Here is a 72,089-nt window from a genome sequence, read left to right on the forward strand (position 1 = left end):
GTGAAAGTAAATAGCAATTGTTTCTATTTTGGCTTGAAAATCTTCCCCTCAGATTAATTTTTCTTTGCTTCTGCCTCATTTTTTACCTAGTCTTAATCAAACACAAAATTTAGGCTAAAAGTCAAGACTTCTGATTCCAAATATTGTTATTTTTCCACTGTTATACTTTTGAAGATTTCACTTACTCTGCAGTGATTAAAACATTATTTCATAGTAATTAGTTTTGTTGTTGGTTTCAGTTGTCCATCAGGTTTGACTCTTGCGATCCCATAGATAGATCATAAGGTTCAAACTCTTTGGTGAGTTATCTGGGTGTCTACTCCAAGCATGTGATGATTTCCCCCTGAGGAATGGGCAGAAGAGAACCATTTTGTTCCAATGGCCATAAAAGCAGACACTGAAGATGCTAAAATCAATTCCTGCCTTCCCAACCTTGGCCATTGCCTGCATCCTGACTTTTGTTGTTCCAATAGACTTCAATGAGTCTGGAAAAGAAAGTGAAGTTGACCCTTTTGTGTAACTTTACCTCACAGGTTCCAATCAAGACATCACCCCATGATGTCCTTGGCCGCTTCAAAAACAAAGATGGAACAGAGAGAAGAGAGATTACTGTTATTCTTCTGTCATGCCCATGACTCCATGATCCCTTTGGGGTTTTTTGTCAAAGACACTAGAGTAGTTTGCCATTTCCTTCTCCAGCTCTATTTACAAATGAGGAACCTGAGGCAAACAGGGTTAAGTGATTTGCCCAAGGTTACACAGTTAGTACATATCTGAGGCCATATTTGAACTCACAAGATGACTTTCTGACCCCAAGCCCAACACTCTTACCACTACACCACCATCCTTCAGGACAGCAAACAGGAAAGCTTTAAAATCTCCTCAGAATCTCTCATTTAACTAACAAAGCCCCAGAATCCAGAGAGATTAAGTGATTTGTCTAGGATCAGAAAAGAATAATCTTGAAATCTTGCAGTAGTATACCAGCCCAGAGAGTTTCCAATTTCAAGAACTCACCTCTCAAAGAGCTTCAGTTTTTTCACATGCAAATACCAAGGTTGAAGGAGATGACCTCTAAGGTCTCTTCCAGCTCTAGTCTAGTATCTGATGATTCAGAATGGAGATTTTCAGTCAATTCTGAGTGAGATTAAAGTGAGATGGATAAATTAGGGATTAGTGACAACGGTATCACTTTTTACTTGATTTTGTTTCTTGTTTAAATGTTCTTGATTTATCATGTTTAAAAATTACTGTTTATGGTGATGCAGTGGGTAAAGCACCGACCCTGGAGTCAGGAGTACCTTGGGTTCAAATCCGGTTTCAGACACTTAATAATTACCTAGCTGTGTGGCCTTGGGCAAGCCACTTAACCCCATTTGCCTTGCAAAAACCTAAAAAAAATTACTGTTTTTAAAAGTTTGGTGGAGTTTGTCTTTTTTTTTTTAAAGAAAGAGTTTATTTATTTTGAATTTTACAATTTTCCCCCTAATCTTGCTCCCCCACCCCCCACAGAAAGCATTGTTAGCGTTTACATTGTTTCCATGGTATACATTGACTTCAGTTGAATGTGATAAGAGAGAAATCATAACCTTAAGGAAAAAACATAAAGAATAAGACATAGCGAAATTACACAATAAAGTAATGGTTTTTTAAAATTAAAGGTAATAGACAGTCTTTGGTCTTTGTTCAAACTCCACAACTCTCTCTGGATACAGGTGGTATTTTGCATCGCAGAGACCCCAAAGTTGTGCCTGATTGTTGCACTGATGGAATGAGAAAGTCCATTCCGGTTGACCATCGCCCCCAGTCTTTAAGTTTTTTAAGTGTCGGAACCAAAAGGACCAAAGGAGGAAAGGAGGGGGAAAGGCAATCCTGTGCATCCAAGATCCCCAGCGCGGACTTTGTTCGAAAAGACCTGAAGAGAAGTCGCCGGTCCCGCGGCAGCCCTTGCTCTGACTCAGCTTTTTGGTCTCCCCCGCTTTCCGGGCACCGGCCGGCTCAGCATCCTCGGGGGCTTCCGCCCATCCCCCGGAGCCTGGATGCGCGCTCCCCGCATCCCTCCGGCTTCTCGGCGGGCGGAGCCGGGCGCCATCCGGCGGGCCCAAGCTTTCCCCGGTCCCTCTCCGCATCTCCTTCGTGCTGGATGCAGCGGTTGCTGGGCCGTGGGGCCCTGCCCCGTTTTCCAGGCCGGGCCGCTCCTCCTCGGGACCCGGGATCCGCGTGCAGTCGCCCTCCCCACGGCCAGGGGGCGCTGCGCCCGCTCCCGGACGGGGCCGCCCCGCCCGCCGCCTCGGGCCCTCGCCACATCCTCCGCCCTCCGACCCAGAAGTCGCGTCACAGCCGGCCCGGACCAATCAGCGCCTTCCATGTATCGGCAGAGGCGGGGCGGCAGGCGGGAGGCGGCGGCGGGGAAGATGGCGGCGGGGGCGAGGTGAGGTGTTGGCAGCAGCGAGGGGCTCGGGCCAGGGGGGGAGGGGGGACGTCCGGAGATGGCCGGCGGCGGCGGCCGGCGGGGATAAGCGGCGCTCGCGGCGGCGGCGGCGGCGGCGGCGGCGGGCCGCGGGCTGGGCCGGCATGACCGGGCTGTACGAGCTGGTGTGGCGCGTGCTGCACGCGCTGCTCTGCCTCCACCGCACGCTCGCGTCCTGGCTCCGCGTCCGCTTCGGCACCTGGAACTGGATCTGGCGGCGGTGGCGCCGCGCCGCCTCCTCCGCGGTCCTAGCGCCGCTCGGCTTCACGCTCCGCAAGCCCCCGGCGGCGGCCCGGAACCACCACCACCACCACCACGGCGGCGCCGCCGCCCACCCCCGGCTCCGCTGGCGCGCGGACGGCCGGGCGCTGGACAAGCTGCCGCTGCACATGGGCCTGGTGGTCACGGAGGAGGACGAGCCCAGCTTCTCGGACATCGCCAGCCTGGTGGTGTGGTGCATGGCCGTGGGCATCTCGTACATCAGCGTCTACGACCACCAAGGTGAGGCCGGGCCCGGGGGGCGGTGGGAGAGCGCGCGCGACGCCCAGGTACTGTTCTGGAAGCCCAGACCCCAGCCCTGTCCTGGGGACTGACGGGGCCCGGGCCCGGGCTGTGAGGTGAGCCGGCCCGGCCAAGTGGCCGCAGCCCCGTTTGGGAGGGACCTTCTGAACGAGGTGGACTTGGAAGCCCCCGGTTCCAGTGTGGAGTCAGGAGGCCTTGGGCAAGCCTTGCAAAAACTAAAAATACACAAACAAAACGTGGCTAGCTGTGAGCCGCTTAACTTCTAAATGGAGGCAATAATAGCACCCCTATCCCAGAGTGATTTTTTTAGGATACAACGAGGTAGTATTTTGCAAACCTTAGAGCAAACTATAGACTCTAGCTTACCGTTACTTTTATTTCATATAAGGAATAATGACGTAGTTGATGAATTTGAAATCTAATTTTTAATAAGTTGAGAACATGGTAATAGTAGAGAGCTTTTTTGAGGGGGGGGTCAAGAAGAGTGACAGTGAAAGGCAACTATTTAGAAAGATTAAACCAGCGCTAGTGACTGACTTCTAGATTCACTGTGGGATCCTTGGAATAGAGACTAGACTTTTCGATAAAGAAAACAGATAAGGATACTTCTCTCTGCCGGCTATGTTTATACTTCCTAGAAAATTTAGAGGTTACTCTGAGTCATAAGATCATTATGTTATCAGATAAAGGAGTAGGACCCAGAGCTTCCTTTCTCTGAGGCCATTGCTTTTCCCACCGTGCTGTGCTTCCCGAAGTGAATATGTGTTATGCTGGCTTTAGTAATTTTGGGTATTCAGGGTAAAAGATTGATTTGATGTAAAGTTAAACAAGAAAGGAAAAGACCATGACAGTAATAACTGATAGAGGAGAGGAACAAAGCAGTTCCTGCATTGTTGAATAGTAGCTGAGTGTCTTTAGATGACTGTCAGAGCATTAGGGAAAGGATCTTGAAGGAGGTGTCGAGGAAGGGAACAGTTTCATTATGTATATTGAAAAGTCCATACTGAACATAGTACAGTAGGATAATGTCAAATTGGAGGGTCTTGAATACCATTCTGATTTTATTGGGAAGCTGACTATGAGTAAAATGGAAAATGAATTGGAGAAGGGATAGTTAATAAGCCAGTTATAAACCAATTAAAAAATTTCTCATTCATATGAATGAGAAATGACTATATTAACTAGCATTCAGTAATGTGAATGGAACAGAATAACTAGTAAACCAGAAGTAAGATTCAGTTCAGTGAACATTTATTAGACAGGTACATAAAGAGCTGTGGGCTAGCCACTGGGGGAGATAGAAATACTAGACTGGAATTCTTGACATACTTCACAATCTATCAGGGAGTATAAATACAGATACAAATAATTACAGTATAAAAGGATACACACCAGGTATCCTGAGAACTCTGGCCCACCCCTTTGTGAAGAAGAGGGTCTGCCATTTTTTGTCACTAGCACCACTGTGGTCAGCCAGCTGCCACTTCACTTACCTGATGATGAAAGACAAGACCTGGGTTTGGGAGCCCTTGGAACAGCCTCTGCTGCCTCTTTTGCCACTTCCCTGTGGAGGAAAGAATGCTCCATTCCTGACTTCCTTCCAACTAACGAGTCACCAGTAGTGACTATAGAACTACAGAGCCTTGGCAACACCTTCTTTCCTCCCAGTCTCCTCCCCTTCCCCTTTCTTTCCAGCCTGATCCTGAAACCATTGTTCAGAAAAACAGCCCTTGTGATGATACATCCTTGAAGTAAGACAGTCATACACATGGGTATAAGTCCCATCCCTGATTCTCCTACCACCTGTATGACCTTGGGCAAGGACCTCTGAGCCTTGTTTCCTTATCTGTAAAGTGAGCCGGCAGCTATTTCTTTCAGCTCTACCTTTATAATCCTGTGAACAGCCTCAAGGTGAATTCTTACAATCTCCTCCCTTCTTAGCAGCCATAGCTACTAAAAACCTGGGGTGGAGGGGAATTCTCACTACCAAAGAAGTCCTTGACAATATTAAATGGTTCAAAAATCAGAAATATATATTGTTTTATTAATAATCTATGAAATTTATTGTCAGTAGTCAGTAAACATTTTATCCAACACTTGCCCTGTGTACTAATTGACAAGGAGACCAAAAAAAAAAAACATAGTTCCTGCCTTCAAGCTCTAATGGGGGAAGATGGAACACAAGTTGAAAAAGGGAGGAGGAGAAGGTATCCAGTGCAGGAGTGGGATGGAGAATTTGATCAGTGAAGCTCCCAAGTAGTGCAGCCAGGTGAGATGAGATGACTTAGCTGAGCTCTCTCCTACTGGGAGGGTTGGAATTCATGACCTCCCTCAGATGAGGCCAGTGATGAGGTAGAACACCGAGGCTGATGAAATCTTACTGGATGATGAGGTATATCATTATGAACTTCCTGGGTCATGATGGAGACAATCCAAAGTAGTGAGCCCAATGAGAAATGAGGAATTTAGTGGAAATGACAATAAAGAAACTGTGATGCTGCTTGAGACCACTGACTCTTATCTTCTGCTTTGTCTCCCTCTTTGGACCTCTTTGAACACAACTTTTGTTTCTTTAAATGCTATAGATTTGTCATGTGATAATACATTTATTATGTAATGGATACTGTTCTATAAAATTCAGTGGGGGTTTTTGTTTTTTGAAAATGTGCTGGATTTGGAGTGAGAAGGATCACAGAATCACAGGTAGGAAAGAATCTCAGACTCCATCTGGTTTCCTACCCGAAACATTATTATAAGCTATCAAAAGGGCACTTGAGTTGTTTGTTCTTCATTCCTGAAGAAGACCTTGACATCAGGAAAGTGATGCCATAAATTGCAAGTGAATTGGATTTAAGTGAGGGAGGGCTGTGCAAAGTCACCAGCCTCACTTTCTTCTCTGGAGCCGTCTGGGCCCAGTGGCAAAATATAGATTAGGAGACTGGAGATGGCCCTGGATTAATTGGGAGACCTTGACCTTTTTAAGTAGAGGTCTTTTCCAGGACTCAGTTTGACTGAGGCAATGCCATTTCAGTGATTTAAGACTGGGTGAGAAATGAGTCAAAGAATGGCCTCTTTTACCTAGCAAAAAAAAAGTTAATAAAAAAATCAATTTGAAGAGGAAGATCATCAGAGTTTCTGACCAAAAATAGAAAACAATTGCTATTTTTATTCTAAGCTATATACATATTCATATATGCATATACATATTCATATATATGTGTGTGTGTGTGTATACACACACACACACACACACACACACACACACACACACATATATACATGCACTCTGAGCCATTTGGGCTCAAACAATGACCAAGTGAAGCTTGGGCCAATCTAGATGAGCCTGAGTTATTTGGGGTTTAAAGAATGGTCCTTAAGAAGAAATCTAGCATGTAAGCCCACGATATCTTGCTAGGTTTTAGCAATCAAATTTTACATTCTTTTGGGCAGAACACCTGTGGTGTCCCTTAGCGCACTGAGGGAGAGGGGAAAGGGAGATGGGGGGGGAAAGGAAGGACTGCAAGAAAGGAGGGAGAGAGCTGTGCTGCCCAACTGAAAACTGGGTCAGTGGGGTCTCCAGAGGGGTACATGGGGACAGGTTGTTGTTGGTCCTTCATCCTCAAAGAGAGCTATGACCTAGGAAGGTGATGCCATGACTTTCTGGTGCATTGAATTTAAGAGAAGGAGGGCTGTGCAAAGTCATCAGCTTCACTATCTCCTATGGTGTCCAGGGGCCTGATATAGATAGGACAACTGGAAATGAACTTCTGATGGGGGTGTGGGGGTGGGGACTCATGTAGCTTCACTGTGAGGACCTACAGAGAACTCAGTGGTTCCCACAGCAGCCCATTCTGCTATTGTACAGCTTTCCCCAGAGATGAGTATTATGCCTTTAATAAAGTAAGTACTTAATAAATCTTTCATTCATTCATATTGGAGTTGCTAACCAAGTATTGTGTGAAATTTGAGGGGTTAAGAACTATTACTAACTGCAGGGATCAAGGAAGGCTTCATGTGGTACTGTAGATAAGCGTGTGGAATGAGTTCAAATTAAGACCTCAGACATTTACTAGCTTTGTGGTCCTGGGTTCTCTCTCTCAGCCTTAGTTCCTTATTGTAAATGGGGAATAATAATAACTTTACAGGGTTGTTGTAAAGTATAAATGTATAAAGTATTTTCTAAATCTTAAAGTGACATAAGATGATGATGATGAATATGAAGATGATGGTGTTGATGTTAACAGGGCATACACAGTAGCAGATAGAGAACTGGACCTGTAATCAGAAGACTAAATAGTTCATAGTTCAAATTTGGTTTCAGATTCATACTTAATAGCTGTTTGACTCAGGGTAAAACCCTCTGCCTCAGATTTTTCAGGTCTAAAATGGGCATTATAATAATAATCTTCCTCCCTGGGCTGTGAGGAACAAAACAGATAAAGATTGTGGAGTGCCTAGCAGAGTATTTGGCAATACAGTAAGTGTTACAAGAATGTTAGCTATTGTTGTGGAGTGGGAGAGAGTCCAAAGACAAAATTGGTGGGCAGAAGAACGAGAGTCTGAGGGCAGGAAGAAGGATACTAGGATTGGAGTTCCGGGTTGGGGTGGGGAGAATGTGACCTTCTGGACTACAGTTCACAAGCACTTGGTTTTGGAGCTCTCCTGTGGTATTCTGGTCTCTTGTTTAGTTGCTCTTTGCAGGCTGGAACTTTGTCATGTCTAAGCCTTCTGTCTTTCCCCTAGGACTAGCACAGTACTTTAGACATAGTAGTTGCTTTGTTGAATGAAGGGGGGATGAAAACATAAAAGAGTGTCCACCTGGTCTGAGGAGTTTGAACTTTATTACTAGGGAACAGGGAACTATGGAAAGATTTTTAGAGAGATGTGACACAAATGTGTGTGGAGATTACCTTGGTAAAGTGTAAGAAAGTGGGAAAGGGAGACTGGTTAAATTATTACAATCATTTTGGTCAGTGGCAGTGATAGATTAATAGAGAGGACAAGTAACAAGGACAGTTGATTGGATTCAGGAAATGAAGAAGTGGGGGGAATAGTCAAAAGAGTTCTAAACATGGGAATAAATGGTTGGTACTTCTGGAAGCTCTGGTTCAGTGGATGGAATTTGGAGTGAGGAAGACCCATGTTCAAATATGATCTCATACATTTACCCTGGACAAGTCATTAACCTGTTTGCCTCAGTTTTCTCAACTGTAAAATGATGGTAGTGATAATAGCACCTGCTTCTCAGGGCTGTTGTGAAGATCAAAAGAGATAACTGTATAGTGTTTAAGGGGGTTGATGCCAGTCACAGTAGGCATTCTCAAAGTGCTTATTTTATTCCCCTTTTTCTTTGGTAACAATAGGAAGTTGGAAAAAGGAAGCAGGTTGCCTGGAAAAGTTTGGTCTTGAATATATATAGTCTGAGATGCCAATGGGACTTCTATGTAGAGAAGCTATTATCTATTATTGATTCTACCTTTGACCCAATTGGGCTGCCAGATTAACAGGTATAGTTGGTGTTTGGGTTTTCAGAGTGGTATTCTATTGATGATTTGTTTTCCTTATCTACTGTATTATAGTTATATCATAACCATACATTTTATGGTGTATTAGAGTAATTCCTTTTCTTTACACAAACGACAACAGCAAGCAGGATGAAGTTTCTTGGTGATTGACTATTTTATGGAAATAATTGAATGAACCCAAGGTAGTAAAGACTGCATGATTCTTGGGGAAAGAGAAATTAAAAAAAAAAAACCTTCTTGGAAGAATATTGCGTAAAGCAGAAGTGGAAATTAGGTAAGTGCTTTAAGCCCCCCCCCCCTTTTAAAGTAACTGGGATCACATATGTCCAGTTAACGTTCCCTTAAAAAAGTATCTTCTCAAGGAGAATAGTTGAAATCCATAGTTGTATACTTGATTTCCTATTTGGCACACATTTAGATGCAGACAATTGACTGATAAGCTTCCCCTTGTTATTGAATCGTTCATGTAATCCTAAAGTATCCTGTCATTTCTGCTTTACTTTAGAAAAGCTGGGAAAGAAGAGCATGGAACAAGTGAGATCATTGATAAAGAAAAGGAGATTTTTAAGAAACATTTTCAAACAATAGAATTAGAATAATTTTGAAATAAAATCTGGCCTTTAATTACAAAATGAAATTTTGTAACTATTCTTCTAAGAAATAGAATATTTCATTGCAAGTTTTGATCATTAGTAGATTTTGGAATGAAAGCCTGAGTAAATCAAGAACTTTGCTCAAGTAACTTGTGCAAATTCATTTTATTTAGTAGTCTATATCTATCCTTATATTGATAACTTAAAATTTTAAAAATGAGAGCACTCATTATCTTAAGTTTTTTTTTTTTCTGGACACTAATCAAGTAAGCATTTATTAAGCACCAGGTTCTGGGAGAGGGGGAGGGGATGGGTAACAGCGAATAATTGAAATATTCCCTACCCTTAAGAAGTTTGAGAGAGACAATATACATAAATATATGAAAAATAAATGCAAGGCAAATTTATGTTATAGGGACAGTGCTAGCATCTGGTAGAGGATCAGCAAAGGCTTTGTAGACAGTGGCGCTTGAACATGATATTAGAAGGAAAAAGAATTTTGTGAGGTAGAGGTGAAGTTATAATCCTTTACCAAGATTTGGAAAAAGATGAGTGGTGTCTGAGAAATAGCAAGGAGGTCAGTGGTGTCAGAAGTCAGTCAGTGAGGAGGGGAATGGAAGTGTAGGTTGAGGCCAGGCTAGTATAGAATAGCTTGTACTAGATTCTAGAAGCTTTAGGGAACATTGGAAATGGAGGATAGTGACATTAGTTCAACCTTAGTCGGATATTGGTCATCCCTTAAGAAAAATCTTTTTGGCCAATGGATATATTGGAGCAGAGAGAGGAAGACCAGTTTACAGACCAACTCAGGAGGTGAAGATCTGAAATAGAGCAGTGGCCAGATGAATAGAGTAGAGATTACATGTTGTGATGATGTGGAGGTAGAACACCAAGATTTGGCTGCTGGAAGAATAGTGGTGCCCCTTAAAGGAGCAGAGTTGGGAAAGGAATGAGTTTCAGGGGAAAGATAATTACTTCAGTTTAGAATACTTAACTGTACTAAATTTGAAGTGTCTATAGGATATCCATTTTGAAATATCCAGTAGATAGCTGGAAATATAGAACTGCAGCTTAGAGGAGACTAGATTTGAGAGTCATTTGCTTAGAGATAATAATTAAATGCCTAGGAAGAGAACTTAGGAGGTCACCAAAAGAGAAGAAAATTTAGAGGATAGATTTGATATAGTAATATATCTAAATAAGGTTTTTGCCCTTCAGGAATAGGTGGGAGACAATACAGGTCTTATTAAAAGATAACTACCTTTTGAATTGTATAGATATTAACTGAAGTAGTTTAGAAGACAGCCCTTTGGACTGGGGGAGTCAAGAATTAACTTTCCCTGGGGGCAGTGTGGGGGGGGAAAGACCTGAGTTATGCCTTGAAGGATCAATAGGATGTGCTTAAACAAGGTGAAAAGAGAGGTATAGAGAGAATGTTTAGGTAGAACAGTGGGCTTGAGCCAAGGACATGTAGACAGAATAGAACATGACATGTTCAAGGGACAGCAGATAGACACTTGTTTGACAAGAATAGCAGATTTGACCTAAAAAAAAAAGAATAGCCGATTTGTTTAGTAGAGTAGCAGGAGTTAAAAGTTCAGAGGATATTAGAAGTTGACTAGCTAGATTGTGGATATAATAGGAAGGACCAGGGATACAAATTTAAATTCAAAATCCCTGTTTCAAGGAACTTGCAATATACATATACATACATACATACATACATACATACACACAAAATACAAGATAAAATTACAGTAGGAGGAATTGGAGGGGAATCTAAGTGAAGCAACTGGGAAAGGGTCAGGAAAAGCTTTATATGATGGTTTATCCCCATTCTTTCTGTAAGGAATTAATAGTTTGATTTACTTTGTATCTCTCCTGTCATTGTATTAAAACATCTATTTACTTGAGTTTAATATAGCCATAAGATACTGCTATTTTGCTTTTATTCATATATAATGCTTCTGTTATGTATGTAGGTATGTAGGTAAATTTTCACTTCTGCAGAAATTTGACTATTTTTTTTTTAATTTATAAGAATCACCAGAATGTTGATAGATCCTGAAGTCCTAAGAAGTGGACAACGTTCCCTGAACATTTGTGATTCCAGATTCATGAATAAATAGCAGGGACCTTTTAGAAACTGCCTGGGTTAGATGACTTTTTAAAAAAATTTTTTTAGTTTTTTGCAAGGCAATTGGGGTTAAATAGCTTGCTGAAGGCCACACAGCTAGGTAATTATTATTGAGTATCTGAGGCCAGATTTGAACTTAGGTACTCCTGACTCCAGAGCTGGTGTTCTATCCACTGGGCCACCTAGCTGCCCCTAGATGACTTTTTGATGTTAAAAACCTTCGTAAAGCCATACTTGTTGTTGTGTCACTTCAGGTCAAGTCGGCTCTAAAAGTCTTGAGAATGGTACTCATTTTAGAACCTAGTCATCCCTACTCAGCTGCCATGATAGTTGAGCTTTTTGGGTGCTATAAAGGGGATGGAAGTGAATCTTGTTCATTTAGATTAGATTATTCATAAAAAGTATCCATCCTTTCTAAGGCTCTTTTTTTCTTTATTGAGTGTACTCATGATTTAGTTGTACAATGAAAAGAAAAAGCAAAAATCACTTTAATATTGCAATTTCCAGTACTGCCAGATAAAATTATTAGGTTAAGATATATTGTGGTAAGAAGAACTATTGAATTTAAAATGAGGAAAACAAGATTTGAACCAAGGCTTTGACAACAGTTCTGTATCTTTGGATAAATCATTTAACCTCTCTGAACTTTAGTTTCTTTTCTAAATTGAAATAATGCTATCTACTCTGCCCATTTCCCAAGGTTTCTGTGAAAACCAAATGAGATGACTGGGATGCCTCTGAAACCATTTTTTTAATTTGATAATTTAATTTAATTATTTTTCAATTTAATAATTTAATTTATTTAATAAGTTTAATAATTTAATTTAATAATTAACCATCAAAATTTTAGTTGACATATAACACATTTATGAAAATTATGTAAACATAATTTAGAAGCACACATATATAGGAATTTTTATTTTTAGCTTGCAGTTTTATGTTGTTTACTTCCCAGGCAGTTTTCATGGTCTTGTCTTGCTAACTGAATTGAGTTCAAATTCAGCTTCACCTTGAAATACAATTCAGAAGTTACTTAGTTGGTAAACTTGTACCATAATAATATATCACCCATGACCAAATTATGTAGTCTGCTTTAATTCTATTGGTTCAGGATACTCACTCTACTGTTAATCTTTTGGTGCCTGTTATATACTTAATGATCTTAGAACATGCTCCCTTGGAGCACAGAGCAATTAATTGACTTGTCCAAGGTTGCAAATAATAATTACTGCTAACATTATAGCACTATAACATATGTACACACATATACATATACATATATATACATATATATATATATATATATATATATATATATATATATATATAAATGTCATTAGATCAAGTAAATATTTATTGAGGAGGGTTTTAAACTCTGGTTTTTCTTCCTGTCTCTGAGGTCAAATTTTTCCTCCACTACTTAATACTTAAGTATTACTGAAATACAGGATCTTCATAAACACCTTGTACAGCTGAATTTATGTGATAGGGCAGAAAAAATTTAAAAGTTCCTAAAAGTAAAGTGACTATTCTTTTCAAGTTGATAGAGAATTTAACTCTATTTGCGCTCTCGCTCGCTCTCTCTCTCTCTCTCTCTCTCTCTATATATATATATATATATAAATATATATATATCACTTTGGTAGCTATTTTTTTAATTCTTAGGATTGAAATCATGGCATGGTGGAAAAAGCACTCAATTTTTAAATCAGATTTGATTTTGCCAGTTCTTTAGAAGATGTTTGAATTTGAGCAAAGTACTTCTGTTCTATGATTGTATTTCCTGGTCTGCAAAATAACAGCTTCAGAGTTGAGCCAAGGATAAAATGAGAGAATATATGTGAAAGATACTGTAAACCTTAAAATATTATTTGTCAATATTATTAATTTATTATATTCAGATCTGAATTTTCCTAAATATTAATAAATTTGCTTTAAAATTCCACATGCAAATTGTTTTTATTTCTTATTACTTATATGTTCTTATATTCAGCTTTTTAAATTTTAAGTCAAGGGGTTTTATGGGATTTCTGTAATATTTTCTCCAGACAGTGAGGGATATGATGATTTCCATATAGAGAAGTTTGCAAAAATTACAGAGAAAGAACTTTCAAAGGACATGTATACAAAATACAATATTGGAACTTAGTTTTGGAATGCTTCTCTGAAGCACAGATTTTGACATGGCATGGATCTGTCTTTTATCTTCTAGTTTTCTTTGCCATTTTGAGTCTCAGTGGTCCAGAGGAGCTGAGTCAGATTGATCAGATAAGATTTGTAGATGGAAGCAAGAAATGTACCAGAGGTAGAATCAAAAAGACTTGACAGTTGTTTAGATATGGAATATGAGAAAATTTTTTCACTGGTTAAGAGGTAAAGAATTCATGAAATTGGGAAGTTGGAAGGGTCCCTTCAAAAGAAATGGACATGTTTAGAAGCAGGTTTTAGGGCAAAAGATGTTAAGTTTTAAAACTATTCAGGAGGCCCACTGATGGTATGGAATGGAGTTTTGAGATATTAGGGTTGGATTTGTAGGTTTGGGAATTATCTGCAAAAAAGATGATTCTTGAAGGTATAGGAGTGTATCCAGAGGCAGGAAGAGGGATCTAGGACTTCAACGGGATTGGAAGTAGTGATCTTATAAAGAAAAAGTCTCAATGAGGTGTTGAAAACCCTCAGGTTAAAAATCTATATTTTGTCTTATGACTTGTCTCTAGAATATCATGCTTCCTCTATCCAAACCCATTCCTATATTCTCTTCTTCAACAATCTAATTCCCCACAGCCTGGGGCTCCCTGAAGCATGTGTCCCCATAAAACTATTTATTGGCATATAAAATTTGTTTTGTTGTAGATTTTTTTAATTATGTGTAATTTTAGTAGTGGCTTAATTGACTATAATCTTGGTAAGTTATTATTATCAAAGGAGACTGTTCTTTTTCCTTCCCCGAATGTTTTTCTAAGTAGAATTTTAGAACAGATAAAATGATGATGCTGAATCACTGGGAAATTTTGTCAAATGTTTTAAAAAAGTGTGTATATATATATATATACATATATATATATATTTAGAAGCATACTTTGAAGAGTATTTTTATTGATGAGGTGATTAATATTAATGTACAATATTAAGGGAGTCTTATTCTTTGTGATTTTTAATTAACTTGTATATAATGGTGACCACAAAGGCTAATTCAGTTCTTACTCAGTTATTTACTTTTTATAGTGATGATCTGCTTGCTTAGAGAGACTGATCTCTTGTAATACATTGTAGGTGAGGGAGTTGGAGAGGAAACACATAATTTTTTCATTAGTTTGGTTTAGGTTTCAGTCCTATCTTTACCACTTATAACTGTGGGACTTTGGGTAAACCTCTCTGAACTTTTTTTCCAAATCTGTAAAAAATGAAGCAAATACATGTCAGTCTCACAGAGTGTTTGTAAGGATCAAAGAGTCTATTAATAACACAGGGTAATATTTAAACAGTCCTTTCTTAATATCCCCAAAATATGATTTTTTTCTTTAATTATCCTTCACTGATTAGAAATAGGTTCTGAAATACTATTTTGAATTTTGACCTGATTATAAAAATGAAAGATTTAGTCATTTTCTTTCTATTTTTTGACTGATGAATTCATTTTTGTCCATTGTTCTCACTTTTTCCAGTTAGTCCTCTTCCTTTCCCTTTCCATTCATCATACCTGCAAACTGGTATTAGGTGCTTGAGATATTTTTGTGAAGAGAACACAATGAAATGTATAATTATATATTTTAAGAGAAACTTAATGTGTACTTAGCCTAATTATGTAAACTTAACACTTGATTACATTTTAAAAGCAATGTTACAGAATACTGATCAGATTTGAGATTTACTCTCTGAATTTTTTTGTTAGCAGAGTCAGTCAATAAGTATTTATTAAACACCTATTATGTGCCAGACACTATGCCAAGGCTAAGGATACAAAGAAAGGCTCAAGAAACCCCTGCCCTCAAGTAGTCATTGATCTCAGGGGGAAAGCTACATAGTGAAAGAAGCTGAAAAGTGAAAAGTGAAGGGAGAGAATCTGAAGAGGCATGAGTTTATAAAGTTTATTTCTTTTTATAGATTGATGAATTTCTTGGAGATAAGGAAGGCCAGAGAAACAGCCTACCAGAATTTCCAGAGGCTACCTTATATGGTGGAGAATCAGTACAAGCACTTAAATTCCTTGTTTCTTGTTACCTTTTTTTATTGGCAAATGGCCATCTTAGTTCTCAGTCTTCTGTGTAAAAGGATCACAAGGAAAGAATGAATACTGAAATTGCATATAATTTCCTAAATCTCATTTTACCCATGATATTAAGCAACAACCTTTTTTTTAAAAGTCTTTGCCTTTTTAAAAGTCATGCCTCATTGTGTATGATGGCAAGCAATGTTAGAAAAACAGCTCTGGTAGGCACAGTGATGAAAGCTTGTCTGTTGTTCCAGGACTAGCCTATCTGTTTGGCCACAGAGTGATTATAATTATTTTTATAGCTATAATAGTTTTTCATGACTGTTTAAAATGATTGATTGCAATATATATTGGTGGAGCAAGTTACCCTTGCTTAGTGGAATGATGGCTCTTGAGAATAGTAAAGTATTAAACACTGAAGATTTAAAAAATGTATAAAAGACCAAATAAACTTACCAGTAAAACATATAAGAATAGTTGTAGAAGAATATATAAATACATATTGATACAGGGAAAACTAAGTAGTCAATGGTTATTTACAATGGAATAATGATTGTAATATACAGTTACAGTAATAATTGTAATAGGAGGTAGCTATACTTGTTTAGCAACTTTTTTTAGGGTTTTTTTTTTTTTGCAAGGCAATAGGGTTAAGTGGCTTGCCCAAGGCCACACAGCTAGGTAATTATTAAGTGTCTGAGACTGGATTTGAACCCAGGTACTCCTGACTCCAGGGCCGATGCTCTATCCACTGCGCCACCTGGCTGCCTCTGTTTAGCAACTTTAAGCAGTGAATCAAACAAGCAAAAATTCGGTGTGGATACCAGCAGTACTTGTCTTAAATACACATAATCAGGGCTGAAATATCAGAATGCCTGCTCTTTTTTATGTTCTTTTTTACAGTATTATAGTAGAAAGCACTAAACTCAAAATCAGTTTCTTGATATGTTCTAGCTCCTGCCACTTAACCTGCAGATACTTTGGACAGGTCATTTCTCTTTCTCAACCTCAGTTTCTTCCTTTATAAAATAATTTAATACTTACAAACATTAACTTCACACTGTTGTAAATTTAGATTTGTAAATCACAAATTTAACATTACTTTAATGAATGGAATTTAGTGAATATGATCTCATTTATTCTTCCTTTAATTTGGCCAGAATTTATTTAGTTGATTGTTTACATAGAAAAATAATTAATTTGTGGAAAAAATTAGACTAAATTTCATATGTTATATCATTAATATAATCATTTTGGAATAATAGGAACAAAGCACTGACATTTACCAAACTTCGTTAAGAGAAGCCATTCAAAAACAAGTCATTCTACCACAGTGATCATGTCCTTCCTATTGGTTGTGATATTGACTCATAGTGTAAGGGCAGCTAGGTGGTCCTCCTGAAATCAGGACAGTGTTCAGATTTGGCCTCAAAGGGGCCGCTAGGTGGCGCAGTGGATAGAGCACCGGCCCTGGAGTCCGGACTTCCTGAGTTCAAATCCAGTCTCAGACACTTAATTACCTAGCTGTGTGGCCTTGGGCAAGCCACTTAACCCTATTTGCCTTGCAAAATCCTAAAAAACAAACAAACCAACAAATTTGGCCTCAAGACACTTACTAGTGTGACCCTGGGCAAGTCACATAACCCTGAATGCCTTGCATCCAGGGCCATCTATAGTCCTGATTCATATCTGGCCATTGGACCCAGATGGCTCTGGAGGAAAAGTGAGGCTGGTGACGGTGCACAGTGCCCCCCTCACTGAAATCCAATTCATGTGCTTGTCATGGCATCACTTGCAGTCCTGGTCTTCAATGATGAAGGACAAACATTTTCTTCCTAGTATTATCCTTTCTGTTAACCTTTCCCTTCCCCTTGTTTCCCTGTCAAGTGTAAAGTTTTTTACATTCTATGAGTATATCTACCATTTTTTGCTTATGAGTATTTCTAATCTACCATTGTTTCAGATGAATGATACATACGTCATGCTCATTTCCACCCTTTCTTTCCATTTTTGTATACTCTTCTTAGGCGTCCTAATCTTTAAAAATAGCAAATTCCACCCCCTTATTCTTTCTACACTGGTATATTTTTCCTCATTTTTCTTTCAAACCTTCAGAATAGAAACATACCATCTCCAGAATATCTGTTTTTTGTATTTAACTCTCTATCCTTTGTCCATGTTAAGATTCTGAAGAGGCATTTCTTACTTCTCTCGCTGTTGGAGTGCTAGCAGTACACATAGGTCAAATACATTACCTTTCTAAACTTCTCTAGACTCTTCTTTTGACTTTCAAAGTTTCCTTTTCCATGAAAGGTTCATTTTTTTTCTCCTATGGGATTATATTCACCTTTGCAAGTTAAATGACTATTTTTGGTTGTAAGATTATCTCTTTTGCCCTTTGGAATAATGTCTTCTAAGATCTCTGTAGCAAAAACTGCCAAGTCTTTTGTTATTTTGACTGGAGTTCCTTGGGTCTTCTTTCTGAATGCTTGCATTATTTTTTTCTTTGATGTGGGAGCTCTAAATTTTGTCTATGATTTTCATGGGGCTTTAGATTTCCTTTTAACGGATGATTGGTGGATTTTCTTTCTTTTTCTCTTTTGCTCTCTGGTTCTAATAGATTTAGGTAGTTTTCATGTATGAATTATTGAAAAAGAAATTGAAAAAAATAATTGCTAACATTTATATAGCACACAATTTGTACCAGACATTGCTAAGCGCTTTACTACAATTATTATTCCATTTGATCCTCACAGCAACCCTGGGAGGTAGGTGCTATTATGATTCCCATTTTACAGTAGGGGAAACTGAGGCAAATAGGTTTAATGACTTGCTCAGAGACAAAAAAGCTAGTATCTGAGGCCAGATTTGAAATCAGGTCTTCCTGACTCCAGGTCCGTCCTGAGCTCCATATTCTGCATCACCTAACTGACCATATTAGTTTTTTAGGGAATCTAATGATTCACTTACCTCTTCTTGACCTATTTTGTAGATTACTTATTTATTTATGTCGAATATCTTCTTTTTTTTGATTGTCTAACATTCTTGCTTACTTATGGAGTCACTGATTTCTCTTAGATTTATTCAAGTTTTCATATAATCTGTTGAGTAAAGTTTACCACTTTCTCTTTGAAGTCATTCTTTTTTTTCTTTGGAGTTTTTTCTCTCTTCCTTCATCTAGGTATTTATGTATTCCTTGTTTAAAAAAAATTGTTTTTTTCTTTCAGTTTCTGGAGTGATAAATGGAGTTACTTTTTTTTTGAGGATTTCTAGATTTGCAATAATTCTTTGATACTGATCATTGCCTAGTTTTAAGTGTATAACACTTTAGTCTTGACCTGGAACTGTGCCACTTTCATGTTATGTTGACTTTTCTTGGTATTGCCTTGGATTCCCTAGGTTCCTGATCAGACCTTTACTAACTCCTAGTCTTTGTGGATCTTTGGAGTTCAGAGCTCTACCTCTTAGGGAATCCTTTACTTTTGGCTGTTTAGGACTGTGATAGGATATTATTAGAGCCCTAAGACTTGAACTGACCTGATCAGAGTCTTGGACCAATCTCCTGTTTTTAAGGTACCTATCCTGGGTCTTTTTCAGGGGAGTTCTGTGGGTCTCAAGTCATAGAGCCTTTGGGCCAGATAAACTTGACATTGGCTTTGCTGACTGGTCCCCTCTCTTATCATCTTGGGCTTCTAGCTTATTTTTTTGTGTAATTTTGATTTGTAAGAAGTCATTCACTGTAATTTCTCATTGTATTTCTTGATCATTATTCAGTATGAAACCTATGTTTTGCAGGAATATTTTATATATGTGGTGGGAATGGGGGAGAGCTGAGGGTTCTGCTTCTAGCAACTTCTGGTATCTTAACTAGAAGTCAATCTAACAATTTCTTAGCTGGAAAGGCTTTGAGTTTGAGGCCTGAATATTTGCTCTATCTGTTCAAGTATCAGTCTAATTAGTATTATAGAAGATCCTTATCTTCCAATTTGATGAAAATTTTGGCCAAAGAAACCCAACTTATAAATGTCTATCTATAGTATAATATATTGTTTGTGTATATTTGTTTGTATATATAGTATAAACCAAACTTTTAACTAGAAAGAGGACTTACCATGATTAGACATTCGATGATATTTGTACTTCGCTCTGGAAGAAGACTGTGGCAATCAGGGAAGGTGATGCCATGAAAAGAATTGGATTTGAATGAGGGGGGGTGCCATGCTAAGTAAGTCTCCAGTGTCACTTTCTCCTTTAGAGCCATCTGGGTCAAGTGGCCAGAAATGAATCAGGATGTCTGGAGATGACCTGGATGTGAGGCATTTGGGGTTAAGTGACTTGCCCAAGGTCACACAGCTGGTACGTGTCAAATGTTTGAGGCTGGATTTGAATTCCCATCCTCTTGCCACCAAGTTCAGTACTCCATCCACTATGTCACTTAGCTGCCCTGGATTAAGCATTCAGCTAAAATGTGAATATATGTAAAATTGCTTTTCATAATAGTGTTAGAAAAACACCAAAACTACTGTAGTTTCCCATTTCTGTTATATTTCATTTGCAACAAAATAATAAATTGTGTATCTTTGTTTTTTTTAAAGCTCTTGTAGCTTAAAAATTGCACTAAGATTTTTAGAATACTGTGTTATAAAGAGATAGTATTGGTATGGTTTTTCTTTACATTATTTACAATTTTCAGTACAATTCAAGGTTGTTTTTGCCCTTTCCCTTTCACTCTCTTATTTCTAAATTGATCTTGGTCCAAATCTAATCTGTAAAAATGAGATTTAGCCATAGTTTAAAATCGTAATTTGCTTTTAATTGGCAAATTCCTTGTTTAAAACTTTCTTGAACATGAAAGACAAATTAAAGAAGAAATAAAGGGGGGAAGAGAAGAAATCTTCAAAAATAAGATGTTTGTATAGGAACATCATACTTCTTTATAATTTAGTTACTGCTGCGCTCTCTCAAGGAATCCCAGTTTATCAAAGTATAATACTGCAAATAAATTTTAATGCTTAGAGGAGATTGAACAAGGTTTTTTATATTACCCTTTGTTAATATACAAATTGTAGATCATTATCGGATTTGTTTGTTTTAATGTCAGACTTTTCCATAGTCATTTCATTATTAAACTTTCACTTCATCATTTCCTAGAAGTCATCTTTCTGCCTCTTAAGTTAGACAAAGGCCTCATTTGAGAAAATTTTAGGAAAGTCAGTTTATTTGGAAGCTACTTCAATTCTTTCCTTTTTTTCAAAAATCAGGAAATCTCTGCCTTCTTGGAATGTTAGCCACTAGATGGCACCTGTGTATTGGGAAAAATGAAAAAAACTGATTAGCAGGGATATACCTGCACTTTGGTTCATGGTCACAAATCAGGAAAACGGCAAATAGAGGGTTGGGAGACAAAAGGGGAAGTACAGTTTTTTTTTCCTTTTCAGAATTCATAGTATGCATTAGGTTAACTTGTCTAGTAACTAAAAAAATGGAAATAAATTACAGAGTGTTCCAAAGGTCTCTGTGCAGTTTTAATCTATTAGAACTTAAAACAGCACTGAGATTTTTGGGGTGCCTGGGTATATTATGGTACTGTGCTGCTCATGATTGCCATTTTATACTTCCTGTATCCATCCCTAGGTCCTAGGAAATTTCCCTACTCCCATTGTAGTTACTCGATAAATATTCTTTGATAAAGACCAAAGAAGACAGTGAATTACAGGAAATTATCACTTATGAAATTAAAATAAGCAAAAACTTAATAAGTAAATCTTTCTTTTTTTCTTATACATATTTATAGTACCTTCACTTTGGTACCTACGTGACACAGTGGATAAAGTTTTTGCTGGATTTGGAGTCAAGAAAACCTAAGTTCACATCTAATCTCAAGACACTTAATAATTGACCCTGGACAAGTCACTTATCCATTCTTTGCCTTAGTTTCCTCAGCTATGTAATGGAGATAACACCACCTCCCTCCTAGGATTTTTAGGATAAAATGAGATATTTGTAAAGCTCTTTGCAAACCTTAAAGCACTATATAAATTCTACCTATCAGCATCTTCATCATTATTGACTTTCTTTTGAGGCCTGAGTTAAAGTAAAGTTTCTTCAAGGGTAGTAAATTAAAATGTAATAGCTGTATAAATTTTAGTGGAATCCCTTTAGATCAGTATTGAAAATTTCTTTGATTATAATTTTATACATATTATACTTCATACAGTGTCATTATTTGCATGTTAAATATCATTTACATATTATTTTAAACATAATTTATTGAGTCATAGAAAATAAGATGTGAAATCTTAAAGGGATCCTAGAAATCCTTATCCCCACTCTTTATTTTAATTATGTAATATAATGAATTCTTAAAGTTGAGATATGATTCAAATGTTTGTAAATAATTTGGTAAACCTAAGGATTATATGTTATAGCTATTATTGTGGTATACATTGCTGATCTTGTTTTTTTCTCTTGAACTTATGCCCATTATGTTCATGTTCTAATTTAAGAATCTGTGGGTCATCTTTTTTGGACTTCATGCTGAAATCTGAATCTGGTAGTAATCATGAAGTTTGATTTTAATACTTAATTTTGGTAATTCTAGTTTAAGGCTGATCTTTGCTGTTTTATTCTGAATTCTCCTACCACTTTGCTGTTTTCACAACAAATACACATTGTTTATGGAAAAAAGAAAAAGGTAATTATGATTTGTGTTCTTTATTTTTTAAGGTATTTTCAAAAGAAATAATTCCAGACTGATGGATGAAATTTTAAAACAACAGCAAGAACTACTGGGCCTAGATTGTCCCAAATACTCACCAGAGTTTGTGAATAGTAATGAAAAAGAAGATCAAGGTATTTATATGGGTAAAAATGTACATCAAACCATACTTCTGCATATTTTGTCTAAAAATGTAACGTCATATTTTCTTTCTTACTATTAATTCCTCAAATTTAGTAGTCTTTTTTTCCTCTTGGTATTCATATCTCCCCCCCCCATTATCTTCAATACCAAATTGTTCACAGGTTTGCAGTCAAATTATAGCTGTTGATATTTTATTGTGAAAGCTGTTATTCCCCTCAATTAAGGTTTTTGCTTTTTTCCATATTAATTCCCATATTGAACAAACAATATCAGATTAGAACTTGGAAAGAAGGTAATAATAAACATCTATCACACACATGCAGTTGTATATATATGTATGCATAGGTGCATGTGTTTATTTTCTTAATAGGGCAAACTTAAGTGTACCTTAGTATAAAATAAAATGTTTTTCTCCTTTTAAAAATTTGAATCCAAAGTTTGCATTTTTAAAACAACTTGTTTGCTTTTCAAATAATTTTGGAAGATGGTGTTTTATATTTGCTTACTTTTTTCTTACAGTTTTAAATTGCCAATCATCAGTGAAGGTGCTGTCTCCAGAAGATGGAAAAGAAGATATTGTGAGAGCGGCTCGAGACTTCTGCCAGTTAGTAGCTCAGCAGCAAAAGAGATCCACAGATATGGATGTGAATGTTTTAGACAATTTACTTAGTAAGTTAACTAATTATACTTTTTAAAAAATTGTGATGGACAAATATTATCTGAAAATCAGTAATAACTAAAAAGTAAATCCAGAAATGAAAAAAGTAATTAGTAGTAAAATTACATATCAGTACATGGATTACATTCAAGCAGTGCTTTTAGACTAATGACAAATTCAGATAACTCCTTTGATGCGGGGGAGGGGAGAGTTATTAAAGGGAGTTCTTTAATTTTGACCCCTCTGAAAAATGGAAATTTTATATGTTTTAGTGATTTTTTTTGACCATTTATAAAACAAACATTAACATTTAAATTATTTAGGATAAAACACATGCATTTAATAAATGTAGGTTAGAGTTTATTTTATTTTTAAAAATATTTTATTAGTTTTCAATTATATACAATAGTAGTTTCTACCTATCATTTTTTGTAAGGTTTTGAATTTTACAATTTTTCCCTCACCTTCCCTTCCCTCCCCTATCCCCCCACAGAAGGCAGATAATCTTTGTTTCCATGCTATACATTGATAAAAATTGAATGTGTTGAGAGAGGAATCATATCCTTGAGAAAATAAAATATTAGAGATAGCAAAATTATGTTGTACATAAGATACTTTAAAAAAAAATTAAAGGTAATAGACTTTGGTCTTGTTTAAACTCCATAGTTCTTTCTCTGGATTCAGGTGGTATTTTTCCATTGCAGTTACTCTAAAATTGTCCCTTATTATTATATAGATGGAATGAGCAGGTCCACTAAGGTTGATCATCACCCCCATATTACTGTTAGGGTGTACAAATGTTCTTCTGGTTCTATTCATTTCACTCAACATCACTTCATGTCTTTCCAGGCTTCTCTGAAATCCCATCCCTTTTGGTTTCTAATAGAAAAATAGTGTTCCATAACATACATATGCCACAATTTGTTCAGCTATTTCCTAATTGATGGACATTCACTTGATTTCCAATTCTTTGCTGCCCCAAACAGGGCTGCTATGAATATTTTTGTACAAGTGTTTTTTTTAAATTTTTAAGTTAGGATTTTAGAGATGGAAGTAACAGAAATAATTTTTTTTCAACCAGCTATTTGTGAGATGAGTAAACTGAACCCCAGGTGTAATAAATAAAAGTCCATGTTTACCCTATTACAAGTTTGATTTTGCTTTTTTGGATTCCTTCCATCATATCCAAATCGATCTTTTTGATATAACTTGTCATTTATTAGTGTCTGTGTATTGACTTTTTTTTTAAATCGATTAATTCAGAAGATCACAGTGTCATCTTATAAGCTCCACTCCAGTAAGGTGTCACTTATACCGGCTGAAGTTTTGCAAGTCTTTTAGAGATGTATCAACAGATGTTATTTTGATCCTTTTATCACTATTGTTACCAGTAAAACGTAAAACAAGGAGATGTGTCAAAAGTAGTTGTTATTGTGATGGAGGATGTTTAGAGGAGAGTTAAATGGGAGAGGATTCTTTGTAGATAGGACTATCTTCAGATGCTCTTGTTTATGAGTGACATATTAATTGTATTAAGCCCCAGTATATTGCAGCTTCTTCTGTTTGAGATCCATATTAATTGAAAATAGTTTGGCCTAATTATTCAACCAAAACATTTCTGACAGACAACTATATGTTGCTAAATTAATAGACCATAAAGCTGATTCATTAGTAGTATGTTTTGTTTGAGACTGCTCATGGATATCTGAGGCTGGAATTAAATAAGATGAAGAAAATGGGATGTATTGTCTTTGGGAAATTTGTACAGCTTTTAATATCTCCAAATTTTTCCATGAAGTCAAAATTCCTGTTTTTAACATAAATATTCTTTTGGTGATGGTGTGTGACAGTGAGTCATGGTATACCATAGTCTCCAGATAATTAAAGTTAGGATCATTCAAAGGACATGGAAAGTCACATGGTAGCTATGAGTAGTCTACAGTGCATCAATGGCTGAGAATTTATAAGAGAAAAACACTTTAAAGGATAAAACCAGAAATAGCTGTTACCAAAAAGAAGGCAAGTCAGACATGTGGCGAGAACAATAACTTAACTGACAGACAAACATTTTTCATTGGGTACACCATGTCAAAAAATTAATTAAGGTGTCCAGCTTGTTTGGTAAACCCATGGTAGAAGATTTATGAGAGGGTATAGATAAAAGTGGCATAGGATGAGATGTTGTGATTTGCTTTGTAGGAGGGAGTACTTATACCAATGAGATCATTTTAAAAAAATTAAATTTAATATATTTTTTCAATTATATGTAAAAGCAGTTTTAACATTCTTTTTTTTTCAAATTTTGAGTTCTAAATTCTTTCCCTCTTTCCCCTCTCTCTTCATTGAATAGGCAAGTAATTTGACACAAGATATACGTGTGCAGTCATGCAAAAATCGTGTTCACAAAGGTCATGCTGAGAAAGAAAACAAAAATAAAAAACCCAAGAAAAATAAAAAAGTAGAGAAAAATATTTTCCATCTGTATTTAGGCTCCACTGATTATTTCTTTAGAAATGGACAGCATAGGGGTGGCTAGGTGGCGCAGTGGATAAAGGACCAGCCCTGGAGTCAGGAGTACCTGAGTTCAAATCTGGTCTCAGACACTTGATAATTACCTAGCTGTGTGACCTTGGGCAAGCCACTTAACCCCATTTGCCTTGCAAAAGCAAACAAAAAAAAATGGACAGCACCTTTCATCATAAGTCCTTCAGAATCATCCTGGATTATATTGCTGCAGAGTTATTCATAGTAGATTATCACACTGTATACAGTATTCTGGTTCCCATTTCACTTTGCATCAATTCATGAAAATCTTTCCAGGTTTTTCTGAGAGCACCTTGCAACCTCATTTTGTATAGTACAATAGTATTCCATCATAATCACTTACAGCAATTTGTTTGACCATTCCCCAATAAATGGACATTCCTTGAGCTATTACAAAAATTTTTTTTTACCTATGGGTCCTTTTCCTTTTTCTTTTATCAATCTTTTTGTGATACAAATCTAGTAGTAGCATTGTTCAGTCAAATGGTCTGTATGCATGGTTTTATAGCCCTTTGTCATAGTTCCAAATTGTTTCACTCATGTCATTTATATTGTATTTAATATATATAAGATTGTGTTAAGAACTTTATTTTTTGTTGAGATTTTCCTGATCATATAATGCCTAATCAGAGGACCCAGCAGATGGCAATTAGGTTGATAGAGGATATGTTAGTCTTGAGAGGAGAAAATACTGACTTGGTGATCTTAGGAGTCAAGAGTTATGGTAATGAATTTGATAATGTGTTTGAGGTGAATGGAGTTGAAAGGTAAGGAATCATGAAGTAAAGGAGGCTGAGGGAGTATCATTGTTGTTACTGCTATCTCAACTGCTGAAGTCATTGAAGAAAGGAGGAAATGGATCCTGTATGTAATCAAAGACTTTAGCAAATACTTGAAGAGAGTAGTTTTATGAGAGTGGCATTGAACTTAAAAGGAAAAGCCTGATTACATTATTTATTTGTTTTTAGGTTTTTACAAGGCAGATGGGGTTAAGTGGCTTGCCCAAGGCCACACAGCTAGGTAATTATATTAAGTGTCTGAGACAGATTTGAACCCAGGTACTACTGACTCCAGGGCCGGTGCTTTATTTACTGTGCCACCTAGCTGCCCCTGTATTATTGATTATGTATAAAACTGATTAATATAATGTGTGTAATTAAGTGGTGCAGAAAGGTTTTGTTATCCACCTCACCTAACCCTAGCTTGTATTCCATTTTTTGTTCCAGAGATGTTTTAGTTTAGAGATAACAAACAGAAAATTGAAGTTTTAAAAAACTTTTACTGTTTCATCCATAGAACTAAGTAAGTGCTTATTAGCTATGACTGAATGGCACATTTCTTGGTTAGTTGACCATATCTCAAATCCTACTTAGGAATTTTATCTACCAATTGCCTTAAAGGTCTTGAGGTGCCTTACAAAATTTAACCCATTGGAGGCTGATCAAGATGGCACAGTTACTTGAACTTCAATTTCACCTAAACTGGTCAAAAGAGGATAGAACATTACTTTCATCTCCCAGTCCTTCAATTAAGCATAAAGAGTTTGCAGAGAGACAGAGAAGTGAAGAAAGGGAATCATTAGGAAAAGGACCTATTCAGGAAAGGATTTATCATGATCAAAGTATACCCTATCTGGTGATGAAAGAAAATGAAGAGAAAATTGAATGGTTTAAAAAAAAAAGTAACCTGAAACAAATAGAAAATGAAGAGTATAGGGAAGAAAACGTATAAGAGAATAAGATAGAGGGAAATAGACAATTTATAATCATAACTATAAATGAATGGGATGAATTCAGCCATAAAATGGAAGAAATTTTCGGACTGCTAAGTTAAAAAGAAACTCCAGTAATATGTTGTTACATAGAAACAAATATGTTATTTATAAAAATCTTAACTTGTATTGTTCATTAAAAAAAAATTGAAACAAAGACAAAGTAAAGAAGGGGTAGAGCAGAATTTCTCAGCTGAATAGAGAAAAGCAGAAGTTGTTATTTTTATTTCAGACAAGGCAGCAACAAAGAGACATAATTAAAAAGGAATCTTTTTGTTTATACAAGCAATGAATTTTAATATTTAACATACAACATAACTTCTATGGCATACCTAAAGTAAAACTAACTGAGTTACAAGAAAAATATGTAGTAAAACTGTAATACTGGGGCACCTATCAGTCCTAGATAAATCTGACACACACAAATACCAAACAAGAAGTATATTAACCTGAAGAGAATTTTTAGGAAAATTAAATATAATAGTCCTTTAGTAGTAATAGAAAGGAGGAATATGCCTATTTCTCAACTGTTTGTGGCACCATTACAAAAACTGATCATATCTTAGGACACAACTTAGTAAACACAGATGGAAAAGCAGTAATATACACATCCTTTACTGATCATAATGCAATAAAAGTAATGGGGCACTGTGGAAAAAAATCTTAAAAATCAGTTGGAGACTGACTCAATTCTAGAACTTTGTTAGATCAAATAGCAAATCACAGAAACCACAGATAATTTCTTTAAACATGACAGTAGTTGGTACAACATGCCACAATTTTGGGGCTGCACTCAAAGAGATCCTTAAGAAGAAGTCAACTCTAAATATTTTTATTAACAGGAAAGAGAAAGACCAGAATAGTGAATTGGAAATGCAGCTAAAAATTCACAGAAGAAACTTTTTTTTTTAACCTAACTATACCAGAAAACCTCAGTTTACTAAATGAAATAACTGAAACTTTAAAAAAATATGAAATGCTTAAATTAAGAAAACAAGCAGTGGAGAATTTAAAGCTTAAGTGTCTACCCTAAAGAAATCAAAGGAAAAGGGACTTGATATACAGATTTTTATAGCAGCTCTTTTTTTTTTGTGAGGACAAAAAGCTGGCAACAAAACAGTGCCCATTAATTGAATGGCTGTTCAATTGAATTGCTAATTGAATGTTCTATGAATGTGTTAGAATACTATCACGTAAGAAATGAGGAAACAGATATGAAAGATATGAAAAGACTAAAGAACTTATGCTGAGTGAAGTAAGAGCTAGAAGTATTTAAACTGTGGTATGTATCAGTAATATAAATGATTTTTTAAAAATGATTTTTATAAACTGATGATAATAAAATAGGCAGAATCAGGAGAACAATTTGCATAAAAACCACTATAAAGATAAAAACTCTTTGAGAACTATAAGAATTTGATGAAACATACTGTTCATTTCTTGATAGAAGTGATAGGTTGAGACATATATTTTTGTATACTGCCAATGAGAGAATTTATTTTGTTTGATTGTACATTTGTGTTTAGGGAATTTGTTTTTCTGTTATTTTCAGTGCAATTGGATTGAGAAAGAAAAAATTCTGCCAATTTAAAAAAGTAAGAAGTGGCAGGAGTGCTATAGATGTGGAATGTTGAATGTTTCAGATGAGGTCACTGTATTGTTTTAACGAATTGTTTTACTTGATTAAAAGAGACCTCATGAAATTGAGGTAATCTATGAATGTAATATGAAAAATAAAAAAAAATTATAAATGGTACAAAACAGATTTTTAAAAACCTAGCTCAAGAATAGATACTATCAACCTAAGATATTTATGGCTTATAAGTAGTGAATTTTCCTTGCTCTTTTCCTACTTAAGGCAAATAGCAAATTATTTTATAAAATTGTAGTGATAGACTATTTTATCATCACTACAGTTTTTTTTTCTTTTTGCAAAGCAAATGGGGTTAAGTGGCTTGTCCAAGGCCACACAGCTAGGTAATTATTAAGTGTCTGAGACCAGATTTGAACCCGGGTACTCCTGACTCCAGGGCCGGTGCTTTATCCACTATGCCACCTAGCCGCCCCCACTACAGTTTTCTTAATGGTATTCAGTTCACAGAGGAATTTAGTGTGTTCTTTTATGTTGAACCAATAGGATAAATCCAAAAAGTGCCTTTGCTGTGATCCTGTAAAAAGTAATACTATTCAAAAGAATGTTTAGCTAATAAAATTTGATTGCTTAGTATGAACCTTAAGACACTGAAGCCATGTCACGAACCTTAACTGGATACAATAAAAATTAATGGCAGTTAGGTGGCACAGTGAATAGAACACTGGTTGTGGAGTCAGGAAGACCTGAGTTCAAGTATTATCTCATATACTTTATTTGACCTTGGAAAAATCACTTAATCTTATTTGCCTCAATTTCTCATCTGTAAAATGAACTGGAGAAGGAAATGGCAAATCACTCCAGTATCTTGCTGAAAAAATTCAGATACACTTGAACATCATCATCAGTATTTTTGATACTCATCGTGTATTTTTGATACTCATGTATTTTTGGTACACTTGGGAGGCTGAGTTAGCTTTCACTTGTGTTAGTTTGAATATGACCTATATTCTCACCCAATTAGAGAATCATCTCATTTCCATACAGAATGAGCTATAGAAGTTTCTTTCATTATGTCTCTTTTTCCTCAGAAAGAAGCTTCAAATTTGCTTTTTAAGGAAATGTACTCACAGAGTTCCATGCTATTTAAGATTATTTTGGCTTGAAAAATTGGTCATAATAAAAACTCAGTTTAGTCCTTGTGGGATGTTTTGATTTTGAGTAGTACTACATCTTGATATATGGGTCAGAATAAGTTACCTAAATGATGGAATGAATTGGATTTGTGATTATATAGTATTTCATTTAATATTTTAATGTTAGAAAATATCTACAAATTCACTAGTTTAATTTTAGTATAATTGCTACTAAAATTAAATCTTTTTAAGTTTTTTTCTTCTGGACAATAATAGGATTTGAATTTTGAATTGGAATGCACCTCAGTGACATTTGAGTCCAGCCTAAACTCAGAGGGAATCCTCACTATTTCTGTCAGGTGTACACCCATTTTTTTCTTGAAGTACTACAACAAGAGACAGTCTCACCCTTGAAGCAACCCAATTCACTTTTGGGCATCTTTGATAGTTAGAATATTTGTCCTGACATCCAAGTCTAAATTTGCCTCCTGTCAACTTTCTCCCATTGCTTCTGGTCCTGTCCCTGAGACTAAATAGCCAATTTAGGGCTTTTTTTAATTATGGTACTATTTTAAATACTTGAAGACAACTGTTCACTTTGAGCCTTCTCTTCTTTAGGAAAAATTACCAGTTCCTTCAATTAGACTTCAAATGACATAGACTTTGGCCTTTGGCCCTTTTCTAGATATTATCCAGCTTTTTAGTGTCCTTCCTAAATTGTGGTGCTTTAAACAAGACAGTACTAACTCTGGGTGTGATCAAAGATAAGGAGACTATCTCCTTATGAGGAAACTTATGACGTGCGCTCTCTCTCTCTCTCTCTCTCTCTCTCTCTCTCTCTCTCTCCCCCCTCTCTCTCATTTTTACTTAAAGATTTTATTTATTTTGAATTTTACAATTTTTCCCCAAATCTTACCCCCCCCCAACAGAAGGCACTTTGCCAATCTTTACATTGTTTCCATGATTGTTTCCATGGTATACATTGATCCAAATTGAATGGGATGAGAGAGAAATCATATCCTTAAAAGAAGAAACATAAAGTGTAAGAGATAGCAAGATCAGACAGTAAGATATCAGGTTTTTTCCTAAATTAAAGTTAATAGTCCTTTGTTCAAACTCTACAGTTCTTCCTCTGGATACAGATGGTATTCTCCATTGCAGACAGCCCAAAATTGTCCCTGATTGTTGCACTTATGGAATGAGCAAGTCCATCAAGGTTGATCATTGCCCCCATGTTGCTGTTAGGGTGTACAGTGTTTTTCTGGTTCTGCTCATCTCACTTAGCATCAGTTCATGCAAATCCCTCCAGGCTTCCCTGAATTCCCATCCCTCCTAGAAACTATGGCTCTCTTAAGGCAGTTCAAGATTGTATTAGCTTTCTAAAATATCATATCACACTGCTGACTACATTGAACTTTTAGATTGTTTTCAGAGAAACTTCTTTGTAAACATATCTCCCATATTATATACTTATATTTAGCCCAGTGTTCTGGCCTGTTTGTTTCTTTTGAGATCCTGGAATGGTCATTCATCCATTGTATTAACTATCCTTCCCAACTTTTTTTTTTTCATTGGATTATAGATTTAGTAGAAAAGAGCCTTAGAGATCACACTTGGGCCATACCTCTTATTTTAGAGATGATGAGGGGTGAAGGGAATTGCCCAAGATGGTGAGTGAATCATAACAGAGCTGATTTAGATACACATCTGTTCTTTGAATCGCACTCTAATCTGCTAATTTGATGAACATGCTATTGAAGCCTTTATTCAGGTTATTAATACTATTATTCGGATTAAATGGTGTAGGGACTGGGTAAATCTAAGTTAAAAAAGAAGAGGGAAAGATTTCTGGCAGCCAAGATGGCAAAGTAAGCAGTAAAATCACCATAACTCTCCCATATTCACCTCCAAACAATCATAAAATGGCACCCAAAACAAATTCTAAAACAGCAGAACCAGCAAAAAAGATGAAGTGAAATAATCTTTGAGCCAAAGAAACTTGGAAAATTGACAGGAAAGGTCTTTCTCACTCAGATAAGAGGGGAGTGCAGTCTAAGACACAAAGCATCCTACCAAGCTAGCAGCAAGACCCACCTTAGCAAGATCCTGAGTCCCAATGTGGTGGGGCAGGCATGTGCCAACACCAGGATTCTCTCCTCCTCCCCCTGCCTTAGTTCTGCCATATACTTCAGCATAGCCCTAGGGAAACAGGCAGTGTCAAATGGCTAGATCTCCATATGATTCAGTATAGCCCCAGGCAAACAGGTAGCACCATCCCCACATTTGGCAAACAGGCAGCCACTAGTGGCCAGACCATCACTTGCTTCACTGTGTCTTGGGAAATAAAGAAACACTCCACCAACTTCAGCATACACCAGATACCAGCACTGTGACTCAGGCTCAGTACTAGGCAAGCTACTAGACAGCTATAACATCCAAAAGCACTAGCACATCCCCTACGCCCACCCTACTCCCTCTGCACAGCACTAGACACAAGGGTGCCTCTCAGGGGAGCATCAGTGCAGCACCAAATAAACAGCCTGAGCCTTCAGCCCCAGGCACAAAAAACCTGAGTTGGTTCCCTTGCCACCCTGGGAGCCAAGTTCAAATTTTAAAAGAAAGAAAGGTAAAGACACCCCCCCCAAAAAAAAAAATCTGACCCACAGGAAGTTGTTAATGGTGACAGGGAAGGTCAAGAAACAAACTCAGAAGAGGAAAACAATGTCACCTGTGGGCAAAATCCCAAAGTAAAACAGGAAATAGTCTCAAGTTCAGAAAGAACTTATGAAGGAACTCAGAACTGTGCATAAACTCATATGAGAGAAGTAGAAGGAAAAATTGGGAAAAGAAATGTGATGCAAGTGAATTATGAAGAAAAGCCTACAGCTTGGAAATAGGAAACAACTGCTTGAAAAACTAGAATTGGCTGAATGAAAAGGGAGTTACAAAAATCCACAAAACAATTCCTTAAAAAAGTACAATTAGACAAATAGAAAATAGAAAAGAAAGTACAAAAACTAAATGAGGAAAACAGCTCCTTAAAAGTTATAATTTATCAAGTGGAAGCTAATGACTATGAGACATCAAGAATTAATCAAATAAAAAGAATGAAAAAATAGAAGGTGCTCATTAGAAAAACAACTGACTTGCAAAAGTAGATCTAGGAGAGCCAATGTTCGAATCATTGGCCTACTTAAAATTCATAATCAGAATGAGGAACTGTATAGCATCTTTCAAGAACTTGTTAAGGAAAACTGCCCTGATATCCTGAAACCAGAGGGCAACAAAAGGCATTGAAAATGTCCACTGACCGCCTGAGGAAAGAGATTAAAAAAAAAAATACCCAAAACCCTCCAAGAAATGTTATAGCCAAAATTCAGAACTGTCAGGTCAAGGAAAAAATTTTAAGTGGCCAAAAAGATATAATTCAACTATCAAGAAGGCACAGTAAGGATTACACAGAACTTAATAGCCAGGTGAGACATTAAAGGGTTGGAGATCTTGGAACAAGATATTCTGGAAGATAAAAGGAACTAGAACTTAAAGCAAAAATCACCTAGTGAAATTATAATACATCAAGGGAAAACATCAATGAAACAGATTTCCAAATTTTCATAAGGAGAACAGCATTGAATCCCCCTCCCACAAAAAAAATGATCTAGTAGCAAGACATAAGAAGCCTAAAAAGAGAAAAGAAAAAAATAAGGGGTTCAGTGGAGCTGAACTGTTATTATCTGTGTATAGGAAGATGATACTTGTAATTCTTAAAAAAATTGTACCACTAATAGCATAGCTAGAAGAATTATTCATAGACGGTACAGGTATAATGTGTTTCTGAGGGAATGGAATTAAAAAAATAAGGGATGTGAAAGAGAAATACACTGGGTGCAGAAGCGAGTAGAAAAGGGAAAATTATTTCAAATGAAGAGGTGTAAAAACCTATTGTGGAGGGAAAGAGAAGAGTGAGTGATGGGTATTGCTTGAACCTTACTCTCATCAGTATTGGCTCAAAGAGGGAATAATCTACACAATTAAATATAAAAATATCTAACAAGAATGGAAAGCAGGTAAGTAAAGGAGGGAGGGGGGGATTTGACAGAAGGCAGACCAGTGGTAGACAGAAACAATACTATTGAGGAGTGGAAAGGGTAGAAGGAAAGAGGACAAACAGACAGAAAAATAGGATGAAGGGAAATTGATAGTCACTAATCATAACTTAATGTGACTGGGACGAACTCTCCCAAAGAACAGAAGTGGTGGATACCAGTGTTACAAAAACCAGAATTCTGCAATATGTTGTTTATAAGAAACACTTAAAACAGAGAGAGACACAGTAAAAAAATAAAGAATTGAAGCAGAATCTAGTAAACTTCAGCTGAAGTTTAAAAAAAAAAAGCAGGGGTAAAAATCCTGATCTCAGATAAAGCAAAAGGAAAAATAGGTCTAAATAAGGAAGGAAACTACATCTTGCTAAAAACCCCTAGACAATGAAATATCAATATTAAACATATATGCACTGAGTGGTATAGCCTCCAAATTCTTAAAGGAGAATTTAAAGGTTCTTGACCAAACAAGATAAAGAGCATTACAGAATGTAAAATAGATAATTTTGATTTATTAAGTTAAAAAAGTTTTTGCCCAGAAACCGGTGCAATGAAGATGAGAAGGAAAACAGTTTGGAAGCAATCTTTATAACAAGTGACTGATAAAGGTCACATTTCTCAAATAGATAAGAGAATTGAGTCATTTATAAAAATACAAACTATGTTCCCAGTTGATAACAGTTTTCAGATGAAGAAATCAAAGCTTTCTATAGACATAAAAAAAAAGAACTCTAAATCACTTTTGATTAGAGAAATGCAAATTAAGATAACAAGTATCAGATTGGCTAATGTGACAGTGGAGAAGATGTGTGGAAAAAGTGGAGTTGTGAACTAAACCATTCTGAAGAGTAATTTGGAACTTTGATCAAAGGGCAGCCACACTGGAGACCCTTTGATTTAGTAATGTTACTGCTAGATCTGAATCCCAGAGATTATAAAAAAGGGTAAAGAATGTAAAATATTTATAGCAGCCCTTTTTCATGGTGGAAAAATATTGGAAATTGAGGGGATGCCCCTATTTTGTGGAATAGTTGAACAGGTTGTGGTATAAAAAGAAATGATGATCAGGCAGATTCCAGGTTTAAAAAACCTGGAAAGACTTACATGAACTAATGGTGCACAGTGAACCAGGAATATATCATACATTGTAATAGCAACATTTTGTGATGATCAGTTATGATTGACTCAGCAATATAATGATCAAAGATATATAAAGTATACATGATGGAAAATGCTATACATATCTAGATAAAGAACTGATGGACTCTGAATGTAGATTGAGACTTTTTATTTTCACTTTATTTTCTTTTGGTCTGTTTCTTCTTTCACAGCTGTGACTTATGCAATTATGTTTTACATGATACACATAACCTGTATCATATTACCTACCAGTTTTGGAAGAGGGGAATAGTGAGGGAGGGAGAAAAATTTGGAATTCAAAATCTTGTAAAAATGAATGCTAAAAATTATTATAATTGGGGAAAAATTAAAATACTATTTTAAAAAAGAGTCTTGGGTAGCTAAATTTAGATATTTTAAAATCACTTTCATGTCAACACTATTCTGCTCTCTTTAATTTTTATCATTTTAGATGGAGGTTTTGTGTGTGTGTATATAGATATATATATATTATATATAATATTAGATTTATACAGAGGTTGTACAGTTTCTTCCATTCTAAGGATTTAAAAGCTGATGATCAATGAATGTTGAAAAGTCTTACACTATTTTCTCTCTTTTTGATTAATTAAAATGGGATAGTGGTAATCAGTAATGGGAAAATAGTGTATAAAAGCTGCTTATTTCACCTACAGTGTTGTAGATTGAGAAGTATGATCCTGTAACCTCTTGGAGAGAACTGGCATAGGATTTTGAATAGTTAGTTAAAAGGTCCTTAACTTGGGAGAGAAGAGAGTTTCTTGTGAAAAATGAGCAGACACCATTTTGAGTCAATCTCAGGGGTGTTAAGGAAATTAGTTAAGGCATTAGTTAGACCAATATAGTGTCTTAAGGATTGACTTAGCAATGATCTGAGTGTTGTCAATGACAGATCTTCTCTAGGTAGCTTGTCTAGAATTAGGTGATTGCTTAGATATTTTAGAGAAGGTGGAATTATTGGATCCTCCTAAGGTCAAACACTGGAGTTTAAAGTGTCAGAACTGGAGAAGACTTCAGAATCCCTTTGATACAAACCATATCTATACTGGAAACCCCTCTACAACATACACAACATACAGAATGTGCTGAGATCATCATAGAGCTTTTGTTGAATGAAATAAGTCAAGGCTAGAAAAGCATGTTTTTTTTAATCATCCTTACATAAGGAGGTGAAAGGCAACAAATCTATCTTTTATTTTCATTCCTGAAGACTGAATCTAGAGCTTTATGTTGAATCCATTTATAATCTTAAAATTTTGTTTTTAAACTTTGTTTTTGGTTTAAAAATTTTTAATGTGACTTAATCTTTGATCCTTTGAAGTGTTGTTGCTATAACTTTTTCTTTCTAGTAGTCATTCTCAAACCAAAGAGGTAGGATGGTCAGTACTAACATACAGTTTCAGGTCTAACTAGACTAGTTTAGTTTCAACATTCCCACTTGCTGTTCTGTAGGTGAAGATTGTGTGAACAAAGTGCAACACATTTGCTAAACTTTAGAAAGTTATTTATTGAATTGTCAAACATTCATTCCATTTATTACTTTTAGTTTTTATATAGAGAGAGTCCAACTCTCAGTAGTATTGGGCCTGTTGATTAGTAGGCATAAGGAGGAACTGATCATTTTTAACCTGGCCTAAAATTTCTAGCTCAAAAATGCACATAAACAGTAAAGGGCCATTTGTTAAATAATTAGTAATTAGTAATTTTGGTGATGATAAATGGATTGTTTTTTCTCTTCGATTTAGGTAGATATTCCCTGAGAAATATCGCTTAGTAATTCAGTCTTCTCATTTTAGGTTTATTATGGATAAATTTGGTAGAGCCATTGTTCTAATATTCAAATCATCTGAAATTATTTCCTTGGTTCATGAAAAGTACAAAGTTTGGAAAATTGCTGTCATCAATAAAAAGAATTCACTATCTGTTAATTGTGTGTGTTTGTGTGTATGTGTGTGTATGTGTATGTTAAAAGACATTTATTTGGTTGTAAACAATGGTCAGTTTCAAAGGTAATTCCTTTCTTTCAGGACAGGGACTAATCTTTATATCTTCCTCAATCTCTTAGTGTCTTGTATACTGTAAATAACTCAGTTTTTGTTGAATGAATGAATATTAGGTTAATTTCCACCTTTTTTTCTGCCAAACATGGATTAAACATTAGGAAGAGCAAGATTTTGTTATATACAGACTAGATGGTTCAGGCTAGACTGCTTTTTCTTCCACCAAAATTGATTTGAGAAAAGACTGGATGAGAAAGGAAGCTGAAACCTTAGACACTGGGGAATTTGTTTCTTAAAAATGTGAGGTCTTCTCTAGAGAACTGATATCAATCCTACCCCAAAAAGTTAAAGGGTCAGGGGATCTCTGTGTTTGCTTCCCTGTCCTGCCACATTTCAGAAAAGAATTTCTGGTTAGTGAGAATTATATTCCAAAAAACCCTCAGGATCAGAAGAAGACTCAGTTATCTTCCTTTGTGGATTAGTTGATTTCACAGGTAATGAATTTTACCACAGGGGTTTAGTATACCTAATTCATCTCCATTAAAATGTAACATAGTTCATTTCCAAATATTATGTACTAGTTCACACTTTCTTGGGGAGAGACTGTGATTAATCAACCAAACTCACCTAAAGAAGACTTAATATATTCTGGGCTAAAGTGAGTGTACTAGGGTGAGAGTCTAACTAAAAAGCGGGGTTATTAGCTAAAAGAAAATTTGAGTTAATTGTGTAGGAATTGCTAACTTAAACAGTAATTGTTGTTGTGATAAACTACATAGTTAGGGGCAGCTAGGTGGCACAGTGGATAGAGCACTGGCCTTGGAGTTAGGAGTTCAAATCCATCCTCAGACACTGAACTCTTACTAGCTGTGTGACCTTAGACAAATCACTTGACCCTGATTGCCTCACATCAGGATCATCTCTAGTCATCCTGATTTGTTTCTGGCCAGTAGTCCTTTCATCAGAAAGATTGAAAGGGTATCATCTGAGACTTGATTAAATAAATACTTTTCCTAGGGATGACAGAAGGGTCTCTGATAGACTGAATACCTAGCATAGTGACTTAAATTTAGTAGACACTCAGTTTTTGTTAAATAAATAAATTAATATTAGGCTAATTTGCCCATATTCCCAGCCACCTCAAGAAAACTCCAGTATAGATCAGGTTTAGGAATAATTAAGATTTTAAACTGTGCTAAACAGCTCAAAAGGTAAACCTTTTCCTCTACCAAAATTAGTTTGTCAGAAGATTGGATGAGGAAGGAAGCTGGATAGAGGATGAAGGAAATGAAGCTTTTTTTTAATCTTGCTAGAATTATCTTTAAAGTTTCAGTTTTTTCTTAAAATAATAATTATCAAAGTGAATATAATAAGCAAAAGATTAAAATATAGTTTTAAAGGGGAAGAATTATAGTAAAGTTAAAAAAAGGATTACTAAGACTGAATGTCTTGAAAGATTAAGGCTTTCAAACCATTTATTCATAAGAAAAAACTTTTAGATTTTGACATTGCAGGTTAAAGTTCTGGTAGGAATTCTTTGAATAGGCAGAATCTATAGGCCAACCTTGCCTCGAGTCGACAAAGCTTTGTAAACTAGATCTGAAAGGACAGAGGCTGCCCTGAGTCAGTGGGGGAAGTCAATTATGTGCATTCCCTGTCTAACCCCATAGACAAAAAAAAGTATGTTCATTCATTAATGGGCACTTTGCTCACTTTTTGATAACAAGACCTTTTATACTTTTCTGTTCACTAAAATCAACAAGCATACTTTCTTCACATTTCACTTTTGCCAGTTGACCCCATTGGACTACCTTTTAGCCTTTTAGACATTTTTGTAGTTGTGGTTTCAGTGGTCAGTATAATTCAGCTCATCAAGCAGAATGTTTCAGATGATATTCATTCCCTCTATTGAGACAGAAGTTACATGTTAAAGTGTATTTCTTCACTTGATTCATTCTTGTTCCCATTTTCCCTGAACAGAAAAGTTTTAAATGATCTAAATAAAGATATTTGAAAAATTCTTCTAATTAAGCATTTTTGAGATCATTTTGTATGCTTAGAGCAAATAACTCATATTCATTTTATGTGCATTTCTTTATTTCCAAGGTTTGAACAGTTTCCCTGATCCTGACTTAGTACTGAAGTTTGGTCCTGTGGACAGCACATTAGGATATCTTCCCTGGCACATTAGATTGACTGAGATTATGTAAGTAATTAAAGTGATGTATTTATTTGAGTTTAAAATAGTAAATATACTTATAAAGTACCTACTAGCCACATCTAGGTACAGTGGGATATAACAAAGTGTAAGAGTTCTTGCTCTTAAGTAATTATAGACTTAACAGAAGAAGCACATAAGGAAAAAAAAACCCCAGTAAGTAACAATGTGACATAGAGGATAGTGATCTGGCTTCAGAGCCCTGAAGACCTAGATTTTAAGTCATTGAATTTCTAATACCATAAAGGTGCCAGCCTGCATTGTAGAGGGAAGTCTATTTTATAGTCAGAATTGTCATAGGTTCAGCATAAAAGATAATGTTGTAGCTAGATTCTTGAAGACCTTGAGAACCAAGTTAGTTGGACCAGGGAATAATACGATGAAAAAGTATTTTAGGAAAATTTGGAGTAGGGAGCTGTAAAGAATGGTTTAGGGTGGGACAAGTTTATGATGAAAAATTAAAGGGGCTTTGTGGTAATCTGAGGTGAGAGGAGGATGAGGACTTGATTGAAGCAATGGAAAAAGAGATTGGGGTGGGGAAGTGAATCCTAGAAATCTCAATAAGGATGGTAATGATTCTATATAGGGGATGAAGGACAGGAAAGAAAAAAATGTAATAGAGGAAACTATTAACAACATGGAAAATTGAGGGTAGTGCTAAGTTTGCAGGAAAAGATGGTCAGTTCAGTTTTGGACATAATGTTTAAGAATAGAGCTTGGACAATTTTTTGTTTAAGGTTTTTTTGTTTTTTTTTTGCAAGGCAATGGGGTTAAGTGACTGGCCCAAGGCCACACAGTTAGGTAATTATTAAGTGTCTGAGGCTGGATTTGAACTCAGGTACTCCTGACTCCAGGGCCGGTGCTCTATCCACTGTGCCACCTAGCTGCCCTCAATTTTTTCTTTAACTAAAAATTTTATCACCTTATGGTGACGAAGCAGGGAATGAGCCACTCCAAAATTAATGAAGTTGGTTTTTGGCCATTAGTGATCCCTAGGCCTGTAGATCTTGGCATGACTTCTAGACCTTATAATCTACATGTATAACCTTTGAAAACCTAATCACTTCTATTCTGTGTTGAAGTTGGAGTAAGACATAATGAGGAATTTCTATAATACTCTCAAGGAAATTTCAAAAGAAAAGCTTTAATGTAAAGTACATTCCATTTATCAGTTACTCACCATCCTACTTCAGGATTCCACCATAAGAAAATAGTGCTGCTGATAGGACCATGACTGAGACCTGCACTGATTGCTATGCAAACCATATTATTCTTAGATTACAAATATGGAACCTTTTATATCTAACCTTAAACAAGAAGTATGTTCTTGGGGAACCTCTAGTTGAAATAGACCATGAAGAAGAGACTTTGCTTTTCTCATTTTATGGAGAAGGATATATGTAACAAGAAATTTACAGTCTTCCAGTACAGAATCAGAGTTTTCTTTAAAAACCATTTATTGGGGGGGTGGCTAGGTGGTACAGTGGATAGAGCACCGGCCCTGAAGTCAGGAGTACCTGAGTACCTGAGTTCAAATCTGAACTTAGACACTTAATAATTACCTAGCTGTGTGGCCTTGGGCAAGCCACTTAATCCCACTTGCCCTGCAAAAATCTAAAAAAAAAACCCAACAAAAAAACCCCAAACAAACCATTTTGCTTTTTACATTACTTTTATTTCTCAAGAGATCTCTTGCCACCTTCTATAAATATAATATTAAAACAATTTATTTTGTCTTTTTTTCCTATTAAACACTCATCCCTCAGCCTTTAGCTATTATTTTCTGTATTTTCTTCCCAGCTCTTTGCCTTCACACCTAAACATCAGTTATGAGGACTTTTTCTCTGCCCTCCGTCGGTATGCAGCCTGTGAGCAGCGTTTGGGAAAGTGATCATTGATTGCACTGCTTGAATTCAAGCTTTTGGAGGAAAGGACCCAAGGGATTCTGATGTTTACAAGCACCTGTGATCAATTCTGTATACACCCAGTTCACAATCCTCCTCATAATTTATCAACAAACTCAAAAAAGTGTCTTACTTGAGAGCGAGTGTGTGCGTGTATGTGTGTGTGTGCATGCGATTGTGAGTATGAAAGTAAGTTTATAAATAGGAAGTATTGGAGAAGGAACTATATGGACCTGCAGCTTTGAGAAAATAACATTATCCAAGTCTGAAATGTAGGCTTCTCAAAGGCTTCATCCTCAATCTCTTCCCTATTTTTGTGGGGAGGGCAGAAGAGGGATGATTGAAGCGATTTGGTTATTGTTTGGGGACTTTGAGGAAGGGAGGGGAGAGGCAGGGTTTGGTGGGTTTTTTTCTAGTGACCAAAATTTTAAGTTTTAAAAATAATGTCTTGATTGTATTAAGTGGAAGCATTCTAAGTTTGAGAACTCTCCAGCCTAACAATTTGGCGTGTTGCTCACATGTTATAAGCATGCACCTTTGGAGAAAAGAGGGAATTTCACCTGTCATCAGATGTCCGTCCATTCCTGTCCCTTACTGCATCATGAACTGACTGGGTCACTTTAGAGCCCTTGACCTAGTGTGCTTGTTTATGATATGGATTGTGAAGGTCAGGGACAAAATATTTTGCTACTTTGGAAATGAAAGATTGAAAATTTCCCAAAATGTTTTCCAAAAGAAAGTGGCTGTCCAGAAATGAAGGGATAGTAAGTTCCCTGGGACTAGAGATAGCAGTTTTGGCCTCTTCATGTTTTGGGGGCAATTTGTTTTTAAGTAGCAACCAGTGTTTATATTAGACCAAAAGTGTCTAACTGTCCATTTATGATTAGCAAGTGAGGGAAGTTAACAAAGGCAGCTGGTTATCTCCTCCAGAAGTGATCCAACATTTTCAGAACTCTTCCCTCCTTGGAGTAGCATATTTAAGTTCCTTTGAATGGAGCTATAAACAGAATTTTTATATGGCATTAATTGGAATTTTTAATTTTTTTTTTTAAGGATTGAAGCCTCTGCAGGGAGTTAAATATAACCGAAGTCTACAGAAAGATTGGATTTAGTTTTTTTGATCAGAAAAAATAGCACTGGTTCCATTTTATTTTTCAATCTATGAATATCCATTTTTTAGGCATTTAATAATTGCCTCCTCTCTCAGTCCTTTTAAATTAGGCTTAAGTCACTATTTGGATTTGCTATGTTAGTTTTGGAGAGAACCTATCTACAAGTGTACAATATTTGCATTGGAATTGGGCATTTGGAATGGGGTTATTATTTAAAATTTAGGTTTCAGAAGCCTGTAAAGTAATAGTTGAAGACTGGATTCAGAGAGCATGGTCTGTAATTATCCATCAAGTTCTGAAGCTATGAAGATTAAATGTATTTCAGCAATGGGTAATGAAATCCCCACATATGATTTTGAAACTACACTTGAAATAAAATCCATTAAAAAATTGAAATTTGGTCAAGTGATATTACTTTGCACTTCATGTTATTTATATATTGAAACACTCTGGGTTTTTTAAATATTTATTTACTGCTGAAGGTTTTGTCTTGATTGAAGTTACAGAATACCTCTTACCTATCCTTTGCTGATGAACTATAGATTAATATTCCATTGATGTGTTCCAGATTCTGCTGAAATTTGTTTGCTTTCATTATAGATTGTAAAATTCCTCTTAACTTGGGAGACAAGCTGCAAGTGTTATATTTGATTTCAAAGGAAAAAAACTTCAGGGAACGTACCATGGTGAAGGGAATTAATATAACAGTGCTTTGAATATTAAGTTGAATACAGTAATAGTCAAACATATTATGTTCAATAGAGCATTAAAATTTATTTTAAATTGGTGAAAGTTACAAGCCTGCTCTATTTTCTTCTACTTGCATTTCTTAAGAACTGTTTGTCTTGCATCTATAATAAAGGATTAAGCTGTGACCTGAGTTGATACGTTCCTTGAGGGAAGGACTAAAGAGATGGAAGCTCTGAGTTTAAATATGAACATCTGAAATCTTATACACATGAGCTGAACTGGACCACTAGTATAATTTTTTTCTTTTCCAGTATTGACTTTTAATTACTAGTTATTATTCCCTCCAAAATTAGAATGCTATGTATTCTTTGCTCCCAAAAGGAAACAATTTGAAGAAAAGTGTTATTTAATTATCTTTCTAGGCAATTAAAGGTATTTAAAATTATTTTTTTAAACAATTCCTGCAGTGGTAAAATGTCCAAATTAAATTACTCATAGCTAGCAATAACTTGAGCACAGCAGGAAGCTGGCATTTGAATCAGTTGAGTTCTGGTTATGTTCTCCAATTTACTCAAGATTTCTCAATACCACGTTATGAAATTGGGGAGCTGTTTTGGGTTCTGATAGCAAATCACTGCATATTGTGACTAAACTTAAGAATTCCTGTCTTTGAGAGACAGACATTAATTTTACGAACAGTGCCAAATACACTGTGCATATCTACAACGTGATCTTTGAATGTATGTCCTTCAGTTAGCCCTTCCCATTCTATGTGATGGTACCATGTGTAGCGCCAATTAAGTCCTTGTGTTATTCTGTATGGCTGTAGACTTTGGAAAAATGTAAATAATGTGTAAAGCAAGTTTTTATGATTAAGGAATCAAATTTATTGAATTTTATTATTGAAAGTTGAACCTGAACCTGTATGACAAAAAGAAACCAATAAAAGAATATAATCTTTCCATGGGCTACAGTATTATGTGAACACTACTTTTATTCTACTAAATAGAAGCTAGAATATTAATGGCTAACATTTATATGATGCTTTAAGGTTTACAAAACACTTTGTATTATCTCTTTTGAGACTTAAAACAACCCTGTGAGGTAGGTGCTATTATTTGCATTTTAAAACGAAGCAAACTGGTAGACGTTGAGTAACTGCAGAGGGTCACCCCACTAGTTATCTGAGGCAGGATTCACCAGACAGTGCTTCCTTGTTCAAAGGCCAGCTCTAATCAGTTCTCTTTATGTAGAAGTTTGGTAAGGCATCTTCTGAGCCCTGGATCAATGATGGATGTGACCAAACATCAGTGTCATTATGAGTTAGAACTAAAAATACTCATAACTTTTATCACAATAAACTTCCATTGGGCGAGTTTTGACCCCCATTAGATTATGAGGCTCCTTGAAAATGGGCCTTTGTATCAGTGAGCATGGTGTGTGGCACATAATGGTCAATTAGTAAATGTTTATTCTCTGTCTTCCATATTTAACTTTAGCAAGACCAAACTTTCAGTGTTAGATTGTAAATTCACATCATCTGGGGAGATAGATACAAATTACAGAAAACTTTCATGCAGCTTAATTAAATGCATATGGTAACAAATACTGATTTAGAAGTTCAGTATGGATCTTTAAATAAGAGTCAAATCAAGTTATAACACATTGTTGGAGTATACGCTAGAAGTAATAAATATTGGGGCTGCTAGGTGGCGCAGTGGATAGGGTACCAGCCCTGGAGTCAGGAGTTCAAATTCAGGAGTTCAAATCTGGCCTCAGACACTTAATTACCTAGCTTTGTGGCCTTGGGCAAACCACTTAACCCCATTGCCAAAAAAAAAAACCCCAACCCCAAAGGAGTATTTATAGGAGTAATAAATATTCAACCTGTGGGCCACATGGTTGAGAACAGTGCAGCCTGAACCAGATTAAAATGTATTTAAAAAATACTTAACAAAAAATAAAAATATAACAAAGCCTTGGTAATGTTAGGTTTTTTAAAACCAAGTGAATGTGAATCCTACAAGGATTCCTACAAAGGGTCTAGTGACTTCTGGTTCTCTTTGAGTTTGGCAGCGCTGGTGTACACTGAAGACTTCACATGTTCTTTTGGAAGGCAATACTGAGGGAAAGTTTAAGTTATAGTGAATTATCAAAAATCACGCATTAGAGAATTTGAAATAATTTTTGTATATTTTCATTTGTATCTTGCAAAGTAGTGAGTGTTCTTTTTCCAATAGGTGTCCATAATGTTTTACAAGATGTTAAAGCAAGCTCCCAACTTTAATCTAGTTTTTTTAAAGACTTTTTTTAAAAAAGATAATGGAGATATCTTGTTTGTAATGTTAACTTAGGGTATTTTAATAGTGTTTTATTTTTTCCCTCGATTATATGTAGGCAATTTTTAGCATTCTTTTTTTTTTTTTTTTTTTTTTTTTAGTTTTTGCAAGGCAATGGGGTTAAGTGGCTTGCCCAAGGCCACACAGCTAGGTAATTATTAAGTGTCTGAGGCTGGATTTGAACTCAGGTACTCCTGACTCCAAGGCCACCTAGCTGCCCCTAACATTCCCTTTTGTTTTTCTTTTTGTTTGGTTTTTGTGAGGCAGTAGGGTTAAGTGACTTGCCTAAGGTCACACCTAGGTAATTATTAAGTGTCTGAAGTCACATTTGAACTCAGGTCCTCCTGACCCCACAGCCAGTTGCTGTATCAACTGCACCACTTAGCTGCCCCTAGTATTCACATCAGGGTGGATGCTGATGATCACCAAGATTTGTGGTGGGGAATACTGGAGAAAAAAACAGTAAAGCAGGTGTTGACATTGAGGAAGATATGGAGAGTGACTTGAATAAAAAGGTTACCTTCTTACAGATGAGGAAACTGAGGCTCTTAAAGGTCAACTGACTTGAAAATTGGTCATTGTTAGAGCCAGGAGGATTTAAAACCAGGACATAGAGTGGTTAGTAGGAGTGCTGTATGTAGTTGGAGTTTTGGACCTGGAATCAGAAAGACCTGAATTGGAGAACGTTGTAAACAGTAATAGTAATATTCAATGATTATCAACCATGAATGACTTAGGTATTCTTAGCAAAATAGTGATCCAAAACAATTTCAAAGGACTTAAGATGAAAAATGCTATCTGACCCCAAAGAACTGAAGGCATATGAAAACAGATTTAAACATTTTTCCACTTTATTCTTTTTTTTGTTTTTTTTTTCCTTTTCAGCTGTTTCTTTCACAACTGTCACTAGTATGGAAATACGTTTTCATGAAAGCATATCCATTACCAATATTAAATTGCCTACCATTTTAGGAAGAGAGGAGGGGAGGGAGCAAAACTTGGAACTCAAAATTTTATAAAAATGAGTGCTAAAATTTTGAGAAATGTAAAATACTATTAAAATGTCAAAAAATAAAAGGGACAAATATAAAATATTTTGCTTGTGTTCAACAAATCAACTTCACAAATGCATTAAACCTGGACATTTCCTGAGGAGAAGGGATTTTAGTTAACTGTAAGTTCATTATGAATCAATAGTATGACACTAGGAATAAGGGGAAGATAGTCATTGCTATCCTGGGCTATATCAGTAGAAGCAGGGTATCCAGAACCAGGGAGGGGATTGCTCTACTCTATCATGTCTTGATGAAAGCACATATGAAATACTGGTTTCAGTTCTAGGCTCAGTAATTTAGTAAATATATAGACAAGCTGAAGTGTGTATAGAAGAGGGTATTACAGATGGTTTAAAAAACCAGAGAACGTGATAGTGACAGCAAGGATTTGAACTTAGGTCCTGTAACATCAAGCTCAGTGTCTTGTTAGACTGTATCACATTTCCTCATGAGTAGGTTAAGTTGGACAACCATTCAACTTTTGATAATTACAGCCTTATAGTTTAAGATTTGATACTAAATCTTCCTTTATGTTTTTTCATTAATTCTTTTGAAATTATTGAACTTTGGATCTTCCAAATGAATTTTGTTATTTTCTTTTATAGTTCAGTAAAATAAATTTTTGGTAATTTACTTGAGATGATTAGTTTAAGTAAAATTATCATTTTATTATTTTGGCTCTGCCTACCAATGAAAAATCTTTCAATTACTTAAATCTGACTTCATCTAAAAAGTGTTTTATAATTAAGTTCATGTAATTTTCCTGGATTTGTCTTGGAAAGTGTACTACCAGGTATTTTATACTGTCTACCTTGCTGATGGTTGATTTTACGTAAGGCTTCTTTATCATTTTAAGGAAAAATCCACTTATGCTTTTCAAGTTTTTTGATAGGAAAAGACTGGTATTTTTATCAAAGCTCTTTCTGAATTTATTGATTATAATATGATTTTTGTTACTTTTATTATTGATATGATCAATTATGTTAGTAGTTTTCCTTATGTTAAACCATTCCTACATTTGTTATACATCCTATTTAATCAGAATATATTAATCTTTGTAATATATTGTAGTCTCCTAGCACTTTTTTAGGATTTTTGCATCCATAGTCATTAATGAAATTGATCTATAATTTTATTTCTGTTCTTTTCCTGATTTAGGTATTAGTACCCTATTTGTTTCATAAGAGAAGTTTTATAGGATTACTTTTTTTTGCCCATTATTCCAAATCCAAGGCTGGAAATAGTTGGAATGTTTGATAGAATTTATTTATAAATTTAACTAGTACTAATACTCCCCCCCCCCCCCCCAGGAAGCTGTTATGGTTTACTTAATTTCTTTTTCTAAACAGGTTTATTTAGACATTTTATTTCCTCTTCTGTTAATGTAGACAGTTTACACTAGTGTAAATATCTTTCCCATATCACTTAAATTTGTTGGCATATAATTGGGCAAAATAACTATAATTGCTTTGATTTCATCTTCATTGGTGGTATATTCATCCTTTTTAAAACTAGTGATTTGGTTTTCTCTTTTAAAAATAATATTAACCAATGGTTCATCATTTTTATGGATTTTTTTCATAAAACCAGTTTATTTATTCAATTGTTTTCATAACACTCAGTTTTATTAATCTCACTTTAATTTTTCGGATTCCAATGTGGTATTTAGTTGGAGATTTTTTTATTTGTTCTAGTTTTTTTAATTGCGTAACTAATTCACTGGTTTGCTTTTTCTTAATTTTATTGATATAAGCATTTAGAGATATAAATTTTCTTCTGATTACTGTATGCCATAGGTTTTGATATGCTGTATCATTATTATTCTCTTTAATGAAATTATTATTTATTTTTAGCCCACTTAATCTTTAAGTTTAAGTTGTTTAGTCTCCAGTTATTAATTTTAATTTGTGTTTTCAAGGGCCTGTATTTAATATGATTTTTATTGCATTGTGATTTGCATTTAAGCATATAGTTTTTTATGTCCTGATATATCATCAGTTTTTGTAAAGGTACTATGTAATATTGAGAAAACTATGTATTCTTTTTATTCCCAATTTGTTTTCTAGATATCTATCATTTCTAGCTTATCTGAGATTCTATTCACCTTAACTTTTTTTTTACTATTTTTGGTTAGATTTACCTATTTCTGAGGAGAATGTTAAAGTTGTTCATTTTATAGTATTACTTTCTACTTCCACCTGTATTTTCTTTAACTTTTTCTTCAGCAATTTAAATGCGATAGCATTTGGTGCAACCAGATTTAGTATTGATATTGCTTCATTTTCTATGGTACCTTTTATCAAAATGAAGTTTCTCTGTTTATCTCTTTTCATTAAATCTATTTTACCTTTTACATTGTCTGATATGATAATTGCTATCTCTGCTTTTTAAAAAAATGTCAGATGGAACATAATAAACTCTACTCCAGTCCTTTATTTTAACTGTGTGTTTTTAAATGTGTTTCTTATAAATAGCATGTTGTTGGATTCACATTTTTAATCCATACAGCTTTCCATGTCCATTTTATCAGTGAGTCCATCCCATTTATATTTAAAGTTATAATTACTAGTTGTTTATTCCCCTCTATTCTTTCTTCCCTTTTATCTTTCTCACATCTCTTTTTACCCCATACTTCCTTATATGTCTAATTTACTTTTTAATCACTATTTTTCTGATCTGTACCTTTTAAGAATCCCTCCCTTATCCTTTCTCTCCTCCATTCTACTTATTCTGACCCCTCACCCTTCTATTTCTTTATAGATTTAGAAGACTTTTATACCCTTCTAGATTTATGTTATTACGCCTTTAATCTATTATTGATGAGAATAAGGTTTCAGCACTACTAGTCTTATACCACCAACTGTTTTCACTGTAATTTCTACTGTAATACAGTATTTGTATGATATAATTGCATCTTCCTATCCAATTTTATTTTTTAATTTTTATTAATTTTTCCTAATTACATGTAGAGATAGTTTTCAATATTCACTTTGTAAAATGTTTTCCTTTCCTTTCTTCTTTCTTCCCCAAGATAGCAGCAAATCTGATTTAGATAATACATGCACAATCATGTTAAACATATTTTCAACAAAAGGGAAAAAACAAATTTAAAAATGAAAAAGTTTGCTTTGATTTGCATTGAGACTCCATAATTCTTTCTCTGGATGTGGATGATATTTTCCATCACACATCTTTTAGAGCTGTTTTTGATCATTGTATTGCTAAGAAGAGCTAAAGTCTATTATAATTGCTGATACCATGCACAATGTTCTCCTGGTTCTGTTCACTTCACTCAGCATCAGTTCATGTTAAGTCTTTCCAGGTTTTTCTGAAATCTGTCTGCTCATCTTTTCTTATAGCACAATAGTATTCCATTACATTGATATACCACAACTTATTCAGTCATTCCCCAATTGATGAATATCCTCTCAATTTCCAATTCTTTGTCTCCAGTTTTAATTTTTAGAATCATCCCATCATACTTAACTCAACCCCAAGGCTTTTATTTATATATGCTTTTTCAGACTACCCAAATTATGGTTCCATTCTTTTGAGGCAATGAGTGCTAAGTATCTTGCCAGGCTCACACAACTAGTAAGTGTCTTGAGTCCAGATTTGAACTTAGGTGCTCCTGATTCCAGGCTGGTGCTTTATCTATCACACCACCTTCTCACCCTGATAGCATTCTGAAGAGTACAGGTAACACTTTCCCAAATAACAGGTAGACAGTGTGACATTCTTCAGTTCCTTATCATTGGTCTTTAATGTTTACCTTTTGCTATCCTTATAGATATAAAATTTTATATTGAAATATGCTCTTTTTGTCACAAATACTGGAAAATCTTTCAATTTATTAAATGTTTGCTTGTGTTTCAGCATTAAACTAAGTTTTGCTGGTAAATTATTTTTGGTTGTAAATCCAACTCCCTTGCTCTTCAAAATATAATGTTCCAAATCCTTTGATCTTTTAATGTAGAAGGTGCTAGATCTTGTGTTATCCTAACTAAAGCTCCACAGTATTTGTTGTTGTTGTGGCTGTTGCCTATAGTATTTTCTCCTTAACTTGGGAACTTAAAAACTTGGCTATGAATTTTCATTCTTTTTCCTATTTCTATTTTACCTTCCTGTTCTAGAACTTTAGGGCTATTTTCCTTAATAATTTCTTATAAATAACAAGTAGGTGGATTTCAGAAAAACCTAGAAAGATTTTGTATGGACTGATGCCAAGTAAAGTGAACAGATCCAGAACATTGTACAAAGGTAGCAGCAACATTGGACAATGATCAACTATGAATGACTTAGCTCTTTTCAGTAGTACAATCTTTAATTGTGTGTGTGTGTGTGTGTGTGTGTGTGTGTGTGTGTGTGTGTATTTTCCTTTTGGTCTATTTCTTTCACAACTGATTAATATGGAAATATGTTTTAGATGATTGTACATATATGACCTTTACAAAATTGCTTACTATTTTAGGGAGGGTGGAGAAAAAAGAGAAAATTTGGAACTCAAAATTTCTTTAAATGCTCACTTTGGCAAAAAATATCTAAAGTTGGAATAATACAGAGGAGATTAGCATAGCCTTTGCAAAGAAAGATGCAAATTTGTGAATTGCTTCGTATCTTTTGTTTGAATATGGATTTATTTTTCTGCAATTTTTCTTCAGTTTTTTATGCAAACGGGTGTTTGTTTTGTTTCACAATGTGTCTACTATGGAAATGCTTTTTTTATGACTACATATGTATTAGTATAGTGATTTTTATTACCTTCTCAATGAGGCATTGGGGAGGAAGGGAGAGAATTCTGAAATTAAAAATGAATGTTAAAATTGTTTTTATATGTAATTGGGGTAAAATATTGAAAACATTAAAAATGATTGTTAAGACAGTCTTTACATGTAATTAGAAAAAATAAAATACTATTAAAACGAAGTTAAAAATAATTTCTTGAGGGGGCAGCTAGGTGGTACAGTGGATAGAGCACAGGCCCTGGAGTCAGTAGTACCTGAGTTTAAATCCGGCCTCAGACACTTAATAATTACCTAGCTGTGTGGCCTTGGGCAAGCCACTAAACCCCATTGCCTTGTAAAAAACAAAAACAACCTAAAAAAAATTTCTTGAAATAGTAGTCCAGCAATTATTATATTCTCTCCTCAATCTATTCTCTAGATCAGTTGTTTTTCTAATGAGATGTTTCACGTTCTTTTTTACTTTTTATTCTTTTGATTTTATTTGATTATTTCTTAATGATATTATGTCATTAACTTCCTCTTGCCCAATTCTAGTTTTTAAGAATTATTTTCTTCGAATCTCCTTTTCCAGTTGGTTGACCTTTTAAATAATTTTTTTGTATTCTTATTTACCCTTCAGTTTCCCTCAACTTCTTTTATTTGATTTTTGTTTGTTTGTTTTTAGGTTTTTTTGCAAGGCAGATGGGCTTAAGTGGCTTGCCCAAGGCCACACAGCTAGGTAATTATTAAGTGTCTGAGGTCGGATTTGAACTCAGGTACTCCTAACTCCGGGGCCCTGCACCTAGCTGCCCCCCATTTGATTTTTTTTTAATGTTATTTTTTTTCAATTGTAGGAAAATATAATTTTTCTTATTTTATTTTTAAGTCTTTTTCAGTCCCTCCCAAGAACTTTTTGGGCTTGTGACCATTTGAATTTTTTTTTAATTTTATAGTTTTCCCCCCCAATCTTGCTTCCCTCCCCCATCCCTCAAAGAAGGCAGTCTGATAGTCTTTACATTGTTTCTATGCCATACACTGTTCAAAATTGAATATGTTGAGAAAAAAATCATATCCTTAAGGAAAAATAAAATATAAGAGAGTAAATATACATATACATAAGATAACTTTTTAAAATTAAGGGTGATGGTCTTTGATCTTTGTTTAAACTCCACAATTTTTTCTTTGGATACAGATGACATTCTCCATCGTAGATAACCCAAAATTATCCCTGATTATTGTACTGGTACTGAGCAAGTTCATTAACCCCATTAACCCCAAGTTGCTGTTAGGGTGTACAGTGTTTTTCTGGTTCTGTTCATCTCGCTTAGCATCTGTTCATGCAAATCCTTCCAGGCTTTCCTGAATTCCCATCCCTCTTGGTTTCTAATAGAAAAATAATGTTCCATAACATACATATACCACAATTTGTTCAGCCATTCTCCAATTGATAGACATTCATTCAATTTCTAATTCTTTGCCACCACAAACAGAGCTATGAATATTTTTGTACAGGCTTGTGACCATTTGACATTTTTCTTTGAAGTGACAATATTATTATTATTACTATTCTTAGTAACTTATTACTAAAGTCAAATTCTGGTCCTGAGCCTTGGGTGATGACACCTCAGGCATCAGGTTTTTTTGGTGTGGTTTTTCTGAACTCTGTCTGGAGGGCTGACCTCAGACATTCATCTCTTTCCCTGAGCCATGGCTAGGACCACTAGCCATTCTGTCATAACAAATGTTCTTGCTCTCTGCAGTCCCTTCTGTTACAAACTTCAGTTCATCCCTCTGCCCTGGAGTATATGGGCTTGTCCCTCCTCACCCACAGTTCAGAACTATGCCTGCTCAGCACAATTGGGCCAGGCATCCTGAGTAATCTGAGGTTCTTTCAATCTTCTCCTGCTTAGCTGTTTGAATCCCACTACATCCCTGAGATAGAAGTGAGGTAGAAGTTCCTGAAGCCAAGGCTGCTGCTTCCCCCTTACTCCACCTGTCCCCAGGGTTTGCTTGGGGGTGTTTGTCCTTAAGTGGGTCAAACCTTTTCCCTTGGAGGTTGAGTCTTTCCTAAGGTCCTCTCAAGTTATCTTAGTTCAACTGCTTTTAATTATTTCTACTACTTCAAGTTCACTTTGAGGTAATATTTTATCTTGTTTGTGGAAGAAATTTGGAGAGCCTGGTATTTCATCTTTTATTCCACCATCTTCCCCATCTACATTATTCCTTAAAAAAAACATTGTATACCTTAGTTTAACCATCCCCCAATTGATGGGAGTCAAGTATGTTTCCAATTCTTTGCTACCATAAAATATAAGCCTTTGAATGTTTTCATATATACAAAATCTACTTTTCTGTCTCTGGTTTCCTTGAGGTATATGCTTTGCAGTAAGATAAGAATAAACACTTTTAGCTGAACATATAAAATAAGAAGTTCCATTGATCCATTTTACAAGATGGTCACACATGATTAATGGAACAGAATACCTACCAAGATAACGTGCCTAATGAGTGCATATATTCCTTGCATGATAACGATTAGTGCCTTACATATCGTTTGGTTAACATTTTAAAGGTTTAATTGATAACCTTGTAGAGATATTTCTTTAAATTCAAAAGGGTTTCTGACTTCTGGCACTGAGATTTGCAAAATTATGAAAGTCAGTCTCCACCGAATTCCTGAATATTAGGTCATCTTTTCAGGGAAGACCAAATTGCACATATCAACTTAAACCTCTGATAAGTTTCTGGGATCAAGTTAGCATGGATCTTAGATAATTTTATACCTTGTATCTTGTATTTTATGGAGGGTTCTTATTTCTTGCTTTGAAGGATTGAATAGAATGGAATAGGTGTAAAGAAACTGGGCATCCAAAGGTATAACCACTCTTGTACTGGGTTAGCAGTCAAGGTCAGGATGTTCTTGATTTCTCAAGCAATGATTGCCTGGATGCTTAGTCTGTGGAAAGATCTGCCCATTAGACCTGTGGAGTCCTTTGAAACTAATTCAAATATCAAATTTGTAATACCAGCTCTACAGATGATCCAGTTGGGATAGCAGATAAAGATTTAAGCCATCTGTAGGCAGTTTGAAGATTCATAAGCCAATCTGCATTTTCATTTAATGGCAGCCAATATAGATGATTAATAAGTCGTAAGCTTTTTCTTTCCTGTGGATTTTTTTTCCTTTTTTTTGAAAGGAAGATCTTTCTCATCATGTAGGAAATCATTTGGGACTACTTAAGATAATCTCGATTTCATTGCTCAGCTGAAAACCATATGGAGTGGGAATGAGAATCCCAATATAAAAGTGTATGGAAAATGAAGTCAGCAAAGGTTGATTTTCATGACCAGAAATGTGGAAATAGATAATAGGAGGCCTCTATAGGAGATAAGAGGCTTGGTGCTACTATCATTTAAACATTTTTTTGGTATGGTAGACTACATTTATATAAAAATGATCTAGATAGAGGTTTCAGTATATCAGGGTACAGTTTTCTGTTTCTGGAATTTCTTTATCTACATTTCCTGCACCTTCATTTTTCGCTTACTTTCACTTTTTCTCTGCCTGGCCCCACTCCTCACTAATTTAGTACCAGTTATCTCTACAGCCACCATGTCTAGCAGTCAGTTCCTCAAGATTGTTCTAAGAGGAAGCATTGGTAAGGAAAGTGGAATATATGTGTATGCGTATATACACATGTATATTTGTAAAATGTGGGGGGGTAAGGTCTTGCTTCAAGTCTCATACCTGCTTCAGCTACAAAAGCAATGGTTTCCGATTATCTTCTCTATGTAGTCATCACATAGCTAGTGGCCAGGACTAGGCTATATTCCTAAGGCACAAAAAGACTGGGAATTCACTTTTTCTAAATCTTAACATTTAGAAAGGACCTTAGATAACATCCAAGTCCAAACTCCTCATTTTCCAGGTAAGGAAACTTCAGGGCCAGGGGAATTGAAATGATTTACCCAAGGTCATATGGTAAGTAGCTAAGTCATGTCTAATACCTGACTTTGATTTCTTGTTCATAGCTCTTTCCACTGCACCAAAATTTCTTACACTATGGAATCTTCTTGGAGACTGGAAGTGAGGGCAGCTAGGTGACTAAGTAGACAGAGCACTGGACCCAGAGTCAGGAAGATCTGATTCAAATCTATCCTCAGACATTTATTAGCTTGTGATCCAGGGTGAATCCCTTCACTCAGTTTCTTCATCTATAAAATGAGCCAGAAAAAGAAACCATGAACTTCTTTAGTATCTTTGCCAAGAAAATCCCAAATGCAATCATGAAGAATCCTGTATAACTGAACAGCAACAAAAGGTTCAAAGTGCATCTTGTGGAAGGAAGGGGTTAGGAGACAGGACAGTCTGAAGAGGTATCAAGTGTATCTCTATCTCTATCTCTATCTCTATCTCTATCTCTATCTCTATCTCTATCATCTCTATCTCTATATCATCTATATCTATATCTATATCTCTATATCTATATATCTATATATCTATCTATGTTTACTTTTTGACCTAGAAGATCTATTATAAAATCATTAAAACCAACTTGAAAGGAGACAATATTATGTAATAGAGTACCTAAATAGGAATCAGGATTTTTGTTGCTGTTCAGTTCTTTAACTGTGTCTGACTCTTAGTGACCTTTGGATCATATTATCCTTGGGGTTTTTCTTGGTATAGATATGATACTGGTTTGTCATTTCCTTTTTCAGTGGATTAAGGCAAAGAGAGTTTAAATGACATTCCCCATGTCATATAGCCAGTAAGAGTCTAAGGCCAGATTTGAATTCAGGTCTTTTACTGACTCCAGACTCAGTGCTCTATCCACTGACCCATCTAGCTGCCTCTACAGGAATCAGGATTCCTTCATTCTTTCTTTTGTAAACATTCTTCTTTTCATTCTTCTTTAAAATCTCATTATAGTTTTCATAATGAATTTAACTATCATAATATGCTGATAACTTTTAATTCTACATGTCCATCACAAAACTCTCTTGAGCTTTAGTGCCACAACAACAATTGCCTGTGGTCACTTCCACCTTGATGTCTCATCAATAACTCAAATTCAACATTGTTTAAATAGGTCCATCCTTGGGTATAAATTCATAAGGATTCTATCTTGTCAGGGATCTCTCTTCTTTGTACAGTAGATTCAGCTATAATTGCTCTGTATCTGGAAGAAAATTCCTCTTTTGAATTTATAGGGTTTTAAAATTGAAAATGTCTAGTGAAAGTGACTAATCTCTTCTCTTTCTGCTTATGTGAAACTCTGTGGATTCTATATCTTGGGTTTCTCTTAAATATGTCCCAATTCCACATCCTGCCCCCCCCACTTCAGTTCATGCCCCAATCACCTCTCATATTGATGATCCTTTCCCAAGTAGGTGAACAGTCAGATCTATAAAAACTATGATCCCAGAATTCTCAAGTACCTCAGGGGCACATTCTGGGGCCAAAGACCACAATCTCGTGAGAATCTACTAAATATTTCTATGTAGACTGATTGCCATTTCAGTTGAATTTTGTAAAGATGATTTGTATTCATTCACAGCCTAGCTTGAATATGCAAATCATATGGAGCACAGAACAAAACAGGATGCTATTAATAAGATTATGCTTTTTATGTACAACCTAAACAGGATTCCCTTTTGGTCAGTGGGTTTTATTCTTCCACATAAGGAAACAAATGTTTGATTCTACAGAGCTTTGTGGAATTTTAGAGATTTTTGTCTCCTTCAGTTTTAGATTTTATATTCTTTTCAGAGTCCCTCCAGCAAGGGAGCTTCCCTGATAGATTGTGGAGTTATTTAAATTCTTTAGGGATAGCCATTCTTACCAGCAGGATATGGAGAATGATTCAGAGAAGGAAACTGAGAAGAAATGGTCAGAAGATGTAAGAGGAGAAACGGGGGAATTGTCAAAAGAACCCTATGCTGAAAGAGAAGTTAGTAGAGTCAAGAGCTGTGGAGAGGTCAGTTATTGGATTTATCCATTAAGAGATTGCTAGTAGACAAGTCTGAATCACACGAACAACAAGGTGGCAGATGAGATATTTTCTCTGATCCCTACAACCTCTCAGATCTCTCCAAAACAAATTATGCACCCTAGATAAAGCAACTTCAACTGTCTCCAAGGTCTAGGATACCCAGAATCCAAAAGGTTAAAAATGAAAACAAAAACCCAGAATGATGCTCACTGAGCCTTGTATTCACTTAGCTCTCCTCCATTTCCTATGCTACAGGCAACTAGGCTACTAGAAAAGCCAAGGACATGAGAGGCTGATATCAAGTTCCTCCCCCACCCCTTCTTTTCAGTTCATGGCTGCAAAAGTTCAGAGTTCTACAATCAGCTCAAATACCATCCTTCAGGTGAAAAGTGGACTTGGAATTGCAGTATGGCATTATCAGTGTTAAAAAGCTCTGGAGGTGCTAGGGAAAACAGGCTATGACCTCTTGAGGTTGTCAGAGGGAGTGGTTAGGACATCAGGATAGACAATGTGTGTGTGTGTGTGTGTGTGTGTGTGTGTGTGTGTGTGTGTGTGTGTGTGTGTGTGTGTGGTGGTGGTGGTGGTGGTGATAGTGGTGGAAGAGTATTGAACATAGCTAGGGCCAGTTATTACCACTCGAAAGTCAGCTGGGACAGAGACAGGCTCATAAACCAAGTGAGAAGAGACTGAGATGCGTTGAGATCCAGCCCCCAAGGAAACCACAATTAGAAGAGAGGGAGTCAAGAAAATTCAGGGGAAGCAAAGACTGGAAGTTCCAAAGATTTCAGGAAAAAGAAAACTCAAAGATCTTGCACATAAACCAATAATAGAAAAAACAAATTATAGGGATATGACTTCCATTTAGTAAATGTGTTCAGGTACTTGAATATTGCCTGAAAAAAGTAAAATAGAGAAAAATGATTCAACAATTGATAAGATGGAAGATCCTTATGGAATCTGAGAACATGGAACAACAACATACTGTTCCTGAATGGATTAAAAAAGAAATGAGGATTATGACAGCAGAATTTATATTCTACAAAGCAAAAGTAATGAGCAGAATAGAAAAACTTGAATTGCAAACCCTGCTAAAGAAACAAAAGAGAATAATAGATTGGGAATACAAATACAAATAGATGAAGGATAATCTGGAAGAAGAGAAACAAAAAGTCAACAATATTAAAAAATATATACTCACTATGCAAGTAAAATATTGATTTTGAAGATAAAATGCACAGAAACAATACATCTCCCAGAAGATGACAACAGGACATAGCACCTTCACACCATAATGAAAGAAATAAGAGAAGAGAATTGTCCGATTTTTTGAATATGAAATTCCAATTGTTAGAATTCTAGAAAAAATCCTAGACTATAAATTTCAAGACATAGTGATTAAATTTAACAATTCATTTCAGGGGATAACTAGGTGGTGAAGTGAATAGAGCAGTAGCCCCAGAGTCAGGAGGACCTCAGTTCAAATTTGGCCTCAGACACTTAATAATTACCTAGCTGTGTGACCTTGGGCAAGTTGCTTAACCCCACTGCCTTGCAAAAAGAAACCCAACCTAAACCCCCCAAAACAATTAATTTCAGAAATAATAAGTTCTGCAAGCTATCAAGAGAAAGACCTTCAAATATGAAGTAAAGTATATTTGAATAACATAAGAAATCTGCACCCACTAGAAAAAGGAAGAAGGAATGGAATGATATCTTTCTTTCAAAGAACAATGAATATAAGGATTGAACCCCAATCTCTCTTTTTTGCTCAATAATAAAATAGTTTGAAACATTTTAAGAAATAAAATGAGAACTAAAGAGATTATTTGTTTCTCCAACACTCTAAGCAATAGAAGTGCAGGAGAAGGGAATACATACAGCAGTCAGGGACAGCAACATCAAAAACTAGTAAGAATATATGAAAAACAAAGCCCAAGAGGTAGAAATAGAAAGAGAAATTCCATTTAAAGTAACTGTAGACAACATTAAATATTTGGGAATCCACCTCCCAAGGCAAATGCAGAAACTGAATGGACACAATTACAAAGCACTTCTCACCCAAAAAGGTCAGATCTAAACAAGTGAAAAAAATGTCAATTGCTTATGATTAGGTCTAGCTAATATAATAAAAGTGACAATTCTACCCAAAATTAATTATTCAGTGCCATACCAATCAAAATGCCAAATAATTATTTTACTGTGTTAGAAAAAATAGTAACAAGAGTCCTCTGGAGCAACAAAAGGACAAGAATATCAAAGGAACTGATGAAAAAAAATGTAAAGCAAGGTGGCCTAGCTTTATTAGAGCTAAAACTATATTATAAAGCAGCTGTCATCAAAACTGCCTGCTTAGCTGTATGTCACTTAACCTCTTGCCTTGCAAAAATAAAACAAAAAAAAACTGCCTAGTACTGGTTAAGAAATAGAGTAATGAATCAGTGGATTAGGATAGATTCAAAAGAAACAGTAGTAAATGACTACAGTAATCTACTATTTAATAAACCCAAAGCTATCAGCTTCTGGGATAAGAACTCACTATTTGACAAAAATTGTTGGGAAAACTGGAAAATAGTATGGCAAAAATTAGGCTTAGATCCACATCTCACTCCCTATACCAAAATAAGGTCAAAATAGGTACAGGATTAGACATAAAGAGTGACACCATAGATCAGTTAACAAACTAAGAAATATTCTACTTGTCAGATCTATGGAAAGGGGAGAAATTTATAACCTAGCAAGAAAGAGTATATTATAAATTGCAAAATGGATGATTTTGACTATATTAAAATTAAAAGTTGTTGCATTAATAAAACCAATGCTGCCAAAATTAGAAAGAAAACAGAAAGCTGGGAAACAATTTTCCTCCTGGGGTTCTGATAAGATAAGGTTACAAGTCATTCCCCAATTGATAAATGGTCAAAGGATATGGACAGTTTTTAATTGAAGAAATTAAAGCTATATATTACCATATGAAAAAATGTTCCAAATCATTATTGATTAGAGAAATGCAAATTAAAGCAACTATGAGGTATCACCCCACACCTATCAGATTGGCTAAGATGACAAAAGGAAAATGACCAATATTGAGAGGTTGTGGGAGGACTGGGACATTGATTCATTGCTGGTGGAATTGTGAACAGATCCACTCATTCTGGACAGCAATATGGAACTATGCCCAAAGAACAATAAAACTGTTCATACCCTTTGACCCAGCAATTCCATTCTAGGTCTATATCCAGAAGAAATCATAAAAAATTGGGAAAAGTCCCACATGTTCCAAAATATTCATAGCAGCTCTTTTTTGTAGTGGCAAAGAATTGGAAATTGAAGGGGATGCCCATCAATTGGGGAAAATGACTGAACAAATTATGGTATACAAAATATTATGGAATACTATTGTTCAGACTCTAGAGAAGCATGGAATGACTTACAGGATCTGATGCAGAGTGAAGGAGTAGAACCAAGAGAACTATGTACACATTAATAAAAACATTGTGAGTTAATCAACCTTGATGGATGCAGCTCCTCTCAACAGTTCAGAGAGCTAGGACAACTCTATTAGACCAAATATGGACAATGCTATCTCCAGAAGAAGAAAAACAAAACAAAACAATAACCAAAACCTCTGATGAACACTACATTCACTTTTTAAAAAAATTTTCCTATGTATTTCTTTCCTATCCCATAATTTTCTTTCTTTTCCTTTAATTCTAATTCCTCTTACCAAAAATGACTAATCTGTAAACATGTTTAACAGAATGAGTATGTACAATATTCACCTGACTGATCACGAATGAGGGGAAGGTGCCAGAAGGGAGGGTGGAAGGAAATTATGTAACTTAAAATATGTATATGCATATGGATGAATGTTGAAAAATTTTCATAACATTGTATATGGAAAAATAAAATATCAATTTAAAAAACTAGTAAGAGACTTTTTTCTAAATGTATACAAGGAGATGGGGTGAAAGCAGAAAACTGGTGGCAGTAAAAGGGAAGGGATTGACAGGAGACACTATGGATAAAACCTAATGACACTGTTTTTGTGGGACTGCATTACATGTAAAGGGACATAAAAGGGAAGGAGGGGAGCAAATCGATTTTAAAGATTGATTGTTGTGCCAGGATCTAATCAACCGCTAGCAATGAGGTGAATGTAAATCCTGTGATTTCAAAAAAAGACAAAGCTACAAGGGAATGAGGGAGAAGGAAGAAGGAAGTGATGAAAAGGGGAGTAAGGAAGGAAGTCTTTACTTTGGAGAGGAAAAAGAGGACTTCATTGATGAATGCTCCTATGGGTGAAGAGATATGAAGACCTTCCATTTGACTGAGGTCCTTGGGGATTTGTTGCTGGAAAAATTTACTTGTCTGGGAGAGGAGAGTTGGAACCCCCCCCCCCCAGGATAATTGGCACCTGGAGGAATGGGAGAGTATGAATCCAGGGAAGAGATTTCCCAGGCAAATGCAGGAGGAAAAGATTAAAAAGAGAATAAAAAGAGAAAGTAGAGATCAGTGGGAGGTTGGGAATGGGGGTGAGGGTGGGATAATGTCCTTTCTAATACCTGCAATAATTGACTTTGTTTTGGGAAAAAAGGAATATATGTGATAAACCTTATAAGTCAGTGACAGAAAGAACTTTAAGGGGAGAACCTAGAATGGATACCTTAGAAACTGATAATATGAAAACTAAAGAGGAAAAGAGAAAGAAACATCATTTTAGGAATCATGAATCAGATAACGAGTATCTAGAGGAAATAGAAAGAAAAATTGTATAATGAAGGAGAGAAATCATTTTTTGAAAAGACACAAAAATGAAATTTAAAAACCTCATAAACAGGACTAGCTGAAGGAGAGAAGAGAAAGAGGAAATCTACTTGACTAACTGAGAAGGAAAAAATGGGAAGAAATATATACCAGATAAAAGCAGTAGAGGACAAGGAACTAATAAACAAAACACTAAAGGAAAAGGGTTAACAAACAAGAAGGCATCTAGGGTGAAAGAAAGAGAGGCAGTAGGAACAGGACCACTTACAAAAAGATTAAAGTAAAGTAACTGAAGGAACAGACTGCTGTGTTTACAGCAGGAGAGGGAAAAAATCTTAACTTGGAATAAAAACAGTTTTAGAGACAGATGGAGGAAAATATAAGCCTAACTCATAATTTTAAATGTGAATGGATTTAAACAATCCAATAAAATGTAAAAGAGTGACAGATTGGATGAGAAAACAAAATCCTACAATCTGTTGCTTACAAGAAACACATTTGAAAACAAAGACATACACAAAATAAAACTGAGGGGATAGAAAAAAAGTTTAGAGTACATCAATTGAATCTCCCAAAGCAGGGATTGTCTATGCCATTAGACAAAGCAAAAACAAATATTCAAAATAAAAAGGTGTAAACTGAAAAGGAACATAGAAAACATCAATATCAGTTAGAAACTTAAATATATTCTCCGAATACTTTAGCATTTAAATTCATAAAGGAAACATTAGTTGAGATTCAAGAAGACAGATTATAACACAGTAGTGACAGGAAACTTTAATATCTCTCTATCAATTTTGATTAAGTCTAATAGAAAGCTAAACAAAAGGGAAAATATGGAAGAGAGATCACTGGGAACCTTCAAGAGAGTAGTTTCAGTTGAGTTATGGGTTGGAACATTGATTGCAAGCCTTTGAGAAGTGAACAGATTGTTAGAAAGTGGTATGTAGTATTGATTCTTTATTTCTAGGAGTTTAACAAAGAATGAGAGCTAAGAAATTTCATTTTTGACATTATGGTAAGGTTTGAAGAGACCTGAGCATTCTTTTTTTATTTTTATTTTATTTTTGCAAGGCAATGGGGTTAAGTGACTTGCCCAAGGTCATAACACCTAAGTATTAAGTGTCTGAGATCAAATTTGAACTCAAGTCCTCCTGATTCCAGGGCTGGTGCTCTATCCACTGCCTCACCTAGCTGCCCCCTTGACTTGGGCATTCTTGTAAGGAGTGAGAAGGAGTCAGTAGCTAAGAAAAGTTTATATGGGAGAGAGAAAAGTTATGCAGCAAAAAAGAGGAAATTAGATTAAGTATACAAGTAGTTGATTGGATCTTAGCAAAGAGAAAGATCACCTATTCTTCAGAGATTGGAGCATAAATTGTGGCCCTAAATAATTCTTGATTCCTAGCCTATCTCTGAGCCTTGGTCTCTCAAATAATTTTGGCAATTCCACATAGCAAAGAAGTCAGGATAGGATTTTTACCTCCAAACCCCATTATGTTCCTGAGCTATCAACTCAGGAGCAATACTCAAAAAAAGAGTCAGGTGACACAGGTAGGACTGTTAGAGTTGATAAATTTTGCTCTATTTCCCACCAACAAATAAAATTGCTGTACTTCTTATAATTGTTTGTTAAATTAAATCAACTACATCCTATTAAGTCCTAAAATTCTAAATGCTTTCTACCTATCCTTGTCCAGGGTTCCATGTAGGAGACAAAAAAAAATACCCAAGGGAACCTTTATAACAAAGTAAAGAATATTGGATCAATGGGTGTAGGTTGTGTAGCAGAATTCTGTGTCCAATTTCTTTTCCCTGGGACTTTTAAAGAGTAGGGTTAACCATTAGTTAGATGTATTATAGTAAAGAGGGGAATTGGATCTGATATTTCCAATCTTTTCAATAGGCAGACCATCCATGATACTTTATAAACAAAATGTTTGACTTTCATGATTTAGATCATAGGGTCATAGATTTAGATCTGGGAGGGACATTGGTAGTCATCCAGTCTAACTGTCACAAATAAAATCTGCAGTATCTGAGAAAATAAAGGTTTGAATTCTGAGTATTTTAGCAAGGTGTGCAGTTGCACAACAAATTGGAACAAGGACCTCCCAGCAGGTGTTGGACCTGTAAGATGGATTTTGCACAAATTTTATATATTACAAGAAAACAATAAATAGGATATAAACCAGAATGTAAGAGTAGATAATCTGAAACCTTATTGGATGAAAGATTAGGGATTTCTAAATTGGGAGGGGGAAAGTTAATTTCAATACTTTCCAAGAGTTGGGAGGGGTAAAGCAAAAAATGAAACTTAAGACTCAAGATGGAACCAGTTTGGTTCACACAGTTCCTACAATTCGCCCCTTTGATTCTTGATGGGGAGAAGTCCATACCACCCTGTCATGGATCACTTATCTACAAGTTGTATTTATAGTTTGGTATATGTTCAATATCAGAATTGCATGCTATTGAGAGCTCCTTTTTCTGAGTTGCCTTATTTTCCAAGATGAAGCCCCCCCCTTGTGTTAACATAATTTGCTACTTTTAACTTTAACTAAACTCTCGGTGTGCGCTTGAAGTTGAATCAGTTATAAATCTGACTCTAGCTAGTTTGACCAGACTGATAAACTTTGTAGCTTCCATCTTTTCAGATAAGTAGAATATCCTCCCTCTGTGATTTGATGTTCCCAAACCCTTCTACTCCCTTTTATTCCCCCTCCCCTATTGCCCTCTTCATCATTCCATGTCACTCCTATTTGGAAGAGCATTGCTCTCCACTCCTCCCATGAAATCTCTATTTTTTTTTTTTTGCCATAAACCATAAATACTGTATTGTGGGCTCCTTTGTACTTGGTAGGAGTCCTCACATGCATGTGCCTTTTTTTATTTTAGATTTTGGCAAGGCAAATTGGGTTAAGTGGCTTGCCCAGGGCCACACAGCTAGGTACTTATTAAGTGTCTGAGGCCATATTTGAACCCAGGTACTCCTGACTTCAGAACCGGTGCTTTATCTACTGTGCCACCTAGCCACCCTGTGTGCCTTTCTTTTGCATTAAATAAAGTTATTACTCTTATTTTGTGAAGTTGTGATTTTGGTTAATAGCACCAACAAAAGACCATTGTGAATCACCCTCTTACTTGGCTTAGAACAAGAGCTAGAATAATGATCATCAATATTAAATAACATTAAGTCTCCTTGTAACCTAGTAACCCACTCCCAATGTTTATTTAATTAGCACATTTCATCTTGAGTCCCAGCTGTCCTATGTAGTCATCTGGTCCTTGGAAATATATTCTTTAGGATATTCTGGAATAATCTTCATTTTCAGAACAGCGCTGGAGGGCTTTGCTTCTTTAATTCCAAATCACTAGAGATTCCTAGGTAACTGTACTAAAATCTGCCAGTAACAAGAATCAATATAATTTAGTACAACCTTTTAAATTTAGTGAAACCACTTTAAGTCTTATGCTTTGGCTCCTAATAACAGAGCTATAAGAACACCAAATTAGAAACCCACAATTCATCTGAAACTTGAAAGAATTTCAATTTTTATATTACTTGCAATTTCTACCTTGCTCTATACTTTGCACCTGATATGGACAGTTCTGTCAACAGGATGAAGAATCTAAAAATAATCCATGAGGGCTTCTTTTTCTTTTTTTAAAATTTTATTTTATTTTTCCAATTACATACAAAGATAGCTTTCATTTACAAATTTATGAGTCCCACATTTTTTCTACCACCCTCTCTTCCTTTCCTTCTCATGGCAGCAAATAATCTGGAAAAAGTTGCACAGGTACAATCATGTTTCTGTTTTTGTTTTTTTGCAAGGCAAGGAGGTTAAGTGACTTGCCCAAGGTCACACAACGAGGTAATTATTAAGTGTTTAAGGCTGCACTTGAACTCAGGTCCTGCTTTCTCCAGGGCGGGTGCTCTATCCACTGTACCACCTAGCTGCCCCTATAATGGTGTTTCACATATTTCCATATTGGTCATGTGAAAGAGGAATTAGAACCAAGGGGAAAAAAGCCATGAGAAAGAAAGAAAAAATTTAACTATGTTGTTCTGCATTCAGATTCCATAGTTTTTCCTCTGGATGTGGATGGCATTGTCCTTAACAGGTCTCTAAGCATTATCTAGTTGCATCCCTTATAAATGATCATCTCATGATGTTGTTAATGTGTGCTCTTGATTCTGCTCCTTTCCCTGGACATCAAATCATGCAAGTCTTTAAATGCTTCTCTCTATTCCAGTCATTCCCCAATTTCCTTCAATTTCCAGTTCTTTGCCATAGCAAAAAGAGCTGCTATAAATATTTTGGAACCTGTGGTCCTTTCCACTTTTATATTATCTCTTTGGGATATAGACTTAGTGGTGGTATGGCTGGATCAAAGGCTGTGCACAGTTTTATTGCCCTTTGGGCATTATTTCACATTGCTCTCCAGAACAATTCACAACTCCACCAACAGTGCATAAGAGCCCCAACTTTCCCACATCCTTTCCAACATTGACCATTTTCCTCTTTTGTCATCTTAGTCAATCTGATAGGTGTGAGGTGATACCTCATTGTTTTAATTTGCATTTCTCTAATTAATAATGATCTGGAGCATTTTCTTCAATTTCTTCATCTGAAAACTGCTTGTTCATATCCTTTAACCACCTATCAATTGGAGAATGACTTGTAATCTTACAAATTTGATTCAGTTCTTTATTTATTTTAGGAATGAGTTCTTTATCAGAAACATAAGTTATGAAAATTGTCTCCCAGCTTTCTGCATTCCTTCTAATCTTGGCTGCATTGGTTTTATTTGTACAAAATCTTTTTAATTTAATATAGTCAAAATCATACATTTTGCAACTTATAATATTCTCTGTTTCTTGTTTTAGGAGGCCTTTTTTTTCTTAAAACATGATTTGACTTTCTTTAACGTAAGTGATTTAATTTTCTTCATAATAATTTTATATGTAAAATTATCAGTCTGATTTTAAGAATTTAATACTAAAACATACTCAAAGTCTGAATTTCTCATTAGAAACATTTGGAAGTCAATTATATACATACCCACCTCCAACTTCATAAATGAAGAAATTGAGGCAAGAAAGGTCAAATGACTTATCCAAGGTCCCAAACACAGTAAGTGGGAGAGAAAGCATTTGAACTAAGGTTTTCTGACTAAATTTACTGCTTCCATGTTTCCTCTTATAGTCTATTACAAAGGGAGGGAAAAAATCATTGTAGAGGCAATTCAGTATTTTAAGTAAAGATTATCAATTAATTCTGGGATTATAGGAGATGTGACTATAAAGTGACTGGCCTAATTTTAAAATATATGCACCCAAAGTTTCTTTTCCAGTTAAATCTTATGCATTTCAAAATATTCAGCTCAGGAGGCTATAAATTCATTCCATTGATGCTTCTATCACTTTTTATGAGTTAATACTTTATGAATATCCTCAGTGGAGGCAAATTTTCAACATATGAGTTGGACTTGATTTTAATAGAATGTAAAGTTATTTGGAGTCAACAATGTTCAAGACACAAATCTGACAATGTCAACCCTTGCTCAAAAATCTTCAGGGCTCCCTGGTGTCTCAGGGTAAAAGAGAAATATTCAGCCTGGCAAGTAGGGGCCACTGCCATCTGGATCCAGTCTATCCATCCAGGTTTATTCCATATTTTTATACTTAGCATATTCTACCTTCCATTTTGGGACAACTAGGTGACACACTGGATAGAGCACTAGGTCTGGAGTCAAAAAGACCTAAGTTCAGATTTGACCTCAAACTCTTACAAACTGTGTAACCTTAGGCAAGTCACAACCTCCACAATTTTCTTAACTGTAAAATAAGGAAAATATCAGCTACTTCCAAGGGTTATTGTAAAGACCAATTGATAGAATATTTACAAGAGCTTAACACAAGTGTCTGATACATGAGAGGTACTTCCTTCCTTCCTTCCAGATAAACTAGAATCCTAGATGTTCCTTGAGCTCAGGTTGAAACTTTCATTCTATGTATTTATTTCAACTATCACCTATCTCTTGAATGCACTTCTTTACATCATGGCTTTTGTAATTTTTTATCTTTTTTTTTTCAAGACCTAGAATAGGTACCATTTCCTCTATACGAAGCTTTTCCTTTTTTTTTTTTTTTTTTTTATGCAAGGCAATGGGGTTAAGTGGCTTGCCCAAGGCCACACAGCTAGGTAATTAGTGTTTGAGGTCACATTTGAACTCAGGAACTCCTGGCCCCTGGACTGGTGCTCTATCCACTGAGCCACCTAGGTACCCCTACAAAGCCTTTCCTGAGTCCCCAAGTTTCTAATGTTAGTTCTGTACTCAATTCTTGTCCACTAATTTTGTACTTAATCAGAAAATATTTATTAAGCACTTAATTTTGTTTAAGGGATTGTGCTAAGTGCTTTGAATATTAAGAAATTTTTTAAAATGTGGTTCCTGCCCTAAAGGAGTCTACATTCTAATATGAGTGGCAACATGCAAAAAATTAAGTTCATGTAAGTTAGCATAATTAGGAAAAGTCATGGAGTCAGCCGCAAGTCTACTGTGGCTGAATTGAATAGTGAATGGAAAAGAGGCTATCACGAGGGGATTTTAACAAGATTTTTAAAATATTTATGCTGGAGATAATAAGAAGCCACTAAATTTATTGAGTAGGGGGATGAGACTCTGCTAGTTGAGTGGATTGAAGATGGGAGAAACTTGAGGAAGGGAGTTCAATTAGAAGGCAGATAGGTGGCAAAGTAGGTAGAGCCCTGGGCCTGGAGTCAGGAGGATCTGAGTTCAAATCCAGCATCAGACACTTAATTACCTATGTGACCTTGGGCAAGTCACTTAACCCCATTGCCTTGCAAAAACCAAAAAAGAAAAAAGAAAGAAAAAAAAAGAAAAGGCTATTGGAATAAACCAGACCTGCAGTATTGAGAAGGTGTTACCATAGTGGTAGCTGTAAGTGGAGAGAAGCAACATCTTGGACTTGTAGAATAAATGAGAGAGGAATTGAGAATAATAGTGAAGTTATGATCCTAATTAACTGGGAGGAAAGTGGTTTGACAGCAATAGTAGAATATTTATATTAGATATGTTGAGTTTGAGATGCATAATGTGAGACCTTCCCTGAAATTTATTACCTTAGAGTTACCTGGGATTGAGAGTTTAAGTGCATTGCTGTGGCTTATACAGCCAGCATGTATCAGATATGAAACTCAGATGTAAGTCTTTTTGAATTTGAAGCTAGCTTTTTATTCACTATATTATGGTTCCTCTGTAAGGCATGTCAGAAAGAGCCACAGACTATAGTGGGCTAATCTGCCAGTATCTTCTTTAGTAGCTACTGTGGAAGAGTGATAATTCCTGCCCTAACAATGACCAGGTCCTGCCACAGGACTGTCCTTGCCCTCTTTGTGGCTCTTGGATCTGGATCTTTGAATTCTCTGCCATCCTTTAACCCTTTAATCCAACTTTTTCATTTTATAGATGAAAAACACTGAGACTGAGGGAGGTTAGGTAATAAGCCTATGGATATATATATATATATATGCATCAGAGGTGAAATTTCAGTCTAGACACTCTGACAATCTTTCTCCTATGCCACAGTCTTCTAACAAGTCATTTGCAGTTAATGAAACAAAATCCTAGAGAGTTTAATCAAGTTACCCAAATGGCAGATTTGAATTTTAAATTCAAAGCCAGTCCTCTAATCTCTAATAGACAATAAATATTTGTCTAATGAATGATCCACACCTTAATGTTGGAGGAGATGGTAAAGGAAAGATGTTGAAGCTGAGAGAATATTATCTAATCTTGGAGATCAAAGAGATAAAGTTTTGAATAAAATCTATTTTATTTTCTTTTGTGGTATGGAAGCACAAATGTTTGCATAGTGTCCTGTGATCCAATCTGAACTTTTAGGATACAAGTTTCGCTTTTTGTTGTTCAGTGTAGGGCTTGCCCTTTTTCCTTCTGTTCTTTGAATTTTTTTTTCCTTGCAAGCCAAGTGTTGGCATCCCCTGCCATTAAGTACTATTGAATATCTTACTCTCATGTGAGCCATACTGGAAAGCTGTGCAATAAAACAAGAGTCCAAGACTGTGAGCTATTTTCTTCTCATTACTTTGAACTATTTTTAACTAGAGAAAATGAAAGCCAATTTTATATGCACTAATCAAGCTTTTTGCTAAGAGTTGACGAAAATCCCATCTTAAACATAGTTGCAGTCTCAGCAAGTTTCAGCAAGGCTGTTTTTAAATATATTTGGTTTTGAAGAAGGCAGATTCATTTCCCTGTGGTCCTTATCTGTCTGAAAATAGCAAGTATTAAATATGCTAGTCTTTGCACCTAGAATATAAAATCTTGATGCCTTTCTGTGAAATCTCATCACCACTTAGCTTTTGCCAAATCAGTCAACTGAGACTGAATTTTTAGGTCACCTTGACTGAAGTTACTTATTAATATGTCAAACATCATTCTGAGGTTCTGGTAGCATACCATAATTTCTCTAGGGATATAGATAGAAAAGGACTGTAACATAACAATCTGATTTAACATCTCTGGCATTACCAAACTTAAATTCTTTTAATTTTTATCCAAAAGGAGCCTTCTTTAGAAGGAAATATATTCCAACAAATGCATGATATTCCATGGTATTCCTGGTCATCTGAGATAGAAATGATCCTAGAGATTAGCATGATTAGGGTTTTTTTTTTAATCTTTCTCCTTGGATTTGCTCTTTTTTATTTCATTTACTTTGTTTTTGGCACAATTATTCATCCAGTCTCTCATGTTTGAGAATTTGAGGTTGTCTGTTTCCTCCTCCTCATTTGTCACATCCAATCAATAACAGTAAGAGGTATTATTTTTACCTCTAGAACATTTCAAATCTATCTTCCTTTCTCTTACTGTCATCATCACTGTCATCAACTGTTCTCATTACCACCTATTTTGTTTTTGTTCAGTTGTATCTGACTCTGTGAATCCATTTGGTTTTTTGGGGTTTTTTTGGTAAAGACAATGGAGTGGTTTGCTATTTCCTTCTCCAGTTCATTTTACAGATAAGGAAACTGAGGCAAACAGGGTTAAGTGATTTTTTCCAGGTTCACCCAGCAAGGACTGAGGTAAAATTTGAACTCAGATTTTTCTGAGATTCTAACCACTGTACTACCTAGCTGTACTATCACCTATCTAGACTACTGCAATAATTTTCTAACATTTCTAACTTGTTCATATCCATTCTTTTCCTGCTTTGAATCTGCCTTCTACTTAATCTTACTTTTTGCTCAAAAAATTAAAGTGCATAAAAAGACTTTGCAACTGAACTTGACTTATAATGGTGAGCTGTTATCATTACTAAGTGGAATTTTCTGCTTGTGGCCTTCTGCAATCTATTGTCATACAATTATACTGTTTAATATTTAATTGTTTAATTACATCAGGAATACATTTAAGAATACTCAAAGGATAAACTACATCAGTTGATACAGGACATTTGCAAATACAAGAGATAGTAAAGTGATTTTTCTCTGTTTGTAACTGTTCTTATTGTATGTTTGCAAAGAGAGAAGAAATTATAACAAATTATAGTAAAATTATTAAAAAAACAATTTTAAAATCAATCGATGCAATGAACACTCTTGGTTCTTTTCTTCCTCCAACCCCAATTCTCATTTAAAAGGAAAAAGAATGACAAAATTTTCATAATAAATATTCAAATTCAATCAAAATATATTTTTACATTGTCCTTGGCCAAAATAAGGATTTGATTCTTTAGAATCTATTACCATTCTGTTAGAAGATGGATAATGTATTTCATTATCAAGGCTTTGGAATTGTAATTGGTCACTGTACCTATCAAAGATCTTTAATCTTTCAAAGTTGTTTGTCTTTGCAATGTTGTTATTTTGTCAAGTATTCTCCTGATTCTGCTCACTTCACTTTATATCAGTTCATGGAATTGATAAATTCCTCAGTTAATATGAACTATTACC

General features: G+C 35.5%; 1 protein-coding gene and 1 pseudogene across 1 annotated transcript; both read left to right on the forward strand.

The window, feature by feature from the left end:
- Positions 1–2,536: 2,536 nt before the first annotated feature.
- Positions 2,537–47,082, forward strand: NUS1 (NUS1 dehydrodolichyl diphosphate synthase subunit). The gene is made up of 5 exons (XM_074187447.1): positions 2,537–2,971; positions 22,187–22,312; positions 22,842–22,991; positions 39,390–39,489; positions 41,302–47,082. The coding sequence occupies exons 1-5, from the start codon at positions 2,575–2,577 to the stop codon at positions 41,390–41,392; spliced, it is 864 nt and encodes a 287-aa protein (XP_074043548.1). The 5' UTR covers positions 2,537–2,574; the 3' UTR covers positions 41,393–47,082.
- A 4,044-nt stretch (positions 47,083–51,126) lies between these two features.
- LOC141490304 (U6 spliceosomal RNA) lies at positions 51,127–51,222 on the forward strand (annotated as a pseudogene).
- Positions 51,223–72,089: the final 20,867 nt, after the last annotated feature.

This window comes from Macrotis lagotis, chromosome 5 (genome assembly GCF_037893015.1).
Source record: "Macrotis lagotis isolate mMagLag1 chromosome 5, bilby.v1.9.chrom.fasta, whole genome shotgun sequence".
Lineage (NCBI taxonomy): Eukaryota > Metazoa > Chordata > Mammalia > Peramelemorphia > Peramelidae > Macrotis > Macrotis lagotis.

Coding starts and splice junctions, on each gene's coding strand:
- NUS1 (XM_074187447.1), top strand. CDS start 2,575: ATGACCGGGCTGTACGAGCTGGTGTGGCGCGTGCTGCACGCGCTGCTC. Junction 2,972..22,186: donor CAGCGTCTACGACCACCAAG/GTGAGGCCGGGC, acceptor TTATTTTTTAAG/GTATTTTCAAAAGAAATAAT. Junction 22,313..22,841: donor TAATGAAAAAGAAGATCAAG/GTATTTATATGG, acceptor TTTTTCTTACAG/TTTTAAATTGCCAATCATCA.